The 72089-nt window shown below is 42.4% G+C and overlaps 1 protein-coding gene across 1 annotated transcript; it reads left to right on the plus strand.

Moving 5' to 3' along the window:
• The first annotated feature begins 5824 nt into the window (after positions 1 to 5824).
• On the plus strand, positions 5825 to 41736 carry GFPT2 (glutamine-fructose-6-phosphate transaminase 2). The gene is made up of 19 exons (XM_060240376.1): positions 5825 to 5913; positions 17319 to 17426; positions 18985 to 19083; positions 21153 to 21278; positions 21749 to 21807; positions 22288 to 22422; positions 24437 to 24498; positions 24830 to 24909; positions 25462 to 25579; positions 26735 to 26898; positions 28275 to 28370; positions 28501 to 28598; positions 28854 to 28974; positions 31470 to 31627; positions 32311 to 32425; positions 32942 to 33069; positions 36859 to 37026; positions 39045 to 39206; positions 40652 to 41736. The coding sequence occupies exons 1-19, from the start codon at positions 5907 to 5909 to the stop codon at positions 40694 to 40696; spliced, it is 2049 nt and encodes a 682-aa protein (XP_060096359.1). The 5' UTR covers positions 5825 to 5906; the 3' UTR covers positions 40697 to 41736.
• Positions 41737 to 72089: the final 30353 nt, after the last annotated feature.

Below are 72089 nucleotides of genomic sequence, written 5' to 3' on the forward strand. Positions count from 1 at the left end.
AGAAAAGTCCTGAGGACCTCAGAAGCATGCTACCTTTATTTTTCTTGGTCCTAAAAAAGGTCTTACTCGAGTTTTATTAGGGTTGCCAGGTCCGACTAAGGAAATATCTTGGGATTTTGGGGATGAAGCCAGGAGCAAGGGTGTGGCAGCACAATTCTGGCCATCACATTAAAAGGGACTGCACTCCTTTTAAATGCCTTCTCCCCAGTAGGGTTGCCAATCCCCAGGTGGGGGCAGGGGAACCCCCGGTTTGGAGGCCCTCCCCCTGCTTCAGGGTCATCAGAAAGCAGGGGGAGGAGAGGGAAATGTCTGCTGGGAACTGTTATTCGCTATGGAGATTTATTCCCATAGAAAATCATGGAGAATTGATCCGCGGGTATCTGGGGCTCGGGGGGGGCTGTTTTGCGGGGGAAGAGGCACCAAATTTTCAGTATAGCATCTAGTGCCTCTCCCCAAAATACCCCCCAAGTTTCAAAAAGATTGGACCAGGGGGTCCAATTCTATGAGCCCCAAAAGAAGGTGCCCCTATCCTTCATTGTTTCCTATGGAAGGAAGGCATTGAAAAGGTGTGCTGTCCCTTTAAATGTGATGGCCAAAACTCCCTTTGGAGTTCAATTATGCTTGTCACAGCCTTGATCTTGGCTCCACCCCTAATGTCTCCTGGCTCCACCCCCAAAGTGTCCTGGCTCCGCCCCCAAAGTCCCCAGATATATCTTGAATTGGACTTGGCAACCCTACTCCCCAGTGAGGATCCAAAGTGGCTTATAGCATCACCATTCCTCCTCCATTTCATCCACACAACAATTATCCTGTGAGTTTAGAGCAAGCTTCCTTGTCAGAATGCAGATTTAAGCCAGATCCTAGTCTGACACTCTAACAAAGTGGTGGTCCCACTGTGTAGCATGTAGTAGGCTACCCTTGAATAGTGGACTGTTCAAATGAATAAAGAAACTTGAAGGGCAAAATCCATATCCTATTGAAGACTATGGTAAAATGTCCATTGACTGGAAAACATTCAGTTGTCCCATCATTTCTGGTTTTATATTCACCATTTTCCCCTAACCCCTACAGTTTTTAAAGATTTATTCCTAATGCCTGCTAGGTCAAAACCATAGAAGAATTTCAAGGTCAAGTATTTCTAAGCACAGTCAATTTTAAAAAGGCTTAAAAGCAAGTGGAGTAATTCCAGCACTTAGTGGCCTGCTCATGAACCTTTTATCTATATGCAGAGATAATAAGAAGGAATTGAGTGTTCTATAAAAGTAAATGGTGACATAAGCCTAATAACATGGAGAACACAGAAATTTGAAACTAATGTTGGTATACTTAACTAGATATCATAGAGAGTCTTTAAGAAAAATGTTTTTGTTTAGTTGTCTGACAACAGATAACCCTAAACTACATTCAACTTTTTCTGGATTATCTTAAATTTGGAAATGCAGGAAGTACAAGCTTTCAATTACAGAAAGCATGCTTTTCCAGCATCGGTTGGTTTAATAAAAGAAATGGCCTCATTTACTCTATTTTTATTCTATCAAACCCGTACAGCCACTGAAGACTTTAATTAAGCCAAATTCCATGCAATTAATGTTTTAAAAAGGAAAGGTCTTACAAGAGATGTCAGTTTTACATTTTAAGCTATTTTGGTCTTATCTTAGAGGGTGGAACTGGGTTGTTTTTTTTGGGGGGGGGGTGTTGGAACTTGACATGCAGACCAAGATCTGCGTAGTTAATTGGTGCCCATAGATAGATGCTACAGTTAAAGTGGTGATGGTACAGGGTAAACCTTACATGTTTTTTTTCTGGAATATCCCATTCTGTCCTTTCAGTTTCAGACATATGGGAACTTGTTAGATTTAAGGGAAAACATTTTGCACGTACCATTAGTAATATTGCTACTATAACGAGGGCTTTTTTTTTTTTTTTAGCAGGAACGCACAGGAACTCAGCTCCAGCAGGCTTGGTGTCAGGGTGGAAAAGCCCTGTACAAAACAACAGCACCTTCATAGGGAAGGTGTTCTATTCCCTTAATCATTTTAATTACCCTTTATTGAGGTATGGTGACCAGAACTGTACACTTGAGGCTGCACCATAGATTTATACAGAGGCATTATGATACTGGCTGATTTGTTTTCAGTCCCCTTTAGGATTTGCCATTTTTATTGCAGTCGCACATTAGGGTTGCCAAGTCCAATTCAAGAAATATCTGGGGACTTTGGGGGTGGAGCCAGGAGACTTTGGGGGGTGGAGCCAGGAGACATTGGGGCGGAGCCAGGAACAAGAGTGTGACAAGCATAATTGAACTCCAAGAGAGTTCTGGCCATCACATTTAAAGGGACAGCACACCTTTTTAAATGTCTTCCTTCCATAGGAAATAATGAAGGATAAGGGCACCTTCTTTTGGGGCTCATAGAATTGGACCCCCTGGTCCAATCGTTTTGAAATTTGGGGGATACTTTGGGGATGGGCACTAGATACTATATTGAAAATTTGGTGCCTCTACCTCAAAAAACAGCTCCCCCAGAGCCCCCGAAACCTCCAAATCAATTCCCCATTATACCCTATGAGAATCGATCTTCACATAGGGAATAATGAAGACGTTTCCCTCTTCACCCCCTTCACCCCCCCCCCCCCGTTTCTGGCAAATCTGATGCAGGGGACTGGCCTCTCTACTCACGAGTTGCTGTCAGCTTCTCACAGCAACACAGGCACACCAGCTGGACACTTTATGGCATGGAATAGAAAGCCGGCAGAACTCACTCACCTCCGGAGGTGCAAAGGCACATGGTCCTTTGGAGGTGGGGCTGGGCTCCCCTCCCTTCACCGGCCAGCTGACTGGGGGCAGGAAGCAGCCTGAGAAAATGGAAGAGCTCTGGCTGCTGCGATCGGGGCTGGGTGGGAAGGGCTGCCATTCTCCCCCCCTCCCGCTTTCCCTTTTTTGCCGCGTGGGGGGGAGGAGGCTCCAAATCGGGGGTCTCCAGGCCAAGCGGGGGATCTGGGAAGCCTATCGCACACTGAGTTGACATCTTCACTGAGTTATTGACCATGACTCCAAGATCTCTCTCTTTGTCAGTTATTGCCAATTTGGACCCATCAACATATATTTATGGTTAACATTTTTGGCTCCAATATACATTACTTTGCAGTTGTCCAACTGAACGAACCTCATTTGCCTTGATGAGACCGACTCACCCAGCCTCAACAGATCCCTCTGGAGTGCCTCACAGTCCTCCCTGGTTCTCACTGCCCTGAACAACTTAGCGCAACCCATAAATTTAGCTACTTCACTGCTTACTCCCGACTCCAAATCATTAAGGAACAAGTTAAAAAGCACCGGACCTAGTACTGAGCTCTGCAGTATCCCACTTCTTTTCACCTTCCACTGTGAAAATTTCCCATTTGCACTCACTCTGTGTTTCCTGTTAATTAACCAGCTTTTAATCCACAAGAGAGCTTATCATTTTATCCCATGACTGCTGAGTTTTCTTAGGAGCGTTTGGTCATAACAACATAAACAACAGCTACTGAGTCACTCTTGTCCATGTTTGTTTGCCCCCTCAAAGAACTCTAAAAGGTTAGTGAGACAAGCTCTTCCCTTACAGAACCCTTGCTGATTCTTCCTCAATAGCTTTTGTTCATGTGCCTACTAATTCTTTCTTTAATAATGGATTCCACCAGCTTACCCAATATCGATGTTAGACTGACCAACCTGTAATTTCTTAGATCTCCTCTGGAACCTTTTTTAAAGATGAAGGTTACATTAGCTACCAGTCCTTGAGAATGGAGGCAGATTTTAATGATAGATTGCATATTTTTGTCAGGAGATCCACAAGTTCAGATTTGAATTCCTTCAGAACTCTTGAACGTATGTCATCTGGGCCTGGCGATTTGTCAGTTTCGAAGTTCTCCATCAGTCACAGGACCTCCTCTCTCATCACCTCAATCTGACTTGGGTCTTTCAACACCTCTCCTGAAATTAGTGGTTCTGGAATCTCAGTCATTCTGACAAGTGGAGGCTCAGCAAGTTCAAGAGCAGATTGTGTGTAAACTAGAGACATATCCAAACCCCTCCCCACCCCACCCCTGCTGACTGCTCCTCTACATGTCCTCCAAGTTTGATGTCTCTAACTTGCAGGGGACCCATTCTATACACTTTAATTTAATTTTTAGATTTATAACCTGCTCTTTCCTGCAAGTGGGCTCAGGGCAGCTTACAACCGAAATTTAGACACCTATTACAGATTAAAAATAAAACATCATAAAAACATAACAAAGGCAATACAGCATCACACAGATGTGTTTGCAAACCTCCTGAACCTGCACCTATCAAAATGACTGCCTGTCAGCTGTCTTTTTGACAGGTGCAGGTTCAGAAGGTTCCGGACTGTATAGAAAAGATCCTGTGCAAACTAGGAACATCAAGCTCAAAGAGGATCTCCAGCTGACTCTCCTCTATCTGCCCTACAAGTTTGATGAGGATTGGATTTACAGAGTTTGAGTTATGCTCCCTCCCAAGAAAGTGCCCCCATGGAAGTGCTTTCTGGGGAAATTACAAGTGGCTAAAATGTGTGTTGGAACGTGGTTCATGAACAGGACACATCAAGAACCATGAACCAAACCTCATGTCCCCAGGCTGTGCCCATCTCTATCTAGAAACCCAGTCTCTTTACTCATGACATATTAAGTGGTTCTCAGGATTCCATTTGAGATATGAGCTGTGCCTAGAGTAGTGTGCAAATCAGGTTCCATTTTTCAGCAGTATAACTGATGAAGAATTGTTTTGAAACATCGTGTATACTAGGAAGGTCATATCAGCTGTAGAATTTTCTCTGCAACGTCCTCTGCCTTCTCTTTGGACTTTAGGAGGTCTTTTGGACACTATTATATGAAGAAGCACAGAGGAGTCTCATGTTGAATTCATGTTTACTACTGAAGAATGCTTTTTGAATTGTGATATTTAGTTCTTACTACTTGTATCTGAATCATAACCACCAATTCTATTTCATTATCTGTATTTACTATGATTATGTTTCAATAGACTGATGTCTACTGGTGCTTGTGAATTTCTGAGAATATTTTGATGGTCTACCCTTGCATTTTCCATCTATGCATTCTAAGTGTGGCATAAGTGGCTTTACTATGAAATCCAGTTCCATTAGCAGTGGATAAAAGGCATAAATCAGTGCATAATCAATGCTAGCCCCGACCCAAGCTATGGACATTCAGTTTACCATTAGTCCAGAATTTAGACCCTCTGAGCCCACAGCCATATGTAGCTAAGGCATGTGTACAGAGGCTTTCAAATGAATACTTTTACCTGTCTGACTTTCCCTTTCTCTTAGCTGCTAAGAGATTTCGCCTAATCTGTCTCACAGGTTTGTTGTGATACTGTGGAAGGGCAGATTCCAAATGCATCTGTTCAATAAACAGCTCAGCCAGTTGAGTACAACATGGCCCTATTACCATGGCACTGGCGATGCAGGCTTAGAGCTGTTCTGAGGCAGGCTCCAGCTGCTGAATCCTGCAAAACAAACAAACAAGCAAACAAAAGCACCCCGGAATAATGAGGGACATCGGGGAGGGCCCGGCGGGGGGAGTGTCTCTTCGCTGAGAGCTCGCTAGCCACTAACAAGGCAGGCAAAGGGCTGTCCTTGTTCTCAGTCCGTTACGCTGCCAGTACTTTACAAGCCTGAAGGCTCCAGTCAAGGAAAAGCCGTGACTAGCTCCCACTACTGGCTCCGTTTGCTCTCCCAGCCAACGAATCGGCACAAAGGGGGCAGTCCGAGTCACGTTATAAAGGGTAGGCGGCCGAAGGAGAGACGGAGGCGAGCTGGGATCGGCGCGGGGGCAGCCGCCGCTTCGAGAAGCGCGGAAAACGAGAGGGGCTGTGCGCGCAGGCATCAGCCATGTGCGGTGAGTGAGCGCCGGGGCGGGGGGGCAGACTCGGTGAGTGAGAGCCGCTCTGCGGAACGCTCGTGGGATCCAGGCTGGAGGCGAAAAGAGGCGTGGGCGCAGCTCTGTCCGGGAGGCGAGAAAGCATAGCGGCTTTGCTGCATGAAACCTAATCAGAGTTTTGCCGCTGATATTTGAGGGAACCCTGCGGGAATTTCCGAAGACTGCCGAAAAAGGTCGTCCGCCCCCCCCCCCCCACTCCACTTCTGTGCACACGAAAAGAGAGGAGCCTGTCTCACTTCGCCGTGCAAGTTTTCTCTTTCCCCATCCTAGGTATTTCAGTGCTTTTCTTTCATCCGGGTAGCCATTAGCTGTAGACTGTTGAGTCGGTGATCGTTCCTAGCTTTTCTTCCTCTAGCTTTTGACGGTAGAGAGACAACTCGTCTTCTCTTGGGGTATGGATTGACAAGAAACAGGACTGGCAGGAATTCAGAGAGCAAACTTTAATTTTTCTTCATAGACTACCACTCCTTTAAAATACCTCTTTAAGGAACTGAAGTTCTTAGAAGTCCAGGTTTCTATTCATTTCCCTATGCTTTCTGCATCAAACTTTGGTCTGTCTCCTGTTTGTTTTTTAAAAGAAATTTATTGTTGTTTATATTGTTCTCAGATCTATGTATCATATATCTATCCATCCAATCTATCAGTCATCTTTCTGTCTACCATCTATCTCTGTCTAGAGCATCTTGGGACCCAAGGCAGGTAATAATATAAAAACAATATAACAATACCAACCATATTGATCTTCTCTGTGTTGCTCTAGTTTTAGTCTATGTGCTTCTGAAGCAAGTACAAGCTGCAAATAACCAGCTACCTGCTTTTCCTTCACGGATTGTGCCCTGTTCCTCCTGTCATCTCTGTCATGTAGCATGAACTCAGTTTCATACACTGTTGTTTAACCTGAACCCAGAATAGGGTTGCCAAGTCCAATTTAAGAAATATCTGGGGACTTTGGGGGTGGAGCCAGAAGACATTAGGGGTGGAGCCAAGATCAAGGCTGTGACAAGCATAATTGAACTCCAAAGGGAGTTCTGGCCATCACATTTAAAGAGACGGCACACCTTTTCAATGACTTCCTTCCATAGGAAATAATGAAGGATAGGGGCACCTTCTTTTGGGGCTCATAGAATTGGACCCCCTGGTCCAATCTTTTTGAAACTTGGGGGGCATTTGGGGAGAGACACTAGATGCTATACTGAAAATTTGGTGCCTCTACCTCAAAAAACAGCCCCCCCCCCCCAGAGCCCCAGATACCCGCGGATCAATTCTCTATTATTTTCTATGGGAATAAATCTCCCTAGGGAATAATAGAGTTACCAGCAGACATTCCCATTCCCGTCCCCCGCTTTCTGACGACCCTGAAGCAGGGGGAGGGCCTCCAAACCGGGGGATCCCCTGCCCCCACCTGGGGATTGGAAACCCTAACCCAGAAGGTTTGAAAAGGCATGCAAAATGGTGATTTGTGTTCATTCAGAACCAACAAATATTATGTTAGGATCAATGTTCCCTCTAAGCTGAGTTAGAGTGAGCTAACTCATAGGTTTTTAGCCTCTGGCTCACACATTTTTATCTCAGCTCAGGAAAAATGGCCCCAGAGCAAACTAATGTATGCAGTAGCTCACAACTTTAATGTCAGGTGCTCACAAAGTAGAATTTTTGCTCACAAGACTCCACAGTTTAGAGGAAACATTGGTTAGGATAATGACTAGTGGTAAAATATCCGAGAAATTTAAAGAGGCATTTACAGTGCCATCCTAAACAGATTATACCCTTCTAGGTCAATGGGCTTTAGAACATGTAACTCTTAGGATGACTCTGTTAGTAAAATAAAAGTTCAGTGGGATTCAATAGGTCTCATTAGGCAGCTATGGACTACTTGCCTGTACTTACATATGAAAATTTAGATTGGACATTGATTTGGATGAATGTAGATGGGTCTCCTTCAGATTTGTACGTTCAACACAGGAAGTTTGCCGGTCCTTCCAGTTAATTAAACCAAACTCTTTCAAAGGTGAACAAGAGGTACCTTTTTGCATCTGCATAAGAAGATTGTTCCAGCAAAACCAGCCCATTAAACTGCCTAAATTGACCCTACTACGCTAAAGAAAATCTCATCAGAAATGCCCTTTGCTGGTTACCAGTCTGAGGTTTTGCACCTAAATATTAGGAAAGCATATTATAAAAAATAACACATCTGTGCTTTGATTGAGAAATATGGATGTTAATGCAGTTCAAGTGCAGCTAAGTGCTAACTAAGGAGTAGCAGTGATTCTGGTGTGATTTCAGACACTTAGCCTTTCGAAAACTCTCTGTGCTACTGTAGCAACCAGACATTTTCAGTGATGTAAAAAGAATTTGTAAATAGAAATCTGTTCTAAAAATGTCACTGGAAGTGAAAAAGAAAAGCTTCTTGTGCCAGGCTGAAAACCCCTTACAAAATAGGCATAGTTTGTACATATTAGCACTCCACTTTTGTGGGGGGGAGGCATTAAGTTGCAGCCAACGTATAGCAACCTCAGATTTTTCAACACAAGAGACATTTAGAGGTGGCTTGCTATTACCTGCCTCTGTGTAGCAACCCTGGTATTCCTTGGTGGTCTCCCATCCAAATACTAACCAGGGCAAACCCTGCTTAGTTTCTGAGATCAGAGTAGATCAGACTAGCCTGGGCCATCCAGGTCAGGTAATTCTGCTATGTACATTTAAAAAACTAAACTCATAATATTCTAAAACTTTTATTTATTTTAAATTTTACCAAAACTTTGGGTTTTCAAAGACTCTGAAAGATATACCAGTGGCTTGTTGTTGTTTTCTTTATAAGATAACTACTTTAGCTGTGTAGCATTAATACTATGAATACCTGATCGGATTTATTAGACACGCTGGAACTATTTTATGACAACCTAATCATGTTGTTCACAAGCCACATGTGGGATTACTGTCAGTGAGTTGAGTAAAATAAGATATGAAGGCTGAGAAAAACCTAATGAGTTTGGGTGGCTTCATGAAAACTTGCCTTTTGGTTTCTAAGCAGTCCAAATCCTTCTACATCCACTGGGGCTTAGAGACCTGTAACTCTATTTAGGACTGTGCTTTGAGTTACAACTATTCTTTTGTAAAATTAGGGTTCTTGAGAGCATAACATAAGAACATCAACATAGCCCTTCTGGATCACACTAATATCCTATGGCCCAACATTTTGTTGTCAGAACTGCCAGCCTGATGCTTCTTGGAATCTCACAAGCAGGACTGGAAATAAATAGCTTTCAACTAATATTTGTCCCTTAGCACTTGCTATTCAAAAGTACATTGCTGTTGAAAATAAAGGTTCCATTCATAGGTAAGGACTGTGGATGGAATTTGTTGAACAATTTCAAAGGCCACTGAACCAGCCTTAAGCTCACCAGATACTTGAAAATGAAACATGGTGCGTATTGTTGCTGTACCTTTTTTATTATTTAAAGAGACTTGTATCTGGGTGCTAGACGTTTATTGTGAGTAAAGAAAAATGGGAGATTGCTGAATGGATTGATTTCACTGCAAGGGAATGCTGGATTGTTATCCTCAAAATATAGTATGAAAGGGAAATACTAGTTTACATGAAGGTGGGATCCTGTGTACAGAATAACATGAAAACAGAGGTTTTTCTATGGAAGTGTAACCAAAGATAGTTAATCTACAAGGAGGGTGTTTACAGCAGACTGGCTTGAGCTCACCAAAAAGGAAATCTTTCTGCTTATGGAAACACTCTGGTGGATCTAACCCAGCATTTCCATCTCAGAAGACATAAGCTTGAGATATATTTAACAACCAACTTTATATAAATATTATCAGCAATGCATGTTTTAAAAGAAACAAGAGTATGTTTGTTGTCACTAACTCGTAAGCCTCAGAGTATGGTGCACTGATATCTTAAATCCTGGCGAAACAACTCAAGAACCAACATCCGTGTGGAATTTCCCCACTAAAAACTCTGAAGGATCTCTTCTTTACAAGCCAGTTACATTCCTGTAAGGGGAAGTAAGAACTTCAAAGCACTGATGAGAGATAATAGGAGTCTTAAACAAAGATTAGGCTGTACTTCTAGCTGACTCTCTGCTTGAACTTTAGTGTTTTTAAAGAGGCTGGCTCTTTCCTTCAGCTGTCTTTTTGAGAATCTTTTCCTATACAGCATTATTTTGGTGTGGTCATTCAAAAATAATTTGGTCCTTTTTAGCTGGGTTTTTTTAAAAATCAAACCAAGTCAATTTCCAGTAGGAGTACTTAATGTCATCTGTTATCTCTTGCTTGATAAAGGCAGCGTCTATGACACATGAAGGTTTGCTCGGGGAGCTTCTGCTGGGAATTGAGGCATTAATTTAAGAAATAAAGAATGTAAACAAATGAATCAAGACAGTGAGGTCAAAACAGGAATGGTCTACTGAATGATAAAAGGCTAACTACATGTGTAAAGTCTCACTGTTTATAGTTCACATTCCTTTTGCTGCTGCCTAGAATGTGGTGATATCCTGTCATTTCTTTTTAAAAAATTCAGCAAAAGCAAGGGGCGAAAGTTTATCATATAAGTGCAATGTATCCTCAGATTAAAACCCCAATATCAGTAGATGCTTCTGATACTCTCATGAAGAGAATGGGGCAATTCATAATTTTTAATATTTGTGAGTTGACACTTTTTTTTTTTTAAAAAAAAGAATTCTTTCTGTTACAAAGGCTTACTTCAGCATTGCCAGGCTCTCCATCAGGTTAACAGACCTTGGTCCATTTTGGTCAATTAGTGATTTTATTTTCTTTTATTCAAAATATTTCATCCTGCTGTTCTCCTGCAAAACAGCTCAAAGCAGCTTACAAACTACAATATGGGAGCAATCCTAAACAGAAGTTAGTCCCATTTTATCCAGTGGGGTTTACTCAAGGGAGAGCATTTTTAGGATTGCAGCCTCCAAAAATTCAATGACTAACTTTAAAATGCATATTAATCAAAGTTTCTGCTATCCTCACAGTTTCTGAGTAGTTAATCAATTCATTTACAAGACTGAATAATCCATTTTTAGAAGGAATATATATAAGAAGTTAATACATTTAATAGGAAGTACACTGACAACGAACCAGCACACTGTTAAAGAGTGCATATTTATTGAAATAAATGTGATTAAGCAAGTTTAAGGTGGATTGTGTGTTTTGAAAGTGAGCAGTTAATAAATGTAAATGAAGGCACTGTAGAATATGCATGCTGAAGGTCTGGTTTCTTTCCCATGACCCAAAGAAATTGTAATATATTCTTTGGCAGCCAATGCTACTGCTATAATTTTCAGTGCAGTAGTCTCTAGTAACTCTGAGTCTCCTAGTGTGCATAAATGGGAGCAGTGCTAGAGTTTAGTATAAACAAGGAACTTTTACAAATCACCACACACTGTCTGCATTGTAGATGGATCCTTCACAGAGGCCTTTCCTGGATTGACTTGGGCATAAAGGTACTATACTATGGAGACTGGAATCGACTTGGTCTTGAAATATATACACGGTGAAACACTAGCTTAGAAAGTATCCAAAAGGCCCTGTAAAAAAGTTTTAAGTGCTGCTTTGGAAAAACAGCAAAACAATTTGAGCCGAGTGCATGGAAAAATGGTTAGCAGTTATAACCTTAAGGGGATTTTCTAACTGTCCCTGAGCACCTTTTTATTTCACCTGCAAAAAGGCTGACTTTCACTTTATGAATACCGACTGTAATACCTGGGTTGACAACATCCTCCCTTAAAAGATTTGCTAAAGGCTCAATTGCTAATGAGAACAAAAGGGGTGGGACAGGGGACAACCCTGCCGTGTTCCCCTTGATAAAGAAAAAGTAGAAGAAGGACAGCCATTGATATGCAATAGTGCTGTTGGTGATTTATAAAGAGCTACTATAGTGTGTTGAAATTTATCTCCAAAGTGCATGGCTTGCAGAAGTGCTAATAGATATTTGGGTTCCACTGTATCAAAAGCCTTCTCTATGTCAAGGGCTAGAAGGCAGACATCCTGAACTTTATTCATCGAACAAGAAGTTAAAGTATTGATTAGTTTACAAATATTATCCATCATGTCTCTTCCAGGAATGAAACCTGTTTGCTCAGGAGATACAAGATCACCAAAGATTCTATTGAGCCTTTGAGCTAAAATGGTTCACTTTCTCAGGCATGGCCTAAATACAGTAACTTTTACCAGAAAGGCAAAAACATGCCTTCAATGGGCAATACATGCAAGTGCAGCTCCCTGATAGATCTATGAAATTTCAGCTATATTCCAGAGTTTCCTCCTTAATGGATCAAGTTAATTATAAAAAGGTTCTCTGTGTAAAACTACAGTTCACCTGCAAAAATCTAGCAAGTATCTTCTGCTGTCCTTTCCCATCCTTGAGCTAGATACCTGACATGGTACAACGCAACTTAAAATGTTCATTAAGCAATAAAATGCTTATTTTCCTCTTGCTTGCTCAAGGGGAGTTTGTGTTAATTTGTATCATAACTTAAGCCCTCAGGACTGAAAAAAATGACACAATTCTTTATAAATGATTTAATTGGATGCAGCTTTTTAAAATATGATGGTATTGGATAAAATTAATGTATACACCAATGATAATCTTTATAATATATACTGAAATAGAAAGTAAAAAATTAGAATCCCTTGTGTTGTAATACAGTAAAGTCTCAGGATATAAACTAAATACAGATAAAATTGAATTCTTTGTTTAAATATGGATCTTTTGTGTGTGTTAAGTGCTGTCAAATTGCTTTTGATTTATGCCAACCTTGTGAATTAATGACCTCCAAAACGGCCTATTGTTAACAGCCTTGCTCAGATCTTGCAGACTGAGGACCATTGCTTCTTTTATTGAGTCAGTCCATTTCATGTTAGGTCTTCTTTTTCTGCTACCTTCAACTTTTTTCCAGCATTATTGTCTTTTCCAATGACTCTTGGCTTGCCTAATATGATCAAAGTATGATAGCCTCAGTTTTGTTATTTTAGCTTCTAGGGAGAGTTCAATATAAAACCAACTTATTTCTCTTTTTGGTGGTCCACAGTATCCATAAAACTCTCCAATACCCCATTTCAAATTACTCAACTTTCTTCCTGTCATTTTTCTTTATTGTCAAAATTTCACACCCATATACAGTAATGGGGAACACCATAGTATAAATTATCTTGATCATGGTTTCCAGTGACACATCCATACACTTAAGAATCTTTTCTAGCTGCTTTATGGCAGCCCTTTCCTATTTAAATTGCCTTCTGATTTCTTGGTTGCAGTCTCCTTTTTTGTGAATGATGGAGTCAAGGAATAGAAAATCTTGAACAATTTCAATTTCTTCATCATTAACTTCAAAGTTGTACAATTCCCTAGTAATCATTACTTTTATCTACTTGATATTCAGTTGCAATCCTGCTTTGGCACTTTTTGCTTAAACTTCATCAGGAGTTGTTTCAAATCTTCACTTTTCTGCCAGTAATATGGCATCATCTGCATAGCTCTAATTGTTAATGTTCCTTCCACCAGTTTTCACTCCACCTTCATCTAAATCTAATCCCTTTCCCTTATCATATGTTTTGCACTAGAATGAAGAGATAGGGAGATAAAATACATCCTTGTCTGACACTTTTGTTAATTGTGCTTCTCCATATTCTGTCCTAACAGTAGTCTCATGTCTACAGTACAGGTTGTTCCTTCCACCAGTTTTCACTCCACCTTCATCTAAATCTAATCCCTTTACCTTATCATAAGTTTTGCACTAGATTGAAGAGATAGGGAGATAAAATACATCCTTGTCTGACACTTTTGTTAATTGTGCTTCTCCATATTCTGTCCTAACAGTAGTCTCATGTCTACAGTACAGGTTGTACAATCAAATGTTGTGATATACCCATTTCTTTTAAAACAAACCATAACTGTTAATGAACATGGAGAAGAGTCACCTGCATTAATTGAGAAAAAAATTGTTACAGTCCCAATGGAACGATGGTCTTGGCTAAAAAAAAAAAATGAAACAGAAGGCATTATGGTAATAATGACAGTAGGGTGATGATAACTGTCATACTCAGCACATGGGACCAAATAAAGAGTAAGCTATCATTCAAAATCTCTTATGTTCTGTAGTTACAAACATAATAGATAAGCATGGTTTAGTTTTTCCTCACTTAAGAAAGTGGGAATTGACTGCAACTGACACATACAGAGATTTGATAATAAACAAACAAGTCATCTCATATTACGGTGCTAAAGATCCTAGTAACTAAAGTATTTTTGACATATCAACAATTCAAAAGTTACCCCTATGTTATGTGATATATTATGTGTGATGTGTTACAAAAAGATTTTGTGTTACAACCTATGCTGTAATTTGAGCAAATGTATGAAGAATACCTTTCTTTTCAACCTGTATACCATTCTATTGGATGTACTATTTAAGCACAATAATAGTTTTTTTTATGGTAGCCCAATCCTGAGGACCACTGTGGCAGAGGCATCTGACTGTTGTCAAAACAGAGAAGCTGCTGGTCAGCTCCCTATGGACATTCTGCAGGGGCAATAGCAACACACACCCCTCTGTGAGGTACACCTGGCATAGTAAATGCACTGGAGTCCATAGCAACCCAAGCAGCACCTACTAATCAGGCAGCAACATGCCACTGAGTGGCACAAATAGGCACAGCCAGTCACCTGGCCTACCAATTCAGCCACTGCCCCTTAATATCACCCCTCCCTCAATAGAAAGCCACCAGACAGGGTGGAACCTCTCAAAGTATGTGGCCACAGCACACATTCCCAGCCCATAGGGGAAGGGCACCCACACAGCAGACAAGAGGCCCACTCCTCTCCCAGGACAACACAACCATCTCTGCCCTGAGCTGCACACACCTTTCCCATTTTTTAAAATTATTTTCCCCATTTTTTAAAAAAATCAGAGGCCAAGCTAAAACCCACAGCCCCCAAGACCAACATTCTAACCACTGGGTCAAGAAGGCAGATGCAAAGGAGTTGTGCCATTAGCCATTCCACTGCAACGGACATCACCACCAGCCACATGGTACTCCACAGAGAACACTGCAAAGACAAACAAGACTCAGTGGGGTTTGGACCCTACATTGGGAGAGATTAGTGGCAGGCAGAAATTTTGGATCCCATATTTTGTGATTGTGTTCAAGGATGGGGAGTGTTTGACTGCTCTAGTTGACATCATGTGTTATGCCAGGACTTATAGGTGGAGATGCACATGTTAGTGGGGTACTATCTCTTTTCTGTTGTATATGCACCTATGAGCTACACTATGTTTTTTGCTGACATAACTTTCTCCCTCTTCTAAGGGGAATTCCCAGACTAAGGTGGCTTAGAGAGCTGACTAAGTCCTGCCATGCCCCTGGGTCAGCCTCTTTTCCTGCTGATGCAGAGTTGTTCCAGTCCATTGTAAGATATGCCGGCATAGCACCTTGTCAGCTACATATATGCTTTTGCTCCCTCCTGCAGGATTGCTCTGTTGGCTGTCTTTCTACCGTATGGGACTCAAGGGGGCTTACAATGTAAATAGAACATAAATAATATGTAACACTGTGGAGTTACATATAATTACACAAAATACACAAAAGGACATGAATTAAAATCACAATTTAAAATTGGCAATACGCAGAAAAACTAAACTACCTGAATGTCATCTTCCAAATATCAAGAGCGAGCGAGCCAGGCACATCTCCCTGGAGAGACTGTTTCATAACTGAGGGGCTGCCAACAAAAAGGCCCTATCATTTAAAACTATCTTTACAACTTCCCTCTCTAAGAGGGAAAATCTGATTAAAATGATTTATCAATGGCACCTAGCCCCTGTCAGGCTACCAAAGATCTAAGGAACTGGGCATAGTGAGTGTTGGTTTTGTGAATTAGAGAAAGCAAATTTCCTCCCACATGTGGTGAACATGTAAATGGGCAACAGATTACTGGGAACAAGTGATAGAAATTATATCAGTCAGACTGGAGAGACAGATTTCCTACAAGCCAACTATCTTATTGAGAAACAGACATAACCTTTATTGGCATAACAGAAAAGAAAAACAAGGTCCAAAGCATTTTCAGAATGGGACATACAAACCACAGTAATTTGCAAGCCCAACCAGCATGGGAATACAAGGTTACATGCAAAACTTAGCTAAGAAAAGTGGGACAAGGTATTTTCCTACCTGACTCAATTTTTAATTTCTTTCTCATTCACTGCTAGGGCCAGAAATTCTGCAACCTGCTCAGTAATTGAGGGACATTTGTCAGCCAACAAAACTCTATCCTTCTGCTTGTCTCCAAGTTGGGGGTTAAGAGGAGAGGTTTGATCAGGTGCCGTCAGTGCTGGGAAAGTAATGGTCAGTCTAGTAGAATGTGCTGTATAGAGGCAGGTTCTCTACCACATCTGCACTGTCTCTGTTCATAAGGGATACCCTTATATCTGCCAGAGACGGATGGTGGAAATATGTTGAGTCTGGCCCAACATAAAAGCTCGGCGTTGATGTGGACTTATTAGATTTGAGAAGTACTGAGCCATGCAAATTTGGGAAGGGGGAAGGTCCAAGAAGCGGGGTGAGCATGTATCCCTTGCTTCAGCAAACTGTTAATTGGGAGTCAATAGCCAGTATTCACTGCAGTTTGTCAGTGAATCTAGATTGATACCAATTGATTTAATTTTTCCGAGTACTGAACAGAACCATTTAGGGGTAAAAGGGTCTGCAAGTAAAAGAGAAATCAGACTGTTGGGTAAGGGGTGGAAATGGAGGTGGAGCCAGTTAGTAACATTGTTATATTGTATAGTTGATATGCCTGGAGAACGTGAAGCAGTAGCTTTACATATTGTCACAGCCAGACTGGTCTTTGCTAAGAACTGGAAGCAAAAAAGGGAAAAAAATAGGCCTCAAACTCATGATTGGCTGATGAATGTAAAACAGACCCACATACTGGGGAAACTAATGGCCTGCCAACACAATAAATATGTTTCCAGGTTAGACTTATTACAGTCAGGGGTTGTTCAGAGAATGGAAGATGTGAGATATAAGGGCTCTTAATTTCAGTTTTTTATGGCTTGGGTAGACATGCTTATCTTGCATCCATATACTCTTTTTACTATGTATATATTTTATTGTATCAAATAAATATTTTTTAAAAAATAATTACAGTGTTGTCAAGGAATGCCCTCTGAGCACGAGAAAAAAAAATCCTAAGCGAAAATGTGAATTATTTGTTGGAAAAAGTTTTATTCAGCACTTGACTTCACAGTACCTTGTTTTTAACTTCTGAATATATTGCACAAACCAATTAAAGCATAGGCTTTGCTTTCTTCTCTTCCCCACTCCCTTTCCAACAGGAATCTTTGGTTATCTGAACTACAAAGTGCCACGGACCAGGAAGGAGATATTTGAGACTCTAATAAAAGGACTACAAAGACTAGAATACAGAGGCTACGACTCTGCAGGTATGTAAACTATCTTGTTGTACGCATTAATGTTTGCAGCTACTTACTGCCTTATCACCACTTCCAACCCTAGCATTTTTGTAGTGTGTGAGGGTGGAAGTTATGAGATTCAGAACTGTCACTCTCATTTCACTCTCTTCCTCATGACATTTAGTTCATCACAATGCATGATGATACAGCACAGGTTGCACATTGTCCAATCCCAGAATAATAATGTATGACATTGGCTTTGTCATGCTAGACTGGTGGCCTTTAACCTTTTCAGATCTGAGGCTATGCAGAAATGGGAGCCCACTGCACTGCAAGCTCTTAACTTCAGAGAGAATATCTGAGTCATATGACAGGAAGAGGAGGAGCCAGAAATCTGCACCTGCCTGTGCTAGAAAAGGAAATTTCTGCACATCTAAGTGACCTTGTGGAACTTACTGTCCCAGTGCTCCTCTTGTTCTGGGTGCAAAAAAAGACAGAAAATGTGGCAAACTTGCTCTCTATGCATGTGCCTTATCATCAGAACCTTCTAAAAAGAAAGAAAAAATGGTAGCTCTGTAGGGCTTGACAACCCTGCAGGTGGGGCCACCTGAGGTCCCAACCTATGAGATGAAGATCAGTGTGGTAGATAATTTGGCCATTGATTCCAGTACTTCCACTCTCCAAGTTCTCAGGCACAAATCTTTTCCAGCTCTGCTACCTCCTTAACTGGAGGCACTAAGCGTATCTGCACTCAAATCATGTTTCTTTCATCATCTGCTGTCAATTACCTTTCAGTGCTGCTGACATTAAAATTGTTGTTAGGAGGAATGAAGAGAAGTGATAGTGTAGTAGCAGCTCTGTGTTTCGGTGCAACATCTAATTGTACCATTGCTCAGCTACTTCAGAGTTCAATCCCAAATCATCCTTAGGTTTATTTTTTCAAAAAAACCCTAAAATGATTGTGTTCTTTTCTTTACTGTGCATAGAACATGGTTGTTACTAAAAAACAAGTATGAGAGTAACACTTTGAACTTCAGATGTCATACATTTTGGGTCAATCTAAATTAACATTTTGGTAGAACTATTTTTCACTGTGGATTCATCTTTTTCATTCTTTAGAGACCTAATAAATGTGACTAAACAAAAAAAAAAATTGAATCTGTAGCAAGCCACATTTAAGATGTAAAATCTGTAGCCAATAGCATTGTGCCTTAGATGTTGTTGCTGTGCTTTGGAGGTGATTATGAACAGCTCACTTTAATTTAATATTTGTTAAGGTAATTTCTGTAGCTTTTACTTAGGTGACTTTAGAAGGCCATGTGTCCAACAGCATTGAATAACAATGACTGAATAGGAAGAAAAGAAGTTTATTTCATTGAATGGTGACTTTGAACTTTCCTTAAAGGAGAAATAAAACTATTGTAGCATAATTTAGTTTCAGGCAAAGTTATGCAAAGCCAGGCAAGAGCTTTACTTTAGGAAACTTATCATCTAAACATACATCTCACTGTGCAAATAGCATTGCCATTTCCAAGTAGTTCTCATATACTTTGCTTGAGGTTGGACAACAAGGTGTTCTGCGTTTCAGGTGTTGCAATTGATGGAAATAATAATGAAGACAAGGAAAGGTACATCAAATTAGTCAAGAAAAGAGGAAAAGTCAAGGCTCTTGATGAGGAATTGCAAAGTAAGTATAAAAAGAATCATGCAGGTCTGACATTCAGATTGACTTTGAGCATATTTTTTACCTTGAGAGATAGTTTGGTGTGGTGGTTAAAAAGACGGACTCTAATCTGGAAGCTGCTGGGTGACCTTGGGCAAGCCACAGTTCTCTCAGAGCTGTTCTCTCAAGAGCAGTTCTCTCAAGAGCTCTCTCAGCCCCACCTACCTCAGGGTGTCTGTTGTAGGGAGGGGAAGGGGATTGTGATCCGCTCTGAAACTGGTAGATTCAGGTGGGTAGCCATGTTGGTCTGAAGCAACAGAACAAAGTACCCAGAATTAAACTTTGTTGGCCTTAAAGGTGCCACTGGACTCAAATTTTGTTCCATTTCAATGGTAGTTATGATACAGGGATGCAAACCTATAATTTAATTTTTATAATACCCTGAGCTGCTGAATATTTGAACATTCTCCATCCCATATAGCATGGCACCAGCTAGTTGTAAATAGTTTTCAGTAAATCAGTGCTTTGTTCTGACAAGACAGAACTACTACTAGTGGGCAGAAGGTCTGACCTGGGATTTATGGTGTCATCTGCTCTAGATGAGGTTGCACTCCCCATGAAGGAACAGGTCCATAATCTGGGGGTGATCCTACTGCTGTATAAGCAGGTAGCAGCATGGACAGGAGTGCGTTTTACCAGCTTTGACTGGTTAGCCAGCTGAAGCCCTTCCTGGCAGAAAATATTTGGCAACTGTGGTGCATGCCCTGGTTAATTGTAGATTAGTTTATTGCAATATGCTTTATGTAGGGTGCCCTTGATAAGTGTTTGAAAACTTCAATTGTTGAGTGGATTGTAGGGACCATATTATTCTAGTCTTGGCCCATTTATGCTGGCTCCCTATTTGTTTCTAGGTACAATTCAAGGTGTTGGTCTTCACATTCAAAGCCCTATATGGTTTTGGATCAACATACCTGAAGAACTGCCCTTATGAACTCACTCAACCACTGATCATCTTTGGAGGCTCTGATTTGGGTGCCCCTACCTTCTGAGGTTAGGCAGGTGGCAATCCAAGAGAGGGCCTTCTCAGTCGTGGCAACAAAGCTCTGGTTTGTCCCTTCTGTTGCCTTCTTCTGCCAGTGGGTGAAGACTTTTCTGTTCCTTTTGGCATTCTATAGTGATCCCTCTTTCCTGACCAATATTTTAATTGCTGTTTATTTGTGTTCATATATATTTTAACTCTGCTTTTAATTGCTTCAATGATGTGTATGTGTGCCTTTAAATGTTGTCCAGTATGTTTTAAATTGTTAGTCGCCTTGGTGGACCTTGTGAGGCTAGAAAGGCAGGATATGATTTTTGTAAATAAATAAAAGCCTGAGAGCATTCAGACACTGTAGAGGGTCTTTCCTGCTTCTGTCCAAATATACCATAGCTGTCTGCTGCCACTTCCATTTGTGTGCCACTGTGCAGTATGCACTGCAGAAGTAAATAACAGATTGGAGAGAGGACAGACTTTGAAGTACACTGTTGATGTGACGTCTGTGTTCCCTGAAACAAGATTTTTTCTTATGTTATGTGGAAAACAGCAGTATTGCATACCATTTGGTATTCAGCACAGACTCATGTGTTTTTACAGCTTCCCTTTATTAAAGTGCTAACCAGTCACTTTTTTGCACGTCAAATGTACTTTTGCCCATTTACTGTACAGAGTCCAGACAGATTGCCCCGTTACTTGAATTTTTTCCAGTATTTGATATATTGTGTTTTGTTGCTAGGCAAAGGTGATTCATTCCCCAGCTGTCACATCCATTTCTGGGTTGAATTTGGTTGTATGAGTATGTGTGATGTCATCACAGTTCTCTCCTGTTGCTTTTGCTGAACTAATTGGAGCTAACTGGATTGCCCAATTTTCAGAGTTACAAATATAAGGCCATATTATAAATATATCGAAACAACTCTTGAGATCTGAATTTAAAAATTCCCTATACTTTACAATCCAAAGAGTACCGTATATTAAGACTTTGTTAATCATATGCTTTCTAATTACAGTTTGATCATTAAGATGCTTAAACTTTGTTTCTTTTTCTCTTACACAGGACAAGGTGGCTTGGACTTAAAGGCAGATTTTGAGACACATTTTGGCATTGCTCACACTCGCTGGGCAACCCATGGAGTACCAAATGCTGTGAACAGTCACCCACAACGATCAGATAAAAGTAATGGTAGGTAGATTATGTTAAAAAAAATCTGGAGTTGTGTTTGAATCAAAATTCCCAGGAGCTACATCTGAAATATTTGCATTTTAGTCAGCAGTAACTTCACAAGACAAACATTTTTACTAACACAATGGAATTTTGTCATTTCCCCCAAGGTGCAGCCCCGGCATACCTGAAACATGACAGTCTGGGTTCAGAAACTAGAAGCATTGTAGCATAAGAGTGCATTTTATAAACAGGCTTCCTTGTACATAATTTTTAGCAAACCCTTGACAGACTGTTAGTTGCACAACCAAAATCCTTGGTCTATTGATGGTAACTTAACTGATAGTCCTGTTGGGGAAATAAACAAGAAATTGATTGCAAAAATTACACATTGAAACAGGCTATTAGAAGTCAGGTGCTTTTAAAAAATTAAACATTTAAATGTGTAGTTTATTGTCACTTATTCCTTTTACTGTTCTTATTACCTTCAGAATTTGTTGTAATTCACAATGGGATCATTACAAATTACAAAGACTTAAGGAAGTTTTTGGTAAGTGTATATAACAGATTACTTATTCAAAAACATCAGTGTAACATCTCAATGTTGTCTCGTGTTCAGCTTTCTCATAAGGAATTTTTTTTTCTGAAATCTATCTCTGTTTGTCCATTACCTTGCCAGAGTACTATGAACATAGTTAAAGTGAATTCCAGATACTTCCTCAACTAGTTAGTGCCTTTTTTTCTCATCCAGTTTCCTTTTCTCACTGCCAGGTTAAGAGATATGAGGAAAAAAGGGCAAATAACTAATGGGGTGAAATCCACTGTATTTCCTTAAATTAACCCCATGCTCTCCGATTATTACATGGTGACATTAATACTGCTGCAATCATATATGTAGCTTTGTTCTGTGACTTTGGAAGGTGATGATAAAGCTATTTAGGTATCTTTTTGTTTTGGGGTGCAGACTGTGAATTTAAATAGCCTGAGCAAATAAAAATTCATGTTATATATCTCCTTTAAAACATTCCAGGAGACCAAAGGCTATGAGTTTGAATCTGAAACTGATACTGAAACTATTCCAAAGCTGATCAAGTATGTGTATGATAACAGAGAGACGGAAGACATAAGTTTTTCTGCCTTGGTTGAGAGAGTAATTCAGCAATTGGTGAGTGAGGGACTTCCACCTCCCTATAATCAGGGGTTTTTTTGAGCAGGAATGCAATTCTGGCTGGAGTGGCTTCGGGGTGTGTGGCCTAATGTGCAAATGAGTTCCTGCTGGGCTTTTCCTAGAAAAAAAGCCCTGTATGAAACAATGGTAACATTGGGGGTGCAGTCTAATATGCAAATGAGTTCCTGATGGGGTTTTTTATAGGAAAAAAGCCCTGCCTATTATATTGATTAAAGCAGTATTGTGTTAAATAAAGTATGAAGGGTTGAATCCCATGATCCATCAGAAGATAGTGCTGATGGCTGTGATCTTTCCCACATCCCCCTTCCTATAGCAGTCCTTTCTGAGGTTATTCTCAGGGTGGGACCTGCATGGATTAATAACCAATGGTTCAGAAGGCTGCAGTGTCAATGGTTCCAATGACCCCAGGAATAAACTCTCCTAACAATGGAGGACTACTGAAGATGGGGAATGCAGGAAAGATCTGTTGTTGGACCCCCAGATCACAGGATCCAACACCAGATATGGCAGGAATTATTTACTATTTTAAAACATGTGATAAGAACACATTAAAGAAGGAAGTAGAACAAAATAGGAGTCAAGTTGCACCTTTAAGACCAACTTAGTTTTATTCAGAACATAAGCTTCCGTGTACTCTCTAAGCACACTTCATCAGACGAGGAATCAGGTCCAGTGAGCAAAGCCACAAGTAGCTGGTCGTCAATGTACCAGATTTCACATCTGATGAAGTGTGCTTAGAGAGTACACGAAAGCTTACGTTCTGAATAAAATGAAATCGGTCTTAAAGGTGCAACTTGACTCCTATTTTGTTAACATAAGAACATAAGAGAAGCCATGTTGGATCAGGCCAACGGCCCATCCAGTCCAACACTGTGTCGCACAGTGGCAAAAAATTTTATATATACACACACACTGTGGCTAATAGCCACTGATGGACCTGTGCTCCATATTTTTATCTAAACCCCTCCTGAAGGTGGCTATACTTGTGGCCGCCACCACCTACTACTTCAGACCAACACGGCTGACTACTTGGATCTATTAAAGAAGGAAGATTATTTTCAATGCCCTTTTGAAGCCTGTGTTGTTGTAAGGCAGCATTTGTTATCTGGAAGCTGCCTGTGGGCTAAGGTGAAATATTAACTCAAATGAGATGAAAAAAGAAGTAACAGTTCTAGCAACAGTTATTGTAAGTACTTATAAACTACTTTTTACTGTTTTGAGGTAGCAGACCATAAGAAAAAGTTAAAATTAAAATTGAAGGTCAACCATGAAATCATTAAAACAAATGGAAACAGCAACTGCTTAAAAGGCTGAGCGATCCATTGAACCTAGATTAGGAGAGAATTAAAAGCAAATTGAAATATTTTTTGCACTGTGCTTGAAAAGACACTGTGCTTGAAAAGGGTGCATATCCCATGGAAGTGGATTCTGAAGCCCCTTCACTGCATCTTGAATCTTGAGGCAGGGTGATTCTGTGGGAACAGGTGCTCCCTAAAAATCATGGATGTGTAGGACTTTTCTTTTTCTTCATATTTATCACATAGAAAGAGGCAAAGTGCCACCCTCCAATTTACTACCTTTCTGTTTCTCCTTGCTTGCACATTATTCAAAGATGGTTCATAATTGTTTAAACATTTCAGATCTTTTAGAGGCCCTGGCTCCATATCCTACAGCCAAATTATTAAGTACGTCTCCCACTGGTATTTAGCAGAAATAATTCCCTCAACTCTGTTGAACTCCCACTTTGTTTAGTAGGACTTTCTTCCTCATATACGTACATCAGATGGGTGGTTGGCAGGCTGAATGTATTTTAGAATTTTTATTTTGCTCTATTGTATTGCTGAAAGTTGCTTTTACCCAATAAAGACTGACAGAGACTTATTGGGGAGAGAGTGCAGCAGACTAAGGTGTGAACATACACATTTCTTTCAGTATTGTTACCATTTTCACTTATTAATGCAGAGTATTTTTCTTTATTTTTTTCTGTCAGGAAGGGGCATTTGCATTGGTTTTCAAAAGTATCCACTATCCAGGAGAAGCTGTTGCTACCAGGTTGGTAAAGGTGTTTTGTGCACAACAATATATGTGTGTGTATAATATAAAAGGGGGTATGTATCCTGTGAATTTTTCAAATTAAGGACTGGTCTATGAATTCATACAACTTGTTTTTCTATCAATACATTGGATATGCACATGGAAGATTCCCCAGTAGGGGGGGTGCGGGGTGGATCTCTTTATCTGAAATGACAGTTATGATTCCCACATATAACTACCTTGAGCCAAGCAGGAAAGCAGGGTACAAATGTTTTAATAAATAAATTACAGATATCTGTCATAAAGTATAAATTGTAAACAACTTACCTGTGATCCCACTATTTGACAGAAGGGGGAGTCCTTTACTTATTGGAGTTCGCAGTGAATCCAAGCTTTCCACTGAACAAATTCCGGTCTTGTATAGAACATGTAAGTTGTTAAAGCTTTACAATTATGTGTTTTTAAAAGATAAATGGTTAAAATATAGGATGGTTCATATAATGTGTTGGTCATCAGCTATCCCAGAGTTAGCCATTTAGCTACTTTTATACGATATAGGAACCAACAGAAAATGAATCCTTGTTGGTGGAAATGATAGGCTGAAATTACATAAGAAACCATCATTCATTTTAAAGTACTCTGTTAATTGTATTTATTAACCTGGAAGTTTAAAAACACTGGAAACAATGGAAATCAAAGTATGTAAGAATAATACCCTAAAGGAAACTTGATATTCTCATAAATACGTGGACACATTTGAGCTAACATTAAGCAGAATCAGCCTATGCATAGTTTTCCTCTCACTGAAATAATCAGAAGTGCTTAATTTTGGCTGAATTATAGTGTTTTCATAGTGAGGTAATTAACATAATTTCTTTGTAATTCATGTGATGCACAAAGTTTAAAACAACAACAGTTTTCAGCTACTGTCATTCTCTCTGGGTGTGTGTGTTCTACTCATGTATGTTTGTTTTTTGACAGGTAACATTGAAAATGTAAAGAATATGTGTAAAACAAGAATGAAAAGACTAGACAGTTCTACCTGCCTTCATGCTGTTGGTGATAAAGCAGTTGAATTTTTCTTTGCTTCAGATGCAAGGTAACTGAAGAAACGTCCATTGTCTTAGCAATAATGTTATGCTGCTCTGCTAGATCTTGAATGTTCTTGGAACATTCCATTTGGAGTCCTAGATTAAGTGTGTATTGCCTTACAAGTGTAACAGGGACTTTGTTATATATTGTAATTTGTACTATTTGACCTCGGAAGAAAGCCTCTGCAGGCTGAAATGCGTCAGGTCATATATAGGGTTTTTTTGTGCATTTGTCACTCTGATGATTGTATGAGGCTTCATTTGGGCCTCTACAAGGTTCTCCAGTAAACATGTGCAAAGCCCCCCGGCATGAAATACTTGCTCATATGTATATACATTGTACATACATTGTACAATCTATATGACTAAATATAAAGCAGGTAGATATGAGAATGTGTGTGAGCTCCATGCTTATTATAAGTCCGTGGCGCAGAGTGGTAAGTTGCAGTACTGCAATCCAAGCGCTGCTCATGACTTGAGTTTGATCCTGGCAGAAGCTGGGTTCAGGTAGCTGGCTCAAGGTTAGCTTTCCATCCTTCTGAGGCCAGTAAAATGAGTACCCAGCTTGCTGGAGAGGGGGAAGTGTAGATGACTGGGGAAGGCAATGGCAAACCACCCCGTAAAAAGTCTGCCCTGAAAATGTTGTGAAAGCAACATCACCCCAGAGTCGGAAATGATTGGTGCTTACACAGGGCACTACCTTTACCTTTTTTTAATTTATAGACTGCCCTTCTCCAAAGTGCTCAGGATGGTGCACAACAAATCAATATCAATCAAGTTAATAATCAAGTTAAGAACATTATAGCCCCAGATCTTAGTGGCTGTTTCCAAAGATGAAATACAAACACCATGAGAAAAATACTAGTATTATAGAATCATAGAGTTGGAAGGAACTCATCATCTAGTCCAACCCCAATGTTATTTTTAAAAGCTAGAACTTTCATTTTAAAATCAAGCAGTGCTTTTGCATTAAATTGAGTACATGTACCTTTATTTTTATAGTAGGGTTTGGCCTGTGGGAATAGCACTGCTGAATTTATGTAGGAAATATAGTGCTATATATAAAGTGCATGGAACTAGTTTCAAAAGGAACAACTGACAAGAACGCCCTACTGTGAAAAAGTGTCTGATTCTTCTGTTTGCTTCCTTTTTCCTCAAAAAAGTGCTATAATTGAGCACACCAACAGAGTCATTTTTCTAGAAGATGATGACATCGCTGCAGTGGCTGAAGGGAAACTTTCTATTCATCGGCTAGAACGTTCAGCTAGCGATGACTCATCTCGAGCCATACAGACTTTGCAGATGGAACTGCAGCAGATCATGAAAGGTAAAGGGAAGCAGGCAGACAACTAAGCTAGTTCAAGAGCTTATAAAGACATCTTCCTCTACATGAACCCACGTATATTCCAGCTCACACCATAACCACAGTAAAAACAGTACTGGGGCCTGGCAGAAAGAAAAAAAAAATGAAGGAAAGTGATACATACACTATCAAATACCTTAATGTCACTTTTGGAAGCTGGTGCTTCCAAGTCTGTGTAATAGTCCTGTGTATATTAGAGTCATCAAATTTTCATGTGTTTGGGATACATATTTCAAGCAAGATGAATGGCCCATTTTAGCTGTTATTGTGATTTTGAATATTACTACAATTGGACTGATTTGGTGGAAGTGAGGCTCAATCATTACAGAATGTTAAATTTCCCCTGATTTAATTCAAGTTTGTCACACCTCTTATTAAATAGGTTTAAAGAGTAATCATGGTTCCTATTTAGGAAGGTTAAATAAGTAGAATTAATTAAATGGACTTAATCCCTTCTACATTGTTCCTCTAATCTTCCACTGGCAGCTATTTTATGTGCTGTGGACTTCCTATCCCCAGTGATATGTGTTTAAGATACAATTCAATACAATACAATACTGTGGGGGTCCCCCTGATGCCCCTTGGGGGTCCCCAGTGTCACTGTCACCCTGCCATGTCCCCTGGCTGCCCCTGCTGGGGGACAGAGATCTCAGAATGGAGAGGGAGCTGGACTGCATCACCCACTTGCTCTCCTACCCCCGCTGACCGCTTCTGGGCTCCTTCACCTTCTCTCTGTGTCTGCAGCCCTTGTTCAGCGCCAGCCTTCCTTCCTCCTCGACCTCCTCTGTGGCATCCTTTTTATAGCCTCCCCAGTGCCTGCCCCTCCCCTCCTGAACTCACCCCCTTGGCTCCGCCCCCTTAGGGTGAGTTACTGGAGAGTGTGGCCCTGCCTCTTTCGGTGCATCTGAAGCTGCACTCGGGTGATGTGTGTGGGGAGTGTGACAGAACACGGTGGCATGAGCCACCGTGGCTTGCTGTACGGCCTTGCCACCTGCTGCCCTCATGCTCCGCCACTCCCCCTGGACCCAAGGCCTTGCTTGGCACATGTCCCAGCTGGCGGACTCTGGACACGGTGCCATTCTGGCTCCCAGCTGCAGGGCAGGGACCCTCCTGCTGCAGCGCCGGCTGCCTCTACGGTGGTAAGAGGCTGCTTTCTGGCTGCCGGGGCTCCAGGCTCCTTGTCGGTGGGGGAGGCGTCTCTGGTGCCGTGGGGGGGGGGGGCGCTTCTCGAGTCCCAACTCAGCCAGGTCAGGACAAATACAGTACAATACAATAATAATAATAATAGCAACAACAACAACATCACTAAGAAACTTATGGCTTATTTTTTGTGGAAACAGGCAACTTCAGTGCTTTCATGCAGAAGGAAATATTTGAACAACCAGAGTCTATTTTCAATACCATGAGAGGAAGGGTGAACTTTGAGACCAACAGAGGTAACTTGGCAGGCAGAGGAAATGCATCTTTCAAATTCTACAAAACATTACTTTCACTCTGCATCAGAAACCCTAATTAATCTACATTTATCCTTCTTTGTGTGTGTGCGCGTGTGTGTGTGAACTGCAGTTCTTTTGGGAGGCTTAAAGGACCACTTGAAAGAAATCAGAAGGTGCAGACGATTGATCGTTATTGGCTGTGGAACCAGTTATCATGCTGCTGTGGCTGTAAGTTCAATATGCTTTGAATATCTTAGATGTCTAGGAAAACTTTCTGAACTATGGAAGGTAGTTTTTGAAACTATGTTTTAGTATTTCTTGCTGTATCTCCACACTGCAAATGCATCATGCACTTATTTATTTAAAAGATTTTTAGACTTCCTGTCAGCAGACTGCTCCCAAGGCAATATAAAAAATAAAAATGACATACAACTATATTTACCAGATAAAATAAACAGTAAGTCGACTGCCATATAATTATAGACTCGTCAAGTGTTGGAAGAACTGACTGAGCTACCTGTGATGGTGGAACTTGCTAGTGATTTTATGGACCGAAACACTCCCGTATTTAGAGATGATGTGTGCTTTTTTACCAGCCAGTCAGGTGAGTTGTATTCTGCTTTATATTGTTCATCTTGGCCCAAGTGAATTCTTTAGAAAAAGCATGGGTCACTAATGGAAGCCTCTTTGCCATTTTATTCTGGCTCCCTCGTGGTTAAATAACTGCTCTGAGCAATCCTGATTGTTGTCACTTTTCAGAACCACTCTGAACCAGGTTTTGTACTCTCAAAAGCAATACCCGGCCAGTGTAATTTCAACCTGGGCCTTAGCTTATGTAACTGCTGTGAGTTCACCCCTTTCTTTATGCATTGATTTATGGTGCATTACGGTTAAAAGCTGGCAGATGTGTGAACCTACAAACACCCACACTACTAATAAAGAGGTTGTCTATAATAAATAACAAAGGGTAACACTTCTTTACTCAAAGAGTAACTGAATTCTGGAATTCAGTGCCAGTAGAGATAGTGATGCCATGAGAATTTTTGTGTAAAGTGACCTCAAGTCATAGCTTACTTATGGTGACTGCAGCAAGGGGCTTTCAAATGACTAGTAGAGGTAGTTTACCATTGCCTTCCTCTACAGAGTCTTTCTTGGTGATCCCTTTTCCAAGTACCAAACTTGCTTAGGTTATGAGATCTGATTTGCCTGGATTTTGCCTGATTTGCCTGGATTTACCACCCAGCCTTCCCTCCCAGCCATAAGAACTGGTGGCTTCAAAAGAAGTTAAGACAGATTCATGAACAAAAGGTCCATCATAGTTAATGAAGGGAACCTCCATATTCAGAGGTAGAAAACCTCTAAAACATAGTGGTAGGAGGCACCATTAGGGAAGGCCTTGGCCTTTGTGCTGTTTGTTGGCCTTCCGAGGCATCTGGGTTGCTGCTGTGTGAAACAGGATGCTGGACTAGATGGACCACTGGTCTGATCCAGCAGGGCTCTTGTTACATTCTAATATGAACTATAACACCTTCCCATTATTTAGAAAAAGCTTTGTGCATAAAGAGAGCTGTGAATTAAGGGCCCCAAAAGAGTTGTTAAATGCTGTTTAGCAAAACAAATAATAATGTCAGGTATATCAAAAGCATTATAACCTATAATTTACTTAATTGCATGTAGCTGGTAAATGGGAATAAGGGTTCCAAACTTGACAGTTTTGAGACCAGATTTTTATGAACTGATATTGTACTGAGGAGCAACAGCCAGCCTTTTAGAGACTGTTATAAGCAGGGTATGTCTAATGAACAATGTTCCTGGGTTGCAGCATAATTTCCTAATTATTATTAAGAGTCCATCAATGATACCGTGATATTATACCCACATAGTGTCTTTTAGTCATGGCAGAATAGCCAAAAGAGAGGTGTGTTTTTTTAAAAATTGAGATTTATATCTCGCCCTCCCCGCCGAAGTAGGCTCAGGGCGGCTCAGAAGGAATGAAATTGCAATACAACAATCATGATACAATTAAAATATACAACATTCAATACATAACAATTAAAACAATTTTGTGCTAATGTTGTTAATATCTGATGGTATTCAGTGCTCTAGGTATCCTTTAGTCAAAAGTCTGCTGGAATAGAGCTGTCTTACACACCTTGCGGAACTGGGCAAGGCTCTAATCTCTTCCAGCTGTTGGTTCCAACAGTAGGGGGCCACAGTCAAGAAGGCTGTCTTCCTAGTAGATTTTAGTCTTGCCACCCTCGGCCCAGGGATCGATAACAGATTTTGTGATCCAGATGTAAATACTCTCTGGGGAACATGTGGGGAGAGACAGTTCTTAAGGTAAGCAGGTCCTTGGCCATGTAGTGCTTTGTAGGTAATAACCATCACCTTAAAGCGAATCCGGTACACTATTGGCAGCTAGTGCAGTTCCCATAGCCCCAGCTGTATGTGCTCCCGCATAGAGAGCCCCAATAGCAGCCTGGCTGCTGCATTCTGCACCAGTTGTAGTTTCCAGATTCATGATAAGGGCCGCCCCATGTAGAGGGCATTACAGTAGTCCAGCCTCGAGGTGACCTGAGATGTGTATCAAATGGAGAATAGAACATATTTTGCTAGAATAAGATGAATATGGAAGTGCCATTAAAGATATTCTGGCCTCCACCCCTCCCCATTACATTAGTTTTCTATTTGGCATCAGTTTGAAGACTTCCTCTCTTCTTATGTCGTATGGACATTTTCCTACAATTTAGACAACGAGAATGTTCCAGGAAATGAAAGTTGCATTCTAAGTAGACATTATAGTTGTTGCTCCATTCTACCTTTTTAAACTTGCATTTCAAAGTTTTCATAAAGTTTCATTCATGATTGGTGACATTTTTACCACCAAAAACCCCGTATGCTCATAAAATGCCTTTTCTCCTCCCCACCCCACCCCACCATGAAACAGTAAGTTGAGGTGGGGAAAGTAGTACAGAAGTCTCAGCCTCATGCAGGGATGAATAGTATCTTTTCAGCCAAGTGTCCATTTCTTGCCTGTCTTGAATTGACCAAGATCAGTTCATAGCTAAGCATTAATGTCATTGTGTTTTTCTACTGAAGGTGAAACTGCGGATACACTGATGGCCTTACGGTACTGTAAGGATCGTGGAGCTCTGACTGTTGGAATTACAAACACTGTTGGAAGCTCAATATCCAGGGAGACAGACTGTGGTGTACATATCAATGCAGGACCTGAGATTGGTGTGGCAAGCACGAAGGTAAGATATTTAGCTGTACCTGGTGCTTTTCTCTCCTTGGCCTAAACATATTCACTGGCATATCTGCATTGCATTGCCAGCATAATATCCCTGGATTGTGCCACATCATCACATTAGCATTACTGTGTAAACATGCAACAGCAAACCAGGGTTTGGTTGTTTGTGCCTTGATCTCATGCTCACACATTCCTTCTCCCCCTCCTCATGCACTCGAGTGGTTTTGAACTTTTTCTCGCATAGCAAACAGTTTGTTGTAACATTTGCACTGGGAAAACTATAATTTGTGTAAACTTGCCTGACTATAGTGTAACAAGAAACTATGGTTTGCCAGAAAAAAGAAAATACAGAATGGAATCCAATGTAGGGTTGCCATCTCTGGGTTGGGAAATACCTGGAGATTTTGGGGGTGGAGCCTGAGGAGGGGAGGGCTTATGGAGGTGAGGGACTTCAGTGGGATATAATGCCACAGAGGCCACTTTCCAAAATGGCCATTTTCTGCAGGTGAACTGATCTCTGTTGCTTGGAGATCAGTTAATCCCAGGAGATTTCCAGCCACCACCTGGGGGTTGGCAACCCTAATCCAATACAAGGAGAAGTCAAGGTTTGGTATTGTAGCTGAATGAGCCATTGTATTAACAGAAAGCAGGGAGCCAATTTAACTGGTGTGCTTTCTTCATCTTCAGGCTTATACTAGCCAGTTTGTATCTCTTGTAATGTTTGGTTTGATGATGGCTGAAGACAGAATTTCCTTGCAACACAGGAGACAAGAGATCATAAGTGGGCTACGGTCATTGCCTGGTATGTATTTTTTTTACTATTGTGCGATATATTAGGACACAGTATGAGAGGGTTAAATTAAAAGAGCTGATGTGTTGGGCTAGGATCTTGGAGACCCAGTTTTAGATCTGCACTCTGCCATGGAAGCTTGCTGGGTGACCTTGAGTCAGTCACACACTCTCAGCCTAACTTACCTGACATGGTTCTTGTGAGGACAAAATAGAGAAGATGAGAATGCTGTAAGCAACTTTGGGTCCCATTGGAGAGAAAAGTGTTCTTTATGTGGCCCACTCCGGTTGACACTCTGGCAGCTGAATTCTGAACTAGCTGTAGTTTCCAGATGCTCTTCAAAGGTAGCACAATGTAGTTCACATCACAGTACTCCAGTCTGGATGTCCTTGAAGCACAAATTACCATGTCTAATAAAGATGCAGCTGGTTGAAGCCTAATCTGGGTCCAAGTATTACTACTTTTAAAACAGAATTTTTTTGCAGTAAAGGGATCTAAGTAATTCTCAATTTTGATCTATTGGTGCAGAGCTAATTAAAGAAGTATTATCCTTAGATGAGAAGATACATGATTTGGCCCTTGAACTATATAAACAAAGGTCACTTTTGGTTATGGGTCGTGGCTACAACTATGCAACTTGCTTGGAAGGGGCATTGGTATGTATCCTTTGTTACCATTTCCCTTAACCTATAAACAAGAGTATGATCCATGAAACAGATGTACAGTTCTATACTATTTACTATTCTCACTTTTCTTGACATCTCTTTGATTCACTGAGCGTTTATTAATGCATTTTATTGCTGTGGGTAAAACTATAATATACAAAGTAGCTTTTGTGCATATTTAACAATGTTAACTTTTATATATTAATTTTGAGCAGATCTGAGAAGGTTGGGTTAGATTATTTTACCTGTGAAATAATTCCTCTGTAGACTTTTCACTCCCCCCCCCCCCCCACTCTTCATTTCTGCCTTGCCCTCTTTGGGGTTGTCAACTCCTTGGAGCAGCTTTTCTTTTCTCTCTCTTCTAGTTACCACCGCCACCACCTGGTCAATATAGGGATTTCCCTCTGAAGGGACCAGAACCCTCAGCTCCCCTTCCAAGCTCAGAGGCCTTGCCTCAGTATCTCCCACTAGCCCAGAGTCTGGCTACTACAGGGACAGATTAATGCTTTGTATGCTTCTGTGGAAATAGCCAGTCACCAACTTCTTGCCTTCCCCCCTCCTGGGGCTCCCCTTTGAAATAGGGTGTTTGAAGCAGTGGGGGTCTATGCTGTACAGAGAACCACTACCAGAATCAAAAGTGTGAAGTACTTATGTGTTCACACATATATTTTAGCACCACATCAGATTGAAGCAATGAAGAACAAAGGAAATTGGTAAAACACCAATTCTCTGCCTTCTCTTTAAAACAGTGGCTCCCAATCTTTTTGGCACCAGGGACCGATTTTATGGAAGACAATTTTTCCACAGACTAATGTGGGTGGGCAGCACTGGGATTTTTGCTGCCTCCCACTCGCACCCTGTCCCTGCCCCCATTGGGGTCTTTAAAGGGGGGGTGAGCTGGGGCTGCTTCTGCCACCTCCCCACTAGGTGGCCAGGTGGCAGAAGCAGCCAATCTGTCTCCCCCTCTCATTTAAAGACCCCTGCTGATTAGCAGGAGTCTATAAATGAGGGGTAGGCAAAGGTCGCAGCAGCACTGCCCCTTCTGCCTTCCTGGGACCTGGTTGAAAGTGGCGGTGGGGCAGCTCTGCATTGCTCTGAGGCTGCCTCCCCTTGGAACAAGGCTGTGCTGCCTCTTTCATCCACCCAGGTCCAGGGCGGGTGAAAGGGGAGGTGCAGCACCTCTGCCTCATAGTCTGGTTGCTAATAGGCCACGGACTGGTACTGCTTTAAAATATGCCCTAACTAGATGTTGAAGTTAGAACAGGCTTCTTATGTTAAGGGTCCTAGAACTTTGCTCTTCCATTACCTTAGTTATTCAGTCCAGCAGTTCAGCTACCTGGGGTGCATCATCTCCTCAGATGCCAAGATCGACAAGGAGATTGACAACAGGCTGGCAAAGGCAAACCGTGCATTTGGCCGACTGCACAAAAGAGTGTGGAGCAACAAGCATCTGAAAAAAGGCACAAAGATCAATGTTTACAAAGCGGTTGTGATGACAACCCTCATCTACGGCTCCGAATCGTGGGTTTTATACCGTCATCACCTGCGACTCCTCGAGCGCTTTCATCAGCGCTGCCTTCGCACCATCCTCAACATCCACTGGAGTGACTTTGTGACCAACACTGAAGTCCTCAAGCGGGCGGAGGTTACCAGCATCGAGGCACTGCTGTTGAAGACGCAGCTGCGCTGGGCAGGGCATATTTCTAGGATGGAAAACCACCGCCTTCCCAAGATTGCCCTGTATGGCGAACTCTCCACCGGCCATCGAAATAGAGGGGCACCAAAGAAGAGGTACAAGGACTCCTTGAAGAAATCCCTTAGCACCTGTCACATCAACCATCACAGTGGTCTGACCTAGCCTCAGATCGCAAAGCATGGAGGCACACCATCCACCAGGCTGTCTCTTCCTTTGAGAACGCACGCATAGCTGGTCTTGAGGACAAAAGAAGATTGAGGAAGAATCGCACTGCTACAGCACCAACCCTAAATCAGACTTTTCCCTGCAGCCGCTGTGGCCGGACCTGCCTGTCCCACATTGGTCTTGTCAGCCACCAGCGAGCCTGCAGCAGACGCGGACTATTGCACCCTTCTTAAATCTTCGTTCGCGAAGCCAAGCCGAGAGAGACCTTAGTTATTGCTCCCAGCTCTCTAAGCTAAAAGAGAGACCATCATCCCCTTGCAAGGTGGTTTTAACAAACCTGTGTCTCCTCCCCCTTTACCTCAGTTAACCCAGGTCAAGTCTTCTTTTCCTGTTGTCTCCAGGAAGCCCCTTCCTGTAACTGCCTAGCAAAAAGTCCTCCAAGCCTCTGTCTCTACTGCTTGCAGAAGGGGGAGGGAGGAGGAGGATGACTGACCACTCCTTTGTCTAAATCCATTATCATCTGTGTGCAGGTGAGCTGATATGCCAGCAAATGGACCTCCTCCTCTGACTAGAGAGGGGGAAAAAATGGTAAATTGCACAGGGAAGCCCAATTCATTGCCAACCTCCCACCAGGAGAAAATGCATTTCTCCACACACTTCATGGACCATTGCTGATGTGAAGATTTTATTCCTTAAATCAGGATATTCAGTTTTCATAGAACTTATAGAAAAAGTGCAAGAGGTGTGTTTTTTAGGCTTGTCTTTAGGGTTTATCATCTTGAGGCATCTTTATATCTAAGGGTAGAAGAAGAAGAAGAAGACATTGGATTTATATCCCGCCCTCCACTCCGAAGAGTCTCAGAGCGGCTCACAATCTCCTTTATCTTCCTCCCCCACAACAGACACCCTGTGAGGTGGGTGGGGCTGGAGAGGACTCTCACAGCAGCTGCCCTTTCAAGGACAACCTCTGCCAGAGCTATGGCTGACCCAAGGCCATGCTAGCAGGTGCAAGTGGAGGAGTGGGGAATCAAACCCGGTTCTCCCAGATAAGAGTCCGCACACTTAACCATTACACCAAACTGGCTCTCCAAACTGGGTAAAGGTAGTCCCCTGTGCAAGCACAGTTGTTTCCAACTCTGGGGTGACATCACATCACGACGTTTTCATGGCAGACTTTTTACGGGGTGGTTTGCCTTTGCTTTCCCCAGTCATCTACACTTTACCCCCAGCAAGCTGGGTACTCATTTTACTGGCCTCAGAAGGATGGATGGCTGAGTCAACCTTGAGCCAGCTACCTGAACCCAGCTTCCGCCGTGATCAAACTCAGGTCGTGAACAGAGCTTGGATTGCAGTACTGCAGTTTACCACTCTGCGCCACGGACTTATAATAAACATGGGGCTCATACACATTCTCATATCTACCTGCTTTATATTTAGTCATATAGATTGTACAATGTATGTACAATGTATATACATAGGAGCAAGTATTTCATGCAGGGGGATTTCGCACATGTTTACAGTCTTCTTCTACAGCAGGGGTGGGGAACAGTGGCTCTCCAGATTTTTTTTGCCTACAACTCCCATCATCTCTGGCCAGCATGGCCAATGGCTGGGGCTGATGGGAGTTGTAGGCAAAAAAACATCTGGAGAGCCACTGTTCCCCACCCCTAGTTCTACAGCATAATAAATTACTTCTGAAGCTGAGCAGGGTTTCAAATGCACTTTTTCATATTGCAGTTGGGTTTCTTTAAAGTCAAATATCCCACTGGTAACAAGCAGGCTCTTGAACTTAATGGAAGTAGCATTTGGATCTCAACCACTATGAGTTATCTATCTGCATGTATTCATTTTGAAAATCTTAAGAAATTAATGCCAAGGACTATTTTGAATGTGATTTTTCTCCCTCATTTACTTTGTAGAAAATCAAGGAGATTACATATATGCATTCTGAAGGAATCTTGGCTGGGGAACTGAAGCATGGACCACTGGCTCTTATAGATAAACAAATGCCCGTTATCATGATCATTATGAAAGATCCTTGCTTCACCAAATGCCAGAATGCTCTGCAGCAGGTCACTGCTCGCCAGGTAAACTAACTAGAAAGTGTGTTATAATTACAGGTACATCATGAGTACATTCCTGAACATTGTTGTAAAGCTTACAAAACCATAGGCTGCCCTATATGGCAGTCCCCAACCAGAGAACACACGCACAAACAGGTTTGTGTACACAATTCTCCATACTGAAAAGTCCCATCCAAGAACTTATAATACATGTATTCTCATGCCACTCTGAGAGTGATTTTAGTTGAGGCAGAAGCAAGGAATACTAAACCCAACCCTCCGCTTCCTTTCTACATGAACACGTTTTCAGTATTATTGCTGACAATCTAGGATGCTTAATAAGGCATTTATTTCTGAGTAGGTTAAGGATTTTTTAAAAACAAGACTTCACGCCATGTCCCAGAGGAAAGGGGGAAGGCTATTCTTTATGCTAGAAGGCAGTGTTCTGACTAAACCCCACCAATTACCCTGCTTCAGATGCAAACACAGGAAATTCCTCCATTGTATCTGGAGTTGCCAACCTCCAGATGAGGTCAGGAGATCTCCTGGAATTACAACTGATCTCCAGCCAAGAGAGGTCAGTTTACCCCAGAGAAAATGATTGGTATAGAGGGTGGATTCTATGGTAGTATATCCTGCTGAGATATCTCCCCTTCCTAAACGCTGCCCTTTCCAGGCTCCACCCCCAAATTTCCAGGAATCCAAGCCAATGGTCATCAACACTTGTTGTGGCAAAGAAATCAGTTATATATTGTACTTTCTTTGTTCAGAATCTGCTGTCATGCCAATCATTTTTATTGGGTGAACCCAAGTTCTAGTATTGTTAGAGAATGAAATGTTTCCCTATCCACTTTTTCTGCATTATGCATAATTTTATAAATGCGTAGGAGCTCTTCAGTTTTTTTATCTAAATTCAAAAACCCAATACACTTCATGTTTTTCTGAAAAAGGAAGGCACTTCATCTCCTTTTGAGTATTTTGATTGCCCTTTGTTGCTGTTTCAGCAGTCCTTCTTTTGATGCTTCATGGCTGGATCTAGTGTCCTTCCCTTCATCTTGCAGCCACAGAGCTGCGAAGGAAGAGGAAGAAAAGCTTTGAGCTGCTATTAGTCTTTGCATAGAAACATACACTCAGCAGCTGACAGCTTCATGTGTATTAGAGTAAGGGGCAATGTATTTCATGTTTTTAAGGTAGCTAATGATGGTTTGCTGAAAGTATTGTACATATTTTTGTTCCCCCGCCCCCCCACCAAAAAAAAACTTCTGCATTTTTCTGGGAGGAAAAGAAATAATGAATGGAGAGGGGTCCTGAAAATCATTTGTTTGTACTCCCAACACTGAGCTATAATTATGATAATATAAACTGCAAAATGCTGAAAGAATTAAGAGCAATGCTCCCTCTAAGCTGTGGAGTCTTGTGAGCAGGTATTCTACTATGTGAACTACTGGCATTAAAGTTGTGAGTGAGCGATTTGGCTGCTGCACAAATTTGTTTGTTCTGGGGCCATCCTTCTTGAGCTAAAACAAAAATGTGCAAGATGGAGACTAAAAAATGGTGAGCTAGCTCACATGAACTCAGCGTAGAGGGAACACTGATTAAGAGTGCAACCTTATGCATTCTGTCCTGTACGCACTGAAGTAGATGGGGTTATACTGGAATTACGCTGTAGCATTGCACTGTAATACAGTCAAGATATGCCTGTGAAAATAGAACTGCTGCCTGCATTGTAGATTACCAATTAAGCTCCTCTGATATCCTTGCCACATATTGTAGACAGTTCTAATAATATAGCTAATGCAAATAAATAAAATGTTACTTTTAATCAATATTATCAGGGCTCACTTTGTAGTAGGAGCTCCTTTGCATATTAGGCCACACCCTCCTGATGTAGCCAATCCTCCCAAGAGTTTACAGGGCTCTTTGTAGAGGGCCTACTGTAAGCTCCAGAAGGACTGGCTACATCAGTGGGGCGTGGCCTAATATGCAAAGGAGCTCCTGTTAAAAAGTGAGCCCTGAATATTATGCAATTTTTTACTTCACAGGGTCGCCCAGTTATTTTATGTTCTAAAGAAGATACTGAGAGTTCAAAATTTGCTTACAAGACTATTGAGCTGCCACAAACAGTTGACTGTCTGCAAGGAATTTTGAGTGTTATCCCATTACAGCTGCTTTCATTCCACCTGGCTGTTCTCCGAGGATATGATGTAAGTCTCTTCTAAATTTAGGAATTCCAATTAAAGCACTTACACAAAAACATCTGGACAGTTCCCCTATTTGTTCAGGCTGGTGACAAGATCAATTGAAAAGCATTTAAACAAATATGTGCTCTTAACAATGGAAATTATGTGCTCTGTTAAGATGGAAATTCAGTGCAAACATCCTAAGTTACCTTTAAGTTTTGTTGAAACCATTTTTCAGAATTGAAAGAACATTTCTGAACATACTTATTCCCATTATACAAAAAGTAACACTAGTGATGGCAGTTATCATAGAGGATATGGGCCTGCACACCGTATCCTAGGAGTTGCTATAGGCTTGCTGATCATGTAGTAGGGATCCCAGACCCCCGGTCTGGGTGGCAGAATCCTGATTTATAAAGGGATTCCCCATCCACCAGCCAGCTAGTCATTGGGGGTGGGGTGGGCCGAGATTCCACCCCAAAATGAGGAAGTGGCCTGAAAACCCAGAAGTGCATTCCCTGAAGCTGCTGTTTGAGTGGTCCCTTTTGCTGCAGGACCACTCAAATGGCTGCAAACCATCAGCAACCCAATCACTGAGAAGGCTTGCTGCAAGTTTAGGCTAACAGCCTAAACCAGCTGCAAGCCTTTTCAGTGATCAGTTTCACTCCTCTCCTCCCAATTAGAAGTGGGGGGAGAACGAAACTGGCCATGAAATGGCTGGCAGCCATTTGAGTGGTCCTTTTTGCTTCCCTCTAACAAGAGAGACTACTCAGAAGGCTGCATCCCACTTTCTGGTTTTGGGCTACTTCTGGCTTTACCAAAAGTGGTTCAAAAACATTGTTTGTGGATGGGACATCCCCACCTACTCCCTGGAACACTCCCGCAAAGGCTCCCACCCCCGGCAAGGTAAGGGGACATGGCAACCCTATCATGTAGAGGCCTTATGGTATAGACCAGTGCTATGTGTCATTGTGTACACTTGAATGTGTCATTTTTTTCCTGTGTAACCCCATTGAAGTAAAAAACATGGGGGAGTGAGAGCCTCTTCACTCTAGGAGAAGCTTTGAGGTGAAGGCAGCAGGGTTATGACAAAGGGGCAGGGTTTGGGCATTGTGCCCACCTCATGGAGGCGGGTCCTTTAATTGCTGATCACACTATAGTCTCTATGTATCCAGACCTGTTTTCATGTACTTTGCCAGCATTTGATAGGCATCTCCCCAGCATGGCCACTAGGATGGACTATAGTTTAATTGAATTGAAACGAACAAGCGAAGAAAGCAGAGGCCTTGAGTGAGGTGATAAATATGGCAGCAGACAGAACCAGATCTCCCTGTGGGGAGCCAAGCAAAAAAGAAAAAGTCAAAGACTATTGGGAATAGATGTGACCACCAGCAGTCACATCGCTAGATACATTCCTATCATTTAGTGTCCTACAATTGGTATATAAGAATGTTTCTTATTTATTCCAGGTGGATTTTCCTAGAAATCTGGCCAAATCTGTGACTGTGGAATAAGCAGTATATCAAAAATACTTGCCATCAACAGTCCTAATTTATATTTCTGCCAATGAATCTTCAACAGAATGTTTGATTTTGAGTCATATCTACAAAGCATACCACTACAAAGAATAACTCCATTGACTTATGTGGAGTTTCTGATGGTGGATCACTTGAGCCAGTATACTGCTAACTGGAAAATATCTGGGAAAGTGTTTTTAACTTTTTAATGTGCCTTTAAATACTTGTTACATGCCTTGCACCTAAGTGGTCTTGCTTATAAGCCTATAGCATCAATATTTACACTGCCAAAGAAAGGATAAGGAAATAATTGTTTACATATAGTTAATGAATGGTCTTTTTACTACTGTGCAATATATGTATAGCTTTCTTCTAAGTCACTGTGAATAAGACAACACTATACGCAATTCAGTCCTATCCATGTTTATGTGGAAGCAAATTGCATCTGAAGTCCATGAGATTTGCTCCAAGTTAAGCACATATAGGATTGTTGCTTTCGTTTTAAAGAAAAGTATTTATATACACAACTGTATAGCATAAATTATTTTTAGTATATTACTTGCCTATAGTAGTTGTAATGCCCACTTAAATATGCACACATTGAGGTTTTACTATGTATGTAGAAATTCTCTTGCTTCTGTTAGTTCTGTATTTGTAATTTAAACTGGAATTCTACCCTGACTTTTCCTTTCCCCATTTATGACAGAGAAATGTTGCTCCTTATATGTAATTCCACAGATCTTCCATCTATTATATCTGTTGGTGACTATTTCTGCGCTTAAACTTTAGTAAACATTGCTGAAAATAGGCTTTAGTCAACTTAACTTGACTTACAAATTTTCCATCTACAATACATGTATGTGACTATTTCTGCACTCAAACTGCACTATACATTGCTGAAAGCAGGCTTTAATCTTCATTATTAATTTTTATTGTTTATAACTAAGACTATTGAATATCATGTGAGCTCAATGTGTTCTATTTAACTGTTGTACAATCAAAATGCTATGCAATTAAAGAAAATATTGACTACAGAAGATAGTGCGTCTGGATTTTGCCTGATTACTTAATCTTCTGATAAGATAATATAAGAGGATATTATTATTATATCTAATACTAAACTCCTGTACACTGTGTACATAATGAAAATATCAAACTGGAACCTCCTACGACATGGAGGAAGTTTCTACATATTTGGAGGAGCTTCTCAGATATACAGAAAAACAACCTTGTAAATTAACCAAAAGAAAAATTGATGCTCCCAAACAGCCTAATGAGAATGGAATATGTTCCAGCAATAACATACTTTTTATTTTATTTTAAGAGTTACAGCTTACCCTTCCAAATAATGCTCAGAAGAGTTATACAGAGATCTGACACTTTCTCACTTACACCCTTACCCAAAGGTTCCTGCTTCTTTCACTTCCTCCCCTTCAGTCCTATTCAATAATTTTGCTGATTAACATAGATTAGTACAGGGGTGTCGAACATGCAGCCCAAGGGCCGAATCAGGCCCCAGAGGGATCCTATCAGGCCCCCAAGCAACTGACTGTCATCTGCTTCCTTCTCTGGTTGCCTGGATAGTGGGTTGGTCCGACTACTGGATATAGGCTCCTCCTCATCACAGGATCGGGTCTTCCAATCGATCCAGAGGAGGAGTGGACTATACCTCCCAGGCTCTCCAGTTCGTTCTGGCCCTGCATGAAGCAGGACGGCTTTCTTCCGAGCGCTCTTAGAAAGCGTGGGGATCTGGATGAAGAAGAACAAGAGGCCGGGAGCGTAGGGGTTGGTCCCCAACAAAACCAGCATAGGGGCAAGCTGACGTGGGCTACCCAGTCGCCGGAGGCGGCAGAGCCCTGTGGAGCTCCATTCCCTTGCTGCCGTGACAGGAACAGAGCGGGAGAAAAGCGGCACAGAAGCCGAGTGAGCCCGGAAACTGCAGCGCAGTAAGTCGCCTGGCAGCGGGAAGGGACCTTGCATGGTTGGGAGCGCAGCTGGCAGCCCTGGGAAGAAGCACGGCACAGGCAAGACCAACTGGAGCCCAAAGCTGCGTTGCGATAAGACGCATCACAGAGATGAGAAACCCTTCACTGTGGCCATTGGAGGGACCAAGGGAAGGGTAGAAGACGCCTTAAGGGCCAGCAGGGGGCGCAGTGAAGGCATGCTGACTGCCTTCCATTTTGTGCTCTTCCTGCCTTTATTACTTACTGCCTCTACTTTCACTTTGTTTCAGTGAGGCATGGAGGCAACAAAATGGCAGCTAGTTCAAAGAGCAATTCCCCCAGTGAGTTCGACCTACCTCTTCTCTCAGGGACACTGGCCTCTCAGAAGGCACAAGAGGCACAGAATCCCGATCTCTCAGGGGATAATGCCAAGGCAAACTTGCTTCAGTGGCTTAAGCAGGAAATGTTAAAAGCTGGGGCAGGATCTCCTTCAACATCTGGACTCCCCTGCTTCCTCAACACTGAGAAAGAAACAGGTGGGAAGGAAAAGAGGCAGAGATACCAGCCCTAGTGACTCTCCTGAATGGCGACCTAAGGGCAGACTTCATCTAGGCTTAGATTTGCCCCTGCCTAGTTCGACTGAGGAGTCAAGAGTGCTTTGAACAGCCTTCAGACAGAGAGGAAGGGGAGCTCTCAGAAGAGGAGGAACAGGCCGCTACAGTGCAATCCAGGCTTTTCCCCCTCCAATATTATTCAAGGTTGCTCCCTAAGGTTTTAAGAACCCTTAACTTTGTGGCAACTCCTAAAGAAAAGGAAGAGCTTGATCCTGACCTTCCCACAGGCTCAGGGGAGATGATGCTGAAACTGAGTAGCTCTCAAACAGCGGTCCCCTTGCCAGCTGCTTTTTTTGCCATGGTTAAAGCAGAATGGGAATGGCCAGCCAAGCCCAAGGCCACCCAGCAAGTGTTTTCTAAGCTCTATTTCGTAATTCCGCAGGCCACTAAGAGATTAAAGCTGCAAAAGGTAGATGACCCTGTAACTAGTTTCATCTCCAATTTGGACCTACCTATGGATGCAGATGGCTTACCTAAGGATCCATGCGATAGAAGAATAGAGCAGGCTTTGCGCAAGGAATTTGAGGCGTTGGCCTGGGCCATTAAGGCTGCCATGACATCCTCATTGTTTGCTAGAGCAATGTGTACTTGGGCTAATAATTTAGCAGCAGCGGCTAGTGGAGCCCCTAAGGAGTTCAAGGATGAGCTGAAAAAGATTGCCCTATCTGCTGCCTTTGTGGCAGATAGTTCATTAGATACCATGCAGCAAGCGGCTAGAGCCATGGCCTGTGGTGTGACGGCTAGGCGCAACATCTGGCTTCAGAATTGGGAGGTGGACGCTGCAGCCGAGGCATGGGTGGCAGCAGTGCCCTTTAAAGGGGCCTTGTTGTTTGGTGAGGGTCTAGATAGGTACCTCATTGAGAACAGAGATAAAAAGAAGGTCCTACCTTCTAAGGGTAAAGAGGCAAAACAGAGGAAGTCTTTCCCTTCCTTTCGAGACTCCAAGAAGCCTACCAGACCAGGATCCTTTCGTTCCTTTAGAGGAAAGTGGCAACAGAAGGGGCGTGACTCTAAGCCCTACTATTCTGGAAAGTCAGACCAGAGTTCTAAGCCCCTCTCAAAGAAGGGGGGGGGTCTCAATGACTATGCTGTTCACCAGGCGACTGGGAGAATAGGGGATCATCTCTCTCTATTCGTGGACACCTGGCATCAATCTATTCAAGACCAATGGGTGTTGGAGCCATGACCCAGGGCTACGCCATGGAGTTTCACTCCCTCCCTCCCAGTCGCTTTCGTTGGGTCCCACGGAAGCGGGATGTGGCCGCTCACAGAGCAATGTTGTCGGCCATTCAACATCTGGTGGATATCGGGGCTGTGGAGTTAGTCCCGACACCCCAAAAGGGGCTTGGGGTTTATTCGGTAATTTTTTTAGTGCCAAAGTAAAATGGGGAATTCAGAACACTTCTGGATCTGAAATGGCTCAACAAGTTTGTGAAAACAAAACACTTCAAGATGGAGACCTTACGGTTAGTGTTGCTAGCCATTCAGCCACAGGACTTCCTGGCCTCCTTGGATCTATCCAAGGCTTATTTACATGTTCCCATTCAGGAATCACACCAAAGGTTTCTGCGCTTCTCCTACAGGGGGAAGCACTTCCAATATTGGGCCCTGCCATTCGGCCTAAAGTCTTCTCCTCATGTGTTTACGAAGATCTTGGTAACGCTGGTGGCAGAGTTGAGACTGCAGGGTGTGGCCCTTTTTCCTTACTGGACGATCTCCTAGTGAAGGCGGGGTCATACCAGCAGTGTCTGGAGGACACTCAACAGACTGTGACCATGTTACGTCATCATGGTTTCATAGTAAATGTAGAGAAGAGCAATCTTCTTCTCTCACAGACGTTAGTGCACTTGGGGGTTGAGATAGATATGACATGGAAAGAGTATTTCTGATGACAGAGAGAAGGGAGAAGCTCTGCTCCCTGTTACAAGGCGTTCTGCAGCGACGCAGGGTACCGGTCATGTCCCTAGCACAGTTGCTAGGAATGCTGGTCTCATGTCAGGACTTACTGTTTTGGGCCAGGTTCCACACTCGACTCCTCCAGTTTTTTCTCAGGCCTTTTCAGGACATCATAGGGAACAAACTTCACAAACTGGTAACACTTCCACCAGAGGTGACAACCCAGTTGCAATGGTGGCTGGAGCTGGTCCGTTTCCTTCAGGGGCACCCCCTCTGCGAACCCCAGACAGTATGCGTGACTACGGACGCCAGTCTGTGGGGCTGGGGGGCCCACTCGCAGGAGCAAATGATTCAGGGACAATGGGAGCCCCACGAAATGAAGCGCAGTACAGAGATCTGCGCAGACTCGGAGGAAGGCAGACGCTTGTTTCTTCGCTCCTAAAAACGCTCCTAAAACGCTAAGTTGTTTTCAATCTTCTAACTTTTATCTTGCATTGTTATAATTGTTTTTAAATAGTCTCATCTTATCACCTCACTTTTAATTTTGGTGCAGCTGTTTCGTCTCTCCCAAGCTCTGGCTGTTTAATCAGTTAATAAGCTTCTCCTTTTGTTTTCTGACACAGAAGCTGCTGCAGCTAACGAATGACAGCTGATGTTTTATAAAGTTTTACGAAGTTTTACATTGTCCCTTAAAGACAGGGTTTTTCTTTCCCTTTTTTTTAGAGTCTTTTAACTTGAACTGTGAATTTAACTGAAGGTTGAAATTAAGTCAACTCCTGTAAAGCAACATGGCGGAGTGCAGTCGACTACAGCGTTGGTTCTGACAAATTTGGCTTTTAAAGACATTTCACGATATTCTTAGCAGATGTTGTGGCTTTTATCTGTAATTTTTAAGATATCAACTGTTTGGTATTTGTTTTATTTATTTATTATCAGAACAGTGCCAATTACCATCCAACAGAACCCCCTTAATGGCATCGGGCAAGCGGCCAAGAGAAATGGAGGAGGAATCTGCTTCTTTGCCAGTTTGCAAACAGCTTAGGATAGAGGACTTTTTTACCTTAGACAACAAGTCCAAATCTGCTCTGCCGTCATTTGCTGTTGAAACATCAAATCGCTTTTCCCCTCTAGAGGACATGTTGGAGCCAGCAGAAAAGGAGGAACTGACTAGTGAACTGACTAATGGAGGAGAAGATGGAAGAGAAGCTTGTCCTGTGGGCCAGCCCTTTTGCAACACTAATGAAGCTCTGAACGATAACATGCCTTGCCAACTAAGTGACAAACAATCAAATAGGCATGCGGAGGGGCTGGAGTTGCTAGCACAGCAAACAACCCTGGTGGCAGAAGCCTTACAGACAATTTTTACTTACTTACGAGAAATAGTATCCTTGATAAAGGAGAGGGGTGGAGATTATGCAAAAGAAAATAAAGAACAGGCACAGGAGGGGAATAAAGCAAACGTTGTTAAGAAAAGAGGTCCAATAGGTACTGGGATTAAAGCTACTTCGACAGCAAAGAAACCAAAGGTTGTTAAAGAAAATTTATTTTCATTGGTATACAATCCAAAAAGTATTGTTGTAAATATTTTCCCATTGCAAGGGAGATTTATCGATTGGAGCGCCAAATGGAAAGCAAAAGGACATTTAGCCAACTTACTTGGGATAGCTCCCCCTTTGGTTGACCTCATACAGATGGAAAGGCTGCCAGGTCCTATAAGATTTGAACGCTTTTTGCTTCATTTTAATACAGACAAAATTCCCTCGTACTTGTTTGCTTATGCCAACAGATATGCGGCGCTAGGGATTAGATTACAAAGACATTTTAAAAATGCTATAATTTCGAAAATAGTTGCAAAACCAAAAGATGTTGGTTCTAAGAAGGACTATAAAAAACAGTCGCTGGTGGCAGAACTGGAATCTACCAACACTGTATTGATCTTAGATCAACCAACTCCTTCTAATTTACCCCCTCCTTTGCTGGAATCAGCTCTGAAGCCCTCTATTACCTCCATTAACTTAGACAAAGAGGCACCCCTAACAGGAGATATTGGGATCGGACAGAAAAATCTGGATTCCAGTTGGCCAGAGGAGGAACTCGAGAAACAACTGCTTGCAAAATTTACATTGTTACAAGACTGTGAGCAAGAGTCCTTGATAGACCGTTTTGAACAATTGACATCTACCCTGAAGGGTCTCAGAGGTTCTACTGATTGTAGGGAGATGGAAATAGAGGGAAGTACTAATGCCTGTGAGCTGAGGAAGAGTGAAGGTGAAGGGACCCATTCTGCAGAGGAGGCCCATCATTTCCCATTAGAACCAACTATAATAATTAACAAAGGAAAGCATAATTCCAACCTGATTGTGGCAGCTGATGACCCTGAAATATGCGAAATAAGGGATGTCCCCCACGCACCTGATGGAGGAAAATGCAAATGACTGTCCTCAACGCAAGACATGGGGATCACCAACAAACCTGTTGAAATTTTGTCATGGAACGTGGCGGGATGGCTAAGATGTCTTCATTCGTACATAGAGGTTCCTTTTTTCCAGAGAGACTTTGATATTATTTTATTGCAGGAAACGTGGATGGCAGAAACTCTTTTGCTGGACGGTTATTCCTCCTATAGTTTACCAGCAGTTCCAGGAAAAGGTCCAGGGAGGTTAAGAGGAGGCTTGGGCATTTTTATTTCCAATGCTCTTAAGGTTCAATGTGTGTTGAAACCCTCGCTGTCCCATTTAGCTATGGCTATATTGGTGAGATGGGATAGGGGAATCCTGATTATTATAAATGTATACCTCCCACCTCTAACAAAACAGACATCTATAGAAGAAAACTGGGCATCACTAGACCAATTTATAATAAATCTTTCCCTGGAACACCCGGAAGCTCAAATCTTACTGGCAGGGGATTTCAATGCCCGTATGGGAATGAATGATGCCTTCTTAACAAATAAATTTAATTCCCTACTAAATGAGCAGAAACAAGGCCAGTATGGACTTCCCTTCACAAGAGATTTTAAAGATTGTAAGGCAAACTTTGCCGGCCTATGTTTAGCTAAATTAGCAGGAAGAAGAGAGTTCCATATCCTAAATGGGGCATTCTATGGCGATCATCCGGGCGAATATACTTTTATGTCTGGGAATAGAATGAGCACTATTGATTATATGTTGGTATGCAATTCTCTATTACCTCTGATTAAAAATTTCCAAGTACTCCCATACTTGGAGGGTGACCATCTACCTCTATGTCTGCAGATAGCTCTCCCATTAAATCCTAACCAAAATGAGGTATGTTATACAACAAGGATAGGAATTATGGGGAAAAGAGTAAGGTGGGGTGGGGAATTGGATAAAAAAGTGAAAGAAATCTTAACTCCAGAAAATTTGCAGAAGCATGTGTTAGTGTTCACAGCTTTAGATGAAAACCAAGACCCGTTAATAGTTTACCAAGATATGATCCAGGAGATTTACTCTATTATGACTGTGCCAGCAGGGAATAGATTACATCAGCATTATAGGAAAACAAAACGTTGGTTTGATTCTGAATGTGCCCAAGCAAAAAAAGAACTAAATCGTTTGTATCATCTTGCTATGAGAAGTAGCATAGAAAAAAGGGTAGAGACACAAAGTGCCCTAGTGAGCCATAAAAAAACCTATAGAGGCATTATTCAAAGGAAGAAGAAAGAGTATACTCGGAAACTATGGGAGGAACTTATACAGGCTGTAAAACTAAAAAATTCTGCGCTTTTTTGGAAATTAACAAAGATTGGGGGGTTTAAGATAGCCTCTCCCCTGGACATGTTTATTCCGGCGGAAACATGGACTGTTTTCTTTCAGAATTTATATGATGACAATGTCCAACCCTCTTTTCCAGGTAACATAGAGAACTTCCCTCAGTGGCCACCAGTTAGTACGCAAGAAATAAAAGCCCATATAATGCAACTGGAAAATAGGAAGGCTCCAGGTATAGATGGCATACCAGCTGAGATGCTTAAAGAGAATGTAAATTGGTGGGCACAATTTCTGGCATCTTTTTTCACTTATGTTGATCAAACAGGCCGAATCCCAAAGCAGTGGGGGACAGCTATAGTTGTCCCTATTTTTAAAAAAGGCAATCGAAATAATCCCGCCAATTATAGGCCCATAAGTCTTTTAAATATAATAAGTAAGATCTATACAAGACATCTTTTAGAAAAACTAGAAATATGGATGGAACAAGAAGAAATTATTCCCCTGGAACAGGCTGGATTTAGGAAAGAAAGGTCGACAATCGAGCACTGCCTGATATTGCAACAGCTAATTGGGAAGTACTCTGCCAGAGGTACAACTGCTCTATATGCTGCTTTTATTGATTTAAAGGCAGCATTTGATTCCATTTCAAGGCAACGATTGTGGCAAAAACTAGCGGCTTCTAATATTGATAAAAGGCTGCTATTTCTTATTCGTGGACTCCATGAAGAATCATTTCTTAGAGTGAGATGTAATATGCAGGGATTACTTACAGAACCAATAAAAACTCAGAAGGGTGTAAGACAGGGTTGCCTTTTGGCCCCCATCCTATTTAACTACTATATCAGTGATATGGTGGAACATATGACTGATACTAAATTTCACCCCCCAAAGCTGGCTCTTCGCCATCTTCCAGTACTGCTATATGCAGACGATGTGGTACTGTTATCTAGAACACCTATTGGGTTGCGGAGAGCCTTAGACAGCTTTGTTAAGTACTGTGAAAATGAACGGTTGGTAATAAACTTTGAAAAAACAAAAGTGATGGCATTTGGCAAAAAAGCCAAGAAGAGGTATTGGACTATGAAAGGGAAGAAAATAGAACAAGTAACAAAATTTACTTATTTGGGAATGGTAATTCAGAATACAGGTGCCTATACTGAACATTGTAATATGAGGGTGGAGAAAGCTGAGAAAACAATGTACGCTATCCTGAGATTTTTTCGCTCTAAGGGGGCCTTCTATGTTCCGGCAGCACTGAAACTGTTCCAATACAAAGTGTTAACACAATTGCTCTATGGTATTAACCTGGGCATTTCGGCTAAAAAACTGAAGGCTCTCGAGAAAGTGCAATCTAAATTTCTTCGTAACGTTTTGCAGCTTCCGCCAGGTGTGTCAAATGCCCTTTTGCGTTTAGAAACTGGGCAAATGAGAATTGAGGCCAGAATTATGTTATCTTCGGCATGTCAATGGCTAAGGATCCATAAAAACAAAAAAGGCCTCTTCCCTTTAATAACTCAAGACCCCTATAGGCCAAGGTGGCTGCAATTGGTCAGAAGCAACTTAGAAAGTATAGGATTCTCACTTGAAAACCTCTTGGCGCAGAGCTATGCCAAAGCAAAAAGTATTATCAAACAAAGAATCTGCGATATAGAGAGACAAAGGGATCTAGAACAGGCCCCCTCTTTTTTAGCAGCTACTGAGACCAAATATGTTATGAGGACGGCCAAGTACTTTTTTTATTTGGAGGTACCAGCCCACAGAAGAGCCTTTACGTTGGCTCGATGCGCAGCCATGCCCTCAAAGGTGCTAGAAGGGAAATATAGAAAAGTCCCGTATGAAGACCGACGCTGTCCTTGTGCTATGGGAGAGGTGGAGTCGATGACTCATATGTTTTTTCGATGCCCTTTCCACCAGGTACAGAGGGATAGGTTTGTTTCCCCGTTTGTAGTTAAACCAATGGCAGACGCGGACGAGGCATGTTTGGAGAAACTTTTGGTAGATGCAAGTCCAACTATCTCTAGACAGATAGCCAAATTTTGCCATTATCTTGTGAAGTTCCATACCAAGAAACAAGAAACTGCATGTCTTGTATGATCTCTTGGAATTTTAGTTTATAAATGTTTTTTATACTCTGATTTAAAGGATTTATATAAATTGGAACTGACTTGAATTTTAAAATTGGTTCAATTATATTTTAGTTATCTTGGATTGTATAGGTGGGGAAATGTTTATGTATTTTATTGTATTTTATGTTTTTTTTTAGGAGGGTATTTTATACTATCTTAGGTATTTTAGGAGGGTTTTATATGATGTGTTATAGTTTTTATATTGGTCTATGACTGTAATAAAGTTCATTCAAGCGCAGTATCAACTTCTTAGAGCGATTCATCTGGGGTTGTTGGGTTTACAGGCAGTCTTGACAGGCTGCCATGTCCTGGTCAAGATGGACAACTCAATGGCCAAGGCGTATGTGAATCGACAAGGAGGGACTGGGTGAAGTCTCTTCATGCCGAGGTGAAGGTACTTTTCAAGTGGGCGGAAGCCAACCTTCTGTCGATCAAGGCGGTTCATGTTCCCGGGAAGGACAATCTGCTAGCGGACTGGCTCAGCAGACGTTTTCTGGATCAGACAGAGTGGATGCTGCACAGAGAGACCTTCAGTCGGATAGTGGACAGATATGGTCCAGTATCGGTGGACCTGTTTGCCACAGCAGAGAATCAGCAGCTGGACAGGTTTTTCGCCAAAAACAGACATAGAGGCAGAAAGGACCAATGTGCTCAGCAGCGCGTGGCCGACAGGGCTACTGTATGCCTTCCCGCCCAATCAGCTATTGCCCAGGGTGATTCAGAGGGTAGTGGATTTAAGGGCAGAGATGGTGCTTGTGGCTCCTTTCTGGCCGAGACGAGTGTGGTTTCAGGAGCTGCTGAGACTGTCAGTTCAGCCCCCTTGGCGGCCGCTGAGGATGGACGATCTGTTGACTCAGGGCAGCATGTCACATCCTCAGCCGGAATTGTTAAAGTTAATAGTTTGGAGGTTGAGCGGTCGCAGCTTGAAGATCTAAGTTATTCTAAGAGGGTGGTGGACACTATGTTGGCGTCTCATAGACTCTCCACTAACAGAGTGTATAACACCACTTGGAAGGTTTTCTCTTTGTGGTCTGTCCAGCAGGGGTGGGATCCATTGAAGGTGAATGTTCAAGGTGTTCTATGTTTTCTACAGAAGAGGGCAGACAAGGGGCTATCCACTAGCACTCTGCGGCGTCAAGTGGCTGCCATTTCTGCTATCCAGGGGGTGCGGGAGCGTAAGGCTTTGTCCATGCATCCGCATATTAAACGTTTTTTGAGGGGTACTGCACTTCTCAAACTGCCCCAGGTTCATAGGTTCCCTTCATGGAAATTGAACGTGGTGTTGAATGCCTTGTGTAGACACCCCTTTGAGCCTATGGCATCGTGTGGGGTTAAAGAACTGACTCTGAAATCACTCTTTCTAGTGGGAATCACTACGGCACGTAGAGTGTCTGAGTTACGGGCCCTTTTGGTTGATAAGGAACTCTGTGTCTTTCATAACGATAAAGTTGTGCTTAGACCAGACCCATCCTTTATTCCAAAAGTCAACTCCATTTTTCATAGATCGCAGGAGTTAGTGCTTCCGAATCTTTGCCCCAATCCCAAGTCTCCTAGGGAAAGGGAGTTGCACTGTCTAGATGTTAAGAGGGTGCTTAGTTTTTACATTGAGCGTTCAAAAGATTGGAGAAGGTCTGACTCGTTTGTGTCTTTCAGTAAAGAGTCACAAGGTCAACAGATTTCCACTTCCTCTCTTAGTAGATGGTTGAGGGAATGCATTCTGCTGGCTTACACGGCCCAAGGTCAGATCCCTCCGAATGGGATCACAGCTCACTCTCTGAGAAGCGCTGCTACATCGGCAGTGTACAGGTCTTTTCCTTCCTTGGAAGCTGTGTGTAAGGCAGCAACATGGAGGTCTGTTCATACCTTTACAAAACACTATAAGGTAGGTAAGTGGGCATCGGCAGAGGCTGCCTTTGGGAGGCATGTGCTGCAGCATGCACTCTAAACAGGGAAGCCGGTCCTGCCTAGGGATGTACAGCTTTGATACATTCCAGTAGTCGGACCAACCCACTGACCAGGCCACCGGAGAATGGAAGATTTGTATCACTTACTGTGAAGCTTCCTTCTCGGTGGACTGGCAGTGGGTTGGTCCGGCCCGCCCTTTGGTGGTTGAGAGGCTTCCTGGGTTTTGGAGCTGGATTCTGGAGCTTACTCCTTCCTTTGGGGTAAGTTACTGTGCTGTGGTTTGTAACCCTCTAGTTCAATTATCCATTTCTGTATGGTGCACTTGAGCATAATAAAGTTTTTTCTTCTCATTTACTCAGTAGTGGAGTATGTTTAACGGGGAGGATTTGGGAGTTATTTCCTATAGGGGGAGATGCAGCTTGGAAACGACTGAAGAGCCTGGGAGGTATAGGCCACTCCCCCTCCAGATTGATTGGAAGACCCGACCCCATGATGAGGAGGAGGAGCCTATACCCAGTAGTCGGACCGACCCACTGCCAGTCCACCGAGAAGGAAGCTTCACGGTAAGTGATACAAATCTTCCGTTCTCCCTCTCTCTTGCTTCCTTCTGCATCTCAACTTGCTTTGCAAGGCTTGCTCAAGATCGCACAGGAGCTACAGAGCAAAACCTCAGTTTTCTCAATTGGTTGAGGCTCCTCCCATTCCTGGTCTCCTGGGGAGGGATGGAAAGAGCCAGAGCTTCCTTTGCCCAGTTTCCTGGATCCCATGGGACAAATACAAAGAAAGCACCTTTAAGACCAACATGCTAATGTTCTAAACATGTTTTATTTTAAGGCTTAAAAAAAACCTTTAGTCATGTTTGTCTGTGTCCTTTAAAAAGTTTTTATTTCTGCTACCTAATTTTAAATAGGTACACACATGGCCTGGCCCGACACGGCCCAATCCAGCCCAACGAGGTCTTATTTATGTCAGATCTGACCCGCATAACAAATGAGTTCGACACCCCCAGATTACTATATTCCCCAGGAATTCTACCAAAGTGCTTCAACTAGTCTGTATGAATGAGTCTGTGGTCTAGTCATTTTTATTTTTAAAAGATCACAAGCTAACTGGAATTTAAAACTTATCCCCTGACCTTAACTAAAATACAGGCAGCTATCAGCATCCTACTTCTTTGAAATAAATGGACCTAGAAAAGTGTAACTCTGCTCAGCTGTGGAATTGTTTTTATTGTGAAAGCTTCCAAAAGTCCAATAGATGCTTAATATTATTATTTGTTATATTTATATTCAACTTTTCTTTTTCAAAAGAAAAACACAAGGGTGGCTGATGGATATTTGCTCACTGTGCTGGATTCCTTGTCTGACGAAGTGTGCTTAAGAGCACACGAAAGCGTATGTTCTAAATAAAAATTGGTTGGTCTTAAAGGTGCAACTTGACTCCTGCTTTGATGGATATTAAGAAAATCTTATGAATCCAGGTAAATAAAAGGGTTCTTGCAATCTTCTGTTAGGTTAAGCATGCAGAAGCAAAGGACAGCCTTGAGGACATATTAAATGAAATTAAAGAGAATATTTCAAATCCATTGGTTTGTTTTGAACTACTATAGGAGCCTGAATCTAAATGGCTATTGACAGTCATCAAAACACAGGTGAATGGTTACTTGTAAGGTAATCTTTAGGGACTTGCCTCTGAATTGCAGACCAAAAAGCCTCCTATGGGGCTGCTAGCAAATTGTATTTTTGTTTATATTATCTATAGTCTTCCTTTGTCATTGGGACTCATGGCAGATTACAGAGAGTAGGGGACATCCAGTAAGCAATAGGACAGAACTGGGATTGTAGGAGTTCGAAACCAACCAGAAATGTAAAAAACAACTGAAGCGAAGCTTAAGTATTAACATGACACATTAAATGTTGCACAAATTAGATAGTAAAGTCCGACTTACCTTTATTTATTTATTTTATTCGATTTTTAGCCTGCCCTTCCCGTAGAACAGGCTCAGGGCGGGTTACATCATAAAAACAGTAAAAAACCAATTTAAAATATATAAAATCTAAAATTACAACGACTAAGATGCAGATTCTGCCTCACAGATGTGACTTATTGTCCAGGTCCAGCAGATCCTGTAGCGCTACAATTAAATGAGGGGGGAGGCCGGTAACAAGTGACACCCACTGCCTCAGCTGAAAGCCTGGCAAAAGAGCTCTGTTTTACAGGCCCTGCAGAATTGAAGCAGATCCCGCAGGGCCCGGATCTCCAGGGGAAGCTCATTCTACCAGGCAGGGGCCAGGGCTGAAAAGGCCCTGGTTCTCGTCGAGGCCGGGTGGATGTCTCTGGCGCTGGGTATTACCAAAAGTTGTTGGGTCGCTGATTGTAAGGACCTACGGGGCTCATACAGGGAGAGGCGGTCCCAAAGGTATCCTGGCCCCTGGCATATAGGGTTTTAAAGGTAAGTGCCAACACCTTGATCCAGATCCGGAACTCAATGGGTAGCCAGTGCAGTTCACGCAGCACAGGATGGATCCGTGCCCGGCGACGAAGTCAACATCCATGTAGCAGCATTCTACACCAGCTGGAGTTTCTGGAGGAGGGTCAAGGACAGCCCCATGTAGATGGCCCAGACTAGCCCAAACTTGTCAGAACTCATGAGCGAAGCAGAGTTGACCCTGTTTAGTGTTTGGATGGGAGGCCTCCAAGGAAGTCCAGTTAATAGCAAACCACTTCTGAATGCCCACTGCCTAAAACCTAGGAGGCACTAATTGCCACCACTGCTCCTTACACTAGTTGCCACCACTAGTTGCCACCACTGTCACTTACAGCAAGTTACATAGCAGTATTGACCATAATCCCTAATTATTTATCTGAGTAACTTTGTAAACTTTTGTACCATGCAAGCCTATTATAGAAAAGGCCTCTTGAATAATGCAGTTTTGCACAGTTTGCAGAAAGCTAGGAGTGAGGGAACTTTTCTGACCTTCTCAAACAGGCCATTCCATAATGAGGTGCAGGAGACCTGTACTTCTTGGGAGGGCAGAGTTTGTGGGAGTAAAAAATAATACATCTGGATATGGCCATGTTCTGTGAACTGAAATTTAGATGCCAATTGGTCTCCTATGAGACAGTCGTGCTTTTCAGGGCTCATCCATACAACCAGAGAAACATGAAAAGTAAAAGTGGCTTGAAACATGAGCACCTAATCTTTCTGCTACCCTCTTTATACTTCAGATCACACCAAAGCACATATCACTGGAAACATCAGGATGAAAGATGGAAATTTATGTTCTACACAGTCTGGTATTTCCAGTATTCTTGTATCTTCAAATCTACCTCAGAAAAATATCTGCTTTAGTGACAACTTATATATAATATCCCTGTTAGGTTTGGGAAAGTGCTATGAATGCTTTTTACAATTAAAAAAAAATATGATCTGCCACTTGGAGTCAATCCCTGGAGATCAGCTCACAAGTAATCATTTATCTTTGCTTTAACGAATACACGTATCTATGACTTTTCTCTCGCTATTTTGGTGTCTGCTATGGTATTCTCTTGAAGAAGGCAATAGCAAACCACCCTGTAAAAAGTCTCCCGTGAAAACGTCGTGATGCAACGTCACCCTAGAGTCGGAAACGAGTGGCGCTTGCACAGGGGACTACCTTTTTATGGTATTCTTTCTGGCTGTAAAGCAGCATCTAATCGTGACTGGAGTACCTCATTCATGTTAAACGTCACTACAGTTCGCGCCGGGAGGTGAGGGTGTAGGAGAAGAAACATCATAACAATGCGAACCTCTGACGTCAAAAACGCCACTTTTTTATTTTTGCAAGACTTATTGGAATGTGGTATATGCAACCATCCTCATATTATGTGACATTTTGAACCTCACAGCTTTCCCCCTCGCAGGCAGGTAGTTACCTCCAACATCCCCCCTCCCACCTACAGAAAAAAAAGGCTGTTGAAAACGTCCCCCTACCTCAGACAGTGGCCTTTAAGACCCGCCTCCGGAGGCTGGTTGGCCATGCCTTGGAGAATCTAAGCGCTGGTTGGTTGCCACGCATGCTTGTCAGCATAGTCGGGCCTGGTGCGGCCTGTGAGCGGCTGAAGGAGGCCATTGCAGCTGGAGCGTCTCTGGCTGAGCTCGATAAGGAGTCGGAGCAGCGGAGTCACTCGCCTGAGGGCCTGGGGAAAGGTGAGCCGGGTGCCTGAGCTGCCGGGTAGCTGGCGAACCAGCAGCGGGTGTGGTCGAGGGTATCATACGGGGCCATGAATGTGAAGGGAGGAAGAGGGAAGAGGTGGTGGCTGATGACGGCCACGGGCGGCTGCGTGGTGGAGGCTTCGGGTACCCTCCCCCACCCACCGCTGAGGCTAGAAACTTTCTCTGCAAGGTTGTCAGGCTCCCCGGCCGGGAGGACAGAGCTGAGGCTCAGGCCGAAGCCTTCTTCCCGCCCTCTTCTCTATTTCCTCTCGACTAGACGGAGCCCTCTTTAGCGCTTGAGGGGAGAGGTCTTAGCTCGATGGCGCGGCGCATGCTGTGCATGTACAAGATCCTCTGATACCTTTCAGATAGCAGGGCTGAAAATGCCTCTTCAGGAAAACTTGGCGGAGCTGCAGCAATTCAGAGCAGGCCACTACCAGGCTCGATGCACCGGTAAAAGTCAGTATAGTTTGTTGAGGTCTGTCTCCCTTTTACCATGTCCTTCTACGTTGCTGTCTGTTCCAAGTGCTCTTTCCTTTTACAATTTGTGAGACGGAAAAGAGGCTGGGATGTAGTTTATTCATGGGGTGCTGTTTTTCGACCAGCCAGTTCGTGCTCGGTTGTCCAGGGATCTAACTGCATTAACTCTCAAGGTCTCATTCGTGGGCTGGGGAGAGTACTACTATAGAAATTGCAGACACATACATACATACTGCTGCCGTTCTGATTTCGTATCTTTTCTTTCATCTGTCAGAGGAGCATCTCAAGGCAAGCTGGTATATATGAAAAAAAATATTTCATTGATGGAACAATGAGGGAGATGAACAGTGCAATCCTAAGCAATTACATCCTTTACGCTTATTGACTTAAGTAGTTCTAGAAGGGTGTAACTGTGTTTAGGATTGCACTGTCAGCCTCTAGTTGTTTGTTTGTTTATGTTATTTATAGTCTGTCATTCTCACTTAGACTCAATGTGGATCACGCACTGTAAGCCCATATAATCAACCAGGTAGGACATCCAGTAAGGACTGTAATAAGATTGGGATTGTAGAAATCTGAAACAAAGCAGAAGTATTAAAATGACATTAAACAATGCAGAGATTTCATTGTAGGATATTACATACAGCAGCAGATACTATGTATTATACACAGTCTACTTTCACCTTATTAAAGTATCTTCCTGAACCATTCTGCTGATAGGTAATAGGGCTATATTATGTTACCATTGTAAAAATGCCCTGAATAATTCCGTTTTACATAGTTGCAGAGTGCCAGGAGAATAAGAGCCTTCCTGACCTCATCAGGTGGACCATAAGGCCTTACTGATTTACAGGGTGGCACCTGCTACAGGCCCTGATCAGAAAAGTAAATGGTCTAAGTCCAGGTACGGGGCCAGCTTCTGAGCTAAATTAATTTGGAAGAAAGCTTTTATTTGCAGCTGCATTAACTTGCATCTTTAACAGTAAGGCTAGATCCAGTATAACTCCTAGGCTCTTAACTGAGTCTCCCAAATGTCAGCTGGAGCAATGTCCTTCAAGATCTTTTCCTTCTCAACCAGTATTAGCTCTGACTTGTCACAATTCAGAATAGAATTAGAGTTTCCTCAGATATGTAGAAATGGAAGATAACAGACCTACAGACAAAGGCTGAAGAGCAGATTAGCATGTAACATGATGAAGATATTTTAAGATGTGCAGAGACAAAACAGGAAAAACAAGTTAAGTATATAAGGTCAGCAGTTGTTTGGATTTAATTAAGGGGAAACAACATTTGTCAGAATTTAGTTTCAGTTTGTTTACTTGTAGCCATTTAACCACAGCAGACAGGCAACAGGTCAGGACCTCTGCTGCATCGCCAAGAGATTTGGATAAGGAGATGTAGAGCTGGGTGTCATCAGCATATTGATGACAGTCAACTCTCCGATGATGAATGACTTGTCCTAAGGGCTTTACACAGAGGTTGAACAGCTTGAGAGATAGGATGGCACCCTGTGGAACGCCATTGATGACTACTAGTCTGCAGTGGCAACTTTTTGTCTGTGAGGAATGATAACAACCAATCCAAAGTATGATACGTACTTTTGCCTCAGATACCTCAACAAGATGGCATGGTCCACTATATCAAAGGCTGCAAATAAGTCCAGTAGAATAAACAAAGGGGCATGGCCTTTACCAGTGTTCAGACAGAGAGCATCAACCAAAACCACCAGGGCTATTTCTGTCCCATAGCCAGAAGCCAGACTGAAAACAGGGCATAGGATTTCTTTCAGCATTTCCTTCAGATCAGTCATAATTGCATTATTCTTTAATTATCACGAGGAGTAATGATTATTAATGATTAATAGTGTATTGTGGACATTAATGGCTTTGAGATCACTTAATATGTTTCTCTGCGTGAGGGTGGCTGTGTTTTAAGATTAGTGTTGTATAAAATGTCTTGTCACATTGTGGAACCTGAACTGGTTGAGTTTTGGGATACTGTCCTTGTACACAGAAATCATTTTTAAAGAAAATCGGTTATTTACATATATTCAAGCTAGGGTATAAACAAAGCAGCAAAAGCTACAGGTCTCAAAAACAGCATGCCATAAGTGTGCAGAAAAACAATCCACAATGAAAAACTATACACAATTTAAGTGGGTCATTAAAAGAAATGTACACCATTAAAAAGACAGCCAAAGTTTTCAAAATAGTCTACCTTCAATCGCATACAATCTGGAATAAAATTTTTCTGAATGTAGCAAATAAACATGGTCTCCGTGCCCATTCTGCTGCACTCTTCAAGAGGAATGGACATACCACAGTGATAGCACTGAAAGTTGCAGAATGTACAATACTAGTGAAAGGTGCCACCAGGAGAAGGCTGTCTATGCAGTGTAACTGGTGCATGAGAGTGTACCAAGAAATGCAGTTTGGTTGTTATATAATTTTCCATTCCTTTCTACAAAATAAAATTGAAATTATTACAAATACTAGCTAAACAAGTGTAGGCAGCTGTTGTGTACAATTTATTTTGGTAGCAGGGAAGGTGTACATTTGAAGGATTTTTGAAGTGTGTTTGTTTTGGAGTGTGTTTCACTTTCACCATTTTTATTACTGCTGACATTTATACAGAACTTTTAGAACAGGGGTGTCAAATGTCAGGTCCACGGGTCAGAAGCAGCTCACCCAGGACTTTAATCAGTCCTGCAGGGCTCCTTTCTCCCCCCTCCTTTCCCTCCTTCCCTCACCCTTTGAAACTCTGAGGCTGACAAAGTTCCCTGCTCTTTCTGGCATGTTTTTGCTGGCTACAGCAGGAAGCAAAGCTGCAAGGAAAACATGGAGTGGATTTTCCATTAAGGTCTCTATGCCTAGATAGATAGGGTCCAGAGACCTTGATGGAAAATCCATTTCATGTTTTCCTTGTAACATTGTCTGTGCTGCATTGTGTTTCAATGGAGTGGAGATCAGTTTCACTTTCAGTGTTCCTCTAGCCAGCTGAAGCTCATGCTTCTTGGAGTTGTGTCCTTGCAAATAAAGGGTTGATGCTTTGAGCCAGCTTCTCTGCTAAATGGACCGGACCTAGTGAGTGTTCTAACCTGAGAACCCACAGCCAAAGGGGGACATTACACTGGACAGCCATTGCCAATCTTAGTAGACCCTGGGGGGGGGGGGGGGGGGAGAGAAGTTTGCAGTGACATTTCATTGTTTTCTTAGACTCAGAGCATTTTATCTTTTTTAAGTTTCTGCTGTGATCCTTGTGCTTTTCCTTGATGTTTTATTTTAAAAATTGCATTGCCACTATTTCCCCACCTTTCTATTTTAAACAAAATATTGCAAGAATTTTAAGCATGTATATATTTTAAGTTAAAAATGGTATCTTTAATTGTGTTTGTCTGTGTCCTTTATAAAGTTTATATCTCTGTAACCTCACATTACATTTTATGACACACATGGCCCAGCCTTACAAAGTCCCATTTGTGTCAGATCTGACCCTCCTTATAAATGAGTTTGACACTCATGTTTTAGAATTTGAAAAGTGCATAGTAATCCTTAATATTTTTGCATTCACTGTTGAGGCTGTAGAAAAGAATGAGTTCAGTAGCACCTTAAAGACTAATAAAATTTGTGGCAGGGTATGAGCTTTCATGAGTCACTGCTCACTTCTTCAGATTTGTTGAGGCTGGTCACCGTTACTCTAGTTTTTATAGAATGAACAATAGTGTTAGGTTAAGGAATATTTAAGACTAACCAGTAAATGCGTGTCTGAATGTAGACATAAAAATCCAATGTGCTTTCCATTGGCTAAATCCATATCATAGTCTAAACAGCCGAGATACATTTTTGAGCTGTATTTCTACATTTTAAAAGGAAAGATCTCTCTGAAATGTGGGACAAGCAGCCCAGACCTATACATGTTTGTTCAGAAGTAAGTTTTGTGTGATTTATGTAGAATTGTCACCCTAGAGCTGCTTTGCGATTTTTCTACATAGGAAATACTTAAGTAGGGAATCAAATAAAATCTGGGTGTAGTTTGTCATTTGTGATGACACTGCATGTCTGTGTTAGGGTATAAATATGCATGGGTGAGTAGTGTTGCCTGTTGCTTTCCAGTATATGTATAATGCCTCAAAATACATAATGGGGGAGCTCTGAAAACAGGCCCATGGCCAGGAAATTTTCAGTGGGAGGCACTGAGGAAAGTGGTGGGGCCAGAAACAAAACCCTGACAACTGCACTGGCGTCACAGAAATAAAAATTAAAAACTCACGCTGCTGCTGCTGCCACTACTGGCATTGAGATGTGGGATTGCCTGCACCACCCCCTGTGCTGCATGGACTGGTGCAGGCTCACATTGAAGAAGAAGAATTGCAGATTTATACCCCGCCCTTCTCTCTGAATCAGAGACTCAAAGCGCTTACAATCTCCCATATCTTCTGCCCCCACAACAGACACCCTGTGAGGTGGGTGGGGCTGGAGAGGGCTCTCACAGCAGCTGCCCTTTCAAGGACAACTCCTACGAGAGCTATGGCTGACCCAAGGCCATTCCAGCAGATGCAGGTGGAGGAGTGGGGAATCAAACCACATAAGAGTCGGCACACTTAACCACTACACCAAACTGGTTCTTCATGATGATAGCAGTTATGGTCCTCCATTCTTTCAGGTCTGGAATAGCAGTTACTGACAGAGATATGACAAATTAGAATGACAAAGGAATATTAATATAGGGTACAAACCTAGTGAAGAAAAAGAGTTGCTAGTAGTATAGCAAGCATGAGCAATGCACCAGCATTGGAGTAGGGGGTGGTGTAAGGATCTGGGGTTTCTGTGGTGAGTCAGGCAAGGCTGAACTGTCTTGTGTTCCTCTTTTTTCTGAGCCTTTGGACAAGGCTCGAGACAGCAAAAAGAGGAGCTTGAAGATGCTTCCAACCATCTCTGTCCTTGGTTGCGTTCTTCCTTCTCAGCCTGCCTTGGTATCATTGCAATATCCCCTCAAAGACACCCCCCTGGACTCATTTGCTCTCCCTGGAGGCTGGGTCCTGCCTGACTGGCACATTCCCCCTCCCCTAAGTAGATCCAGCCCTACTGGGCTGCCCCTTCCATCTGACTTCCATCCCGGTCCCTACAGGACAGTTCCTTGAATGAGGCCCTCCTCTATCTCAAACCTTGACCCTCTGAACAAGCCTCTGGCCATTCTGCCTCACACACTACTTCCCACTCCACTTCCTTTCCCCCCCACATACCAGCCAGTTGCTCTGGTTCACTTTCCAGTGCTGCAAACTCTGTGTCATCTTGTGGCAGGACTGGGCTCAGGCATCCAACCATGCTGCTCTGCCTCTCTCCTCCAGTCTGCTTATTGAGCAGCATCAGGTAGCCACCTCTAGTAGCCGGGGGAAGCCCCATTGTTGGGGTTGTAATAAGTACTGTGTTTGTGTGTGTGGAGCTGTCCCTGGACAGATGAGTACACTTTAGCAGGAGCTGCCACTGCCATCAGATGATTATCTGTCATTTCAGAAACAGAAAACATTATTTCATATTTGATGAGATGGTATGTATAGAATGTGATCATGTGCATCAAAAGATTGGTACCAGGCCTAGAGAAATGATACTTTGGTGCTGATCTTGAGGTTTTTATAGTTGACAAATATATTAATGACTTAAAAACTGGCAGTAGCCTAAGAAAAAAGAATAGTCCAGAATTAACTAGTCAGGGTTTTTTTGACATTCATAATAACTAAATTGCTTGTTCAGTACCTTGTTATGAATCAGTGTAAGCAAATCCTGTTAAGTGGGGACTCACAGCAAAATGTTGTGGAACATCTTGGCTTGCCCATTGATGGCTGCAGTGGTGGATCTGTTTCCACCTTAGCAGCCATCCTCAGGGGTTAAAGAACACTGATTGAGATGGTGCCAGCAGCTGCTTTTCTCTAAATCTAGAGGGCAGCTACAAAAGACAGACCTGTGGAGAATTGTGGGAGAGGAAAAATACCTCTTCTCCACCACCTGCACTGTCTCCTCTTCTTTCCTCCACCACTGCTGACTCTTCCTCTTCCCTTCACTCTCCCCCTGCTGTCTTCTCTCACCATGTCCTCCTCTTGCTGGTACTTTCTTTCGCAGCCATTCAATCTTACTGTTTTTAAAATGCCTGATTGTTACACCAGCTGTGGTCTTGTGGGTTCTTGGTCAGCATTGTTTTGTTTGCATTGCACTGTGTGTCCAGTGCAGACACATCCCTGGCTTTCTGTTTTAACTCCCAGGTATCTTTTAGAAAGGCAGTGTATTTCATTTATATGTTGTTTTTCTACATTCAAGTCTTTTCATGCCGTTCAAATCACATTAAAGTTACATGTGCTGTGGTAGCATAGTGTACAGCAGTTCGCAGCTTTTTTTCAAGAATTGGATATGCTTGCAATTTTCCTTACAGGAAACAGTGGGATTTGTACTTTTAAATTTCATAAACATACCAAATAGGACAATTTTGTGTGCTAAGATAAATGTATTTTATGTTGTTCAAGAGGTTTTGGTTTGAGAGGAAAATAAGTATTACATTTGTTTCAGTTTCCCCCCAAAACTTCTGGTTTCCCCCCTGTGGCTTCAAAATTTTATATCTCTAGGTGAGGATACAGAAGAAACAGGATGGGCATAAAGACTTCTGGGTTTTGGCATCTTGAGCTCAGTGCAGTCCTTGGAGCTCGCCTTCAGCAGCCCCCCAAACCGGGCGGTAGGAGGGGTACCACAGCTGTGGCATCTCAAGGGAGACCCTGGAGGGATCTCCTGACAGCAAGGGGCTTTACAGGAGCCAGGGAAACAGTGGCAGCTGGTCCCTGTTCCTCCTGTCCGCTTCGATGCTCCGCTACCATGGTCGCCATGTTGGCAGCAAGAGGTGAATGCCTGTCTGCTTTCTTCTTCTAACAAGCTTTTAATACATTGCACTTCTACCTTAATCATTGAAATACTACCATGCAAATAAGTCTTTTTTTAATATTACCAACGAATGGATTACCGACTATAACGCCAATTGGGAGGCTTCAAAAAGACAAAAACAAACTTAAGAATTCTCAATAACTTAAATTGGACTGAACATAGATATTCAAACAGAACATAGATATTCAAACGGATTTGGCTTACAATTAAGCTATAATGAGAGCATTATTTTATTATAATACGGTCTGAATAAAAGCTGGATATACCTATAAGAGAAAAGCATTTGATACTTGATCGGACTGAAACAATTACAACTGGAATGTAAGAGAAAAGCACACAGCAGAGGAGATTTAGAAAGATAGACTATCTGGGACTTTGAGTTATTTTTAAATTTTGATTATTGGACTGAGTTATACTGTGGAGAACATGGTGTTGCAACTTGAAGCGCTTGATAAAAAAGATGTTATGGTTACCATATTCTTCTTAAAGCAGGAAATCAGTATGCTTTAAGGAGACAGAGTTGATACAAAACAGGGTGGAAACTTTTATTTTGAAATAAAGCAAAACTGAAAATTTACATGAGCAAAGTGGTAAAGAGACCCCAGTGATGTCTATGGAATCGAGAGAAGTGGATAAAGATCCATTGGGAAAGGAGCCGAAAGAAATAAAAATGGAGACATTGTACGCAGTTACAAAGAGGAGGTGGAAATCAAGACTGATTAAAGTTTTTACAGGAGGAAGTGACAGCATGGAGGTCTCATCACTTTTAGCAAAACGGATGAATGTGCCAAAGGGAGAAGAGGCAGACCTCATCAAGAGGATCAAGACTTGGAAAGCTTTCAAAAAGAAGGGATTATAAACTGCTTCTCTTTTACGTAATTGTTCAACATTGAATTAATAAAAAGAAACTGGTGTGCGACTTTGAAATGGCAAGTGAGACTTTTAGAATCTGGATGTTTCTCTTCTGTTTGTTATTTTTATCTATGGATCGTATATTTTTAATAGAGATGGTATGATTTCTTCTATAGGCAAAAATAAATAAGTGTGGGAGATGATGCTGTTATTGCTTATCTAACTTGTTTCTCTTAGAGTAATATGAAAATAGGAGTTATAATCTCCAAAAGTTTTTAAAGAATCTTAAATATCTTAAATATTCAAAATAGACAAACAAGTAATTTGGGTCAATTTATAATAATTTATAATAAGATAGATAATATAGATATTTTATATTTTTAAAGATCTGCTCCTGATATTTTTTATTTGAGAATCTGTTTATATTAAAATAGACAAAGTATTGTGCTTTCTGGTTTTTTTCTTGCTCTTCTGTTAGAAATAATTAAGTTAGTATTAAGGATAAAGAAATTATATTTACCTTTTCTGCTTATGTTTACTCTCAATATTGTCAAATTAACTAATTAGTTCTTATTTTTAATATTGCTAAAGTTAACCGGTTAGTTCTATCTTGTGGTTGTTTTTTCCCCCCTGCTTTTCCCATTTGTATGTACTGAAGATGAATAGCTTGAATTTATATCATAAGCAATAGAATACTAAAAAGTATATAATGAAATAATAAGACTGTAGAATTTAATGGTTATACTGAGTTAAAATTCAAAGACTTGCAGGTAGAAAGAATTTGGTATTATGCTTTGAGGTAGAAATGTAACTGATATATTTGCTGCTTTTTTCTGTTTATTGTTTTTCTATTTTGTTCCCCCCCTCCTTCTCTTTCTTTTTTTGTTTCTGTATCCCCACATTATTCATCCTTTTATACCCAAACTTAATAAAAAAATTTGAAACTGAATGGGCAAGTGAAACATGAGAGGAAGAAGACGGCAGCAGGGGTTACTGCAAGCCAGAAAAGAAGCTGATGGATAACAGTGCTTTTGTTGACTTCCTTTTTTAGACACTGCCTAAAGAAGGGGAGAAAGTGGGCTAGGCAGGGCAGAGATGTTGCTACTGCTTTTCCTTTCCTAAACTCCTGTCTTTTGTGTGTGTGTGTGGGGGGGGGGGTAGTCAAGGAGCAGCAGTGGTAACTGGGAAAAGGAGGAGGAAGTTCTTGCTTCTGTGAGTTTTTTTGGAAGTCCCTATTTGTTATTAATCTTACAATGACAGATTATGGAGAACCAGCTGGGTATTTGGAGGTTAAGTAAATTGCTTTTGTTCATTTAATTGTAAACCTCAAGAAGTTTTGCTTTGTATTTGTATAGTGCTGCTGATTAATTAACAGGAAACTGTTGATCTAGCCCTGAACTTGACAAGTACAGCAAAAAGGGTAATTTTACCTTTCATTCTCCATGGTGGTGGTTGGGGGAGGAATTGGGATTGGTCATGACCACCATTCCAGGATGTTAGGCAGGTTTAGAGGCCCTGTCATTAGAACCTTAGTCCTTAATTAAAATAAGTTTTACTGCTTTCAAAAACAAGATCATCAAGCTTGCTGTTAAAAGGAGTAATTGACCTTTATTCACTCTTGAAATTATGTGCATATTTGCCATTGCTGATGCACATGTAATATTCTAAGCATTTTTGTTGGTGATTACTGTGCTTTATGTTCACTTACTTCAATAACCAAGTTCAAATCTATTAGAACAAATTTGAATTTACAAGACAGCATTGTGACAATTAAACAGGAAAGAAATTTTAGAGAAATCTATTTTCACTCTAATGTAGTTGCTGGAAATGCACTTCAAATCCCAAGGGCTTAAAAAAAACCAACACCAGTGTTCATTTACAATAGACAGTTGGTTTGCTTATCTCTTTTAAGGCTGGTAGTGACATTAGATAGTTTTTGAGACCCATTGTTCATATTCATCAGTACATTCAAACTGTCTTAGATTTTTCAGCTATTGTTCTATGTGATATTTCATCTGCAGTCAAGGCTAATGGAGTAGTTTTTAGATAATATAAGTCAGGGGTGGCCAACGGTAGCTCTCCAGATGTTTTTTTTGCCTACAACTCCCACCAGCCCCAGCCAGCATGGCCAGTGGCTGGGGCTGATGGGAGTTGTAGGTAAAAACATGGTTGCAGCCACTGAGATGCCAAAGCTGAATGAGTTATTGAGATGCCACCTTACCAAATTGACCTGCTGTCCTATGCCTGAACCAGGAAACCCATAGCACCCATCATTTCCTCCCCCACCCCTTTTGGTGACCCTGAAGCGGAGGGAGAGCTTCCAAACAGGGGGAACCCCTGCTTCCACCTGAGGACTCGCAATTCTAGATATGAGCCCAAAGCCACTCAGCAGCAGCGCTGTAAAAAAATTGACTCATCGAGGCAGATTTAACTCCTAGAATGATCTCCTCCCCCACCCTTTTCCTTGCTCAGCTGGGGTTACAGATCTGGCCTATCCCTCTACAGTCCTTGGATAACTATCTCAATAGCCACCTCTCTCAATATATGCAGAACTAAAAAAACTAGATCTACTGTCCATGAAATCAACACTTCACATTAAACTATCAACACTTCAGCACATGGAACACCAAAGGGAGCAATGCCTGGCTCCTAGAACCATAGTAATAATAATATATATTATATTTTAATAATAATAATAATAATAATGTCCATGGGTGGTGTTATATTGATGTACGTAGCATTGTGTTAAAAACAAACTGTGAGAAACAGTGCAACGTACACAGATGTGCTTACTTGGCTCAATGCATATATGCATTTTTGTTAGCATTTGGAATATTTTCTGGCAAAGAACAGGGTTATGGCAGGATGGGAGGTGTGAGTAAATAAAGCATGTCCACTTTCATGTTTTTTCCTACTTGTCACACAGTGGACATCGATGCCTCATTCTCCAGTGGTCCTAGTAGTGGTTCAGTCCTGACCTATGGGAATATAGTTCCTCCTCTCCATAGGCAGGGCCAGCAAAGCAAATTCCTTCCAGGAGGGGGTGCTATTCCCCTTAACTTTCAGTTTTGCTTGGCCCTGCCTCCAGAGCAGGACGTGCCAGCTGAACTTCGTCTGAACTTTGCAAAAAAATAAAATAATAATAATAATAAGACCATAGAGACGACGAGGAAAGGGACAGGGCAGCTTACTCCCCCCCCCCCCTTCCCTCGGCACCTGAAGCTTTCTGGAGTCCGGCAAAAGCCGGCAGACCCAGGAACGTGGTTGCAGTTTTCCCCACGCCTCCCTGAACACGGTGGCGAGCAGCGGAGACTGCAGATGACTGGAGCAGAGACAGCAGCACACATGTCGGTGGCCCTGCAGACATCCCGAGCCTCTGTCCGGACCCGGCGACACACACAGGGTGGACAGGACGGCGACGAACTCCTCCTCCCTCCTGAGGAACAAGTAGGGTCCCAGAGACCCATGGGATGGGGGTTTTGGTGGAGGAGGAAATTCAGGAATGGGAGAAAGTAGAGCAGCCTGTGCAAGGTTACCTGGGGGTGGACTTAATGAATAGTCTGCCCCCCCCCCCAAACCCTTCCTCTCACCGGCATAACTGAGCTTCAAGGGCTCCTAGTGCCAGGGTTTTTCCAGAAGGCACAACAGCACTAGTCCAGAGGCTGATTACTTCCATAAAGGAAGACCAGGCAGAGAGGAGGTCCAGAAAATGAAAGGGAGTCCCACAGCCCAGTAGCAAGCCATGAACAGGGCCTACAGGGTGTGGAAGGGGAAGGAAAATTTAGGCGAGAAAAGCGGCCATTTTGTGTCTTTTTACAATATCCTGGGCACTTCAAAATGGCTACCCTATCTGAATTCCCCAAGGCCAAGGACACAGCTATATGTGATTTGGACTTGTCTGACTCCCCCTCTCAAGAGGACCAGACAGAAAGCCCAATAGTGGATTTATCTGGAACAGAGGCCAAGGCACATCTCTTTGCCTGGATCCGACAGATAGTTAAACAAAAAGTACGGTCTAGCAAAGAGGATCTTAGTCAGACTCGCAAGTTGAAGTCTAAAAAGTGCACAAAAAAGACTAAGCATCTGGTAGAGGAGGAAGTTGAGACTTCCCCTTCCCAGAGAAAGAAGAGATGCATAGATTTGGAAAGTTTTCAAGCGTCTGAACTAGGGGAAGACTCTGAGGACTCAGAACTATCTTCCTCAAAGGAAGAAGGGGAGCTTTCTGAGGAAGAGGTGGAGATAATTCAACCATCTCAGAATAGGTTGTTTCCCCCTGACATTTATTCACGGCTCTTCCCTAAAATTGTCAGAGCCTTGGAACTGAATTATGATCCTAAACTTAAAAGGAAGAGGAAACAGATTTCCCAATGGGGTCAGAGAAAACTATTCCTAAGGCCAGATCTAAGCCACAGCTGGTACCACTTCCAGCAGAGTTTTTCTCCATTATGAAGGCAGAATGGGAACACCCAGCCAAACCAAAGGTGACCCATTCAGTTTTTTCCAAGTTTTACACTCTTATTCCAGAGGCCATGAAACTGCTTAAGCTGCCCAGAGTGAATGACCCAGTTAACAGCCTCGTCTCCTCTTTCATCCTAACATTGGATGCAGATGGCACACCAAAGGACCCCACGGATAAAAGGATTGAACAAGCCCTACGAAGGGATTTTGAAGCTTCAGCCACCTCTTTGCAGGCGTCAGTGTCGGCTTCTTTGGCTGTCAGAGCCATTTATTCGTGGGCTTCAGAATTGGCCAAGGTGGAACAAGACTTGCCCAAGGAAGTTAAAGATGAGCTAAAAAAGATTGCTTTGTCTGCAGCCTTTGCAGCGGACGCCACTCTGGATGCTATGCAACAATCTGCGAGAGCCATAGCCTCGAGCGTGACAGCCTGACGGAACACTTGGCTGCGAAACTGGGACACAGATCCATCTGCAAGAGCCAAAGTAGCAGCGGTCCCTTTTAAAGGTGATTTACTCTTCGACCAAGGCCTAGAGCACTACCTGGTGGAGGACAAGGATAAGAAGAAGGTTCTTCCATCCAAAAAGCGGGACAGAGATAAGAGATGCTTCCAGCCCTTTCGGAATCAAAGGAGGGACTCCAAGTCGAATTACTCCAAATCTTATAGGCAACAGAAGCCCCACGGAAGATGGCAACAGAAGCCCCACGGTTCCAAATCTTCATCTTTCAATACCAAAGGGTAGTCCTCCAAAGGCCCGAGGAAAGGCAATACCACCTGACTATGCCCAGAACAGTCCCCCCAGGGGCTATAGGGGCCCATCTCCAATGCTTTGCTGAAGTGTGGAGACAGACAGTAACAGACAGATGGGTGGTGGAGACGGTGTCCAAGGGCTACAGTATAGAATTCAAGACAGTTCCACGGGACAGATTCCTGGAAGTTCTCAGGAACAAGTCTCCTCAAAAACATCAGCTTTTGCTATCAGCCATCCTCCATCTCCTCGAGATAGGGGCTATACAAACAGTGCCGGAGGATGAGAGGACCCAGGGCGTCTACTCGATCTTCTTCATCATCCTAAAAAAGAATGGGGATGTGAGAGCAATCTTAGACCTGAAATGGTTCAACAGAAAGGTGGAGACGAAGTTTCGGATGAAAACTTTGCAGTCGATCCTCCCAGCCCTACAAAAAGAGGACTTTCTGGCATTGATAGATCTATCCGAGGCCTATTTACACATACCAATTCGGCAGGGGCACTGCCGTTTTCTGAGATTCTCTTACGATGGCAGCCACTACCAATACAAGGCATTGCCATTCGGCTTAAAGTCCTTACCCATAGTCTTCACAAAGATACTGGTGACTCTAGTGGCAGCCCTGCGTCTCAGGGGAGTGTCATTGTTTTCATACCTGGACGACAGCCTAGTCAAGGCATTATCATTTACGCAGACGAAGGCAGCCCTGAGGGAGACAATGGATGTTCTATCCTCCCACAGGTTTGTCATAAATTGGGAGGAGAGCTCTCTCACACCAGCTCAATCCACCTGGGGTTACAGATCGATACCAGGGAAGACAGAGTCTTCCTCACCCAGGAAAGACAAGCGAAACTGACACAACTGATCTATTCAGTGTTGCAGGCCAAAACCAAGCGTGATGACTCTAGCAAAATTGGTGGGACTCTTAGTCTCATGCCAGGACCTTGTGCAATGGGCACGTTCCCATACAAGACCATCCAGTTCTTCCTACGTCCCTTCTAGACAGCTATTGTTCAGAGGAAGCCGCTCCAGGTAGGAGTGCCAAAACAGGTGAAAGTGGCCTTGCAATGGTGGTTGTCACCACGGTGGATCCAAGCTGGACAGGCTCTGCGAGAACCAATTTGAACAGTCGTGATTGTTTGGCTGGGGGGCACATGCGAAAGGACAGATGGTTCAAGGGCACTGGTCCAGTCAGGACACCTCCAACAGTATAAATGTCCTGGAACTGAGGGCGATCAGGCTAGCTCTGCTCCACCTTTCGGACATAGTGAAAGGCCAACATGTTCTAGTCCAAACGGACAATATGACGGCGAAAACCTTCGTGAACAAGCAAGGGGGGACACGATCGAAACTCTTGCTGCGGGAGGCAACTCTGCTGATGGACTGGGCAGAGACAAATCTGTCCCTGAAGGCGACACACGTTGCGGGAAAGGACAATGTGTTAGCGGACTTGCTCAGCCGTCAGACCCTGGATCCAGCGGAGTGGTCGCTGAACAAGATGGTCTTCTGTCAAGTTTTCCAGA

Source organism: Heteronotia binoei, chromosome 5 (assembly GCF_032191835.1).
Source record: "Heteronotia binoei isolate CCM8104 ecotype False Entrance Well chromosome 5, APGP_CSIRO_Hbin_v1, whole genome shotgun sequence".
In the NCBI taxonomy this organism is placed as follows: domain Eukaryota; kingdom Metazoa; phylum Chordata; class Lepidosauria; order Squamata; family Gekkonidae; genus Heteronotia; species Heteronotia binoei.

Bases quoted from the DNA above. Each gene is read 5' to 3' on its own strand.
- GFPT2 (XM_060240376.1), top strand. The intron at 32,426-32,941 runs GTATGTATTTTT...CTATTGGTGCAG, and splicing joins TGGGCTACGGTCATTGCCTG to AGCTAATTAAAGAAGTATTA. The intron at 37,027-39,044 runs GTAAACTAACTA...TTTACTTCACAG, and splicing joins AGCAGGTCACTGCTCGCCAG to GGTCGCCCAGTTATTTTATG.